Raw genomic sequence first — 71746 nt, forward strand, 5'->3', positions numbered from 1 at the left:
GTTGTTGTCAGGTTAGGAGCGGATAGGAGTAAGAGGAAAAGGGGAGGAGGTGTTTGCCGTCTAACAATGCTCGGGTCCTATGGGGGGGTGGTCACAGGTCAAGGTGATGAGGTAACAAATTATTAATGTTAACAAGTATAGGAGAGGAGAGGTCTGGTTCAAAGTAGAAACAAGTGTTTAATTGTTGAAAGTATTTCATAAGGAACAATCAAATCCAATGGAGGCAGAGGCGTATCTAGAACATTTTATAAGGGTGCCAATAACCAATGTTCACTGAGGGGGGGCTGAAAACGGATAGGCACCAGAACCTCAGGGTCAATCTACACAGTTCCAACAGGCAAATGAACGAGCTAAACATCCATATTTTCTAAATAAAGACAAACTATACTTTCCTACAGCCTTTGCTAACAAATAGATATATTTAAACATCTGTAACTTCTAGATAAAAGGTAAAGTGGAGAAAATTCTTTCAGGTTCTGGAGCGAACATCTTTTCCATTGTCATTACTTACCTACTTTTATCAGTAATCATCCTGCATAAAATTGATATTTGCAACTACTAATATCTACATAAATTTATTATTACGTTTTTATTAAAATAGTTATTTATCCATGATTTCACTAAAGACTCCTAGATGAATGTAGAGACACATAATTTTCTCTTTACCCCATAAAACACAAAATCTAGTTCTGAAAAGAGCAGGAATTCTGTACTTATCTTTAATTTTAGTTTTAGTATTGATGTGTTTAATCAACCAGTCTTTTTGTTATCAAGTAATTCTGAATATCTGAAAAAAATAGAAAGTAATATATGAAAAATTGTAATGTTTTGAATATTCCACTTGATTATTAGGGGGAAACAATGGTAGGGGTGGCCACAGATTTGCTAAGGGTGGCCAAGGCCCCCCCGGCCCCCCATCTAGCTCCGGCCCTGGATGGAGCAGCTGTGGGATCAGTTTTCTTGGTTTGAAACAGAAACATCTGAACTTTCAAAACTGTTTCCTAAAGAGACAGTTTAATAAAAAATTTTATGATCTCTACAATCATGCCTGAACTAGATTTGCTATTTTCACAACTTTTGTGAGACATTTTTTTTTTTATAAAGTAGGGCATTAATTCTTAAAAAAAAGTGTATTGAATTCTATAAATCAAAGTTTTCTGCCTGACAGCAATGATGGACCGCATGGCAGCATTTTATACCCAGGACACGCTGCTGAGCTGCAGCCTTTTTGATTCTTCGGTCCTTTTTGGTTTTTGCTCTGCTTTTTATTTAATACATTTCTTTTTTTAAAGAACCTCTGGCTGAATTCTTGGTCTGCTGCCGTGATTCATAACAAAATTTTTACATTTCTTTGTACAAGACGTGATTATTCTTTGAAGGAAGTATTGTTTTGTCTGGGTGCCATAGATTTTTGTATTTTCTTTTGTTAATTAATATTTTTCAGTTGAATGGACTTGAATGGGGAAAATGTGGATCAGAGCCATGAGAAAGAATACAACTGATTCTTTTTTTTGTTTTTCTTATTCTACTATTGGAAAGCAGTGATGGGTTGGATCATAGAGCAGCACAGTAATGCATTTTTGGTTTATAATGCATGCACTTTCATTTATGTATTTATCTTAATAGTTTTAATGATATAATAAAAGTTTATTAATAACATTTATATTAATATTTTTTTTTTAAAACAATGTCTTAGGTCTTGGTTCAATAGGCTATGTTCAGTTCAATATGTTTTAATAAATATTTAACCAGTCCGGCCCTCAGCTTGAAGCCAATTAGTTTTTTGGCCCTCAGTGTTTTTGACTTTAACATCTCTGATTTGCAGTCTGTACACTCCAGTTAACGATTAATAGATTACTAAATTAGTTGAAGATTATTTCAATAATCTATTAATAAAACCAACACATGATATATATATACACTATATTGCCAAAAGTATTTGCTCACCTGCCTTGACTCACATATGAGCTTAAGTGACATCCCGTTCCTAATCCATAGGGTTCAATATGACGTCGGTCCACCCTTTGCAGCTAGAACAGCTTCAACTCTTCTGGGAAGGCTGTCCACAAGGTTTAGGAGTGTGTTTATGGGAATTTTTGACCATTCTTCCAGAAGCGCATTTGTGAGGTCGCACACTGATGTTGGACGAGAAGGCCTGGCTCTCAGTCTCCGCTCTAATTCATCCCAAAGGTGTTCTATCGGGTTGAGGTCAGGACTCTGTGCAGGCCAGTCAAGTTCATCCACACCAGACTCTGTCATCCATGTCTTTATGGACCTTGCTTTGTGCACTGGTGCACAGTCATGTTGGAAGAGGAAGGGGCCAGCTCCAAACTGTTCCCACAAAGTTGGGAGCATGGAATTGTCCAAAATGTCTTGGTATGCTGAAGCATTCAGAGTTCCTTTCACTGGAACTAAGGGGCCAAGCCCAGCTCCTGAAAAACAACCCCACACCATAATCCCCCCTCCACCAAACTTTACACTTGGCACAATGCAGTCAGACAAGTACCGTTCTCCTGGCAACCGCCAAACCCAGACCCGTCCATCAGATTGCCAGATGGAGAAGCGCGATTCGTCACTCCAGAGAACGCGTCTCCACTGCTCTAGAGTCCAGTGGCGGCGTGCTTTACACCACCGCATCCGACGCTTTGCATTGCACTTGGTGATGTATGGCTTGGATGCAGCTGCTCGACCATGGAAACCCATTCCATGAAGCTCTCTGCGCACTGTTCTTGAGCTACATGAAGTTTGGAGGTCTGTAGTGATTGACTCTGCAGAAAGTTGGCGACCTCTTCGCACTATGCGCGTCAGCATCCGCTGACCCCGCTCTGTCAGTTTACGTGGCCTACCACTTCGTGGCTGAGTTGCTGTCGTTCCCAAACACTTCCATTTTCTTATAATACAGCTGACAGTTGACTGTGGAATATTTAGGAGCGAGGAAATTTCACGACTGGATTTGTTGCACAGGTGGCATCCTATCACAGTTCCACGCTGGAATTCACTGAGCTCCTGAGAGCGACCCATTCTTTCACAAATGTTTGTAAAAACAGTCTGCATGCCTAGGTGCTTGAATTTATACACCTGTGGCCATGGAAGTGATTGGAACACCTGATTCCAATAATTTGGATGGGTGAGCAAATACTTTTGGCAATATAGTGTATATATATATATATATATATATATATATATATATATATATATAATATATATATATATATATATATATATATATTTATATTAATTACAATATAAGTAGAACGAGGGGGTTATTTTTATTAATATACATTTTTCTAGCTATGCTTTGTGCTTTAAATCGACGGTGGCTCCGCCCACTCAAGAATTGTCCAATCAGCAGCTCTGACACACAGCTTCCTGTGAGTGACGGACCAATCGCAGCTCTGCTTTCAGCGGGGGTCGGTCCTGTGCCTGTAGCCGTGGAGCTGCTCTCTAACCCGCTTCCACTCCGACACCAGAGAGACGAACCGTCCGCCTCACGCTGACCGCGGCCGCTGGGAATGACCGGGGAATGAGCCAGAAAGGCGGCGGGGCTTCCTAGACGCGGACGCTGGATTCCTGGGAGGTTTTCTCGCTGGCTAACCTGTCTGTCCTCCGCAGCGGTAGGTGGCTTTCTGTCGGTGCCTTGCGGACCCCCGCTGCCTCCATTAGAGTCCCGCTGTGATCGGAGGGTTTGATCCGCCATCAGATGTTCTCCAGTGTTCTCCTTCCCGCCCAGCCTGCTGCTGCTGAACCCGGCTTATATAATGGCTGGGAGGGGGGGTGGGGGTTCTGTCTGATTATCATGACAGGATGTGTTAAAATGATCGGCGCCTTTTAACACATTTTATTCATTAATTAGACCGCAGTGAAACATTTAACCCCAACTATTTAATCACTTTATCTGCTATAAAAACATGAAGGAGGCCGATCATATTTTAATATAATTCACTAACTGATCGGAAGGTCAATGATGTTTTCATTTATCTTTGTACGATTTAATTTATTTACTGATACACTGTGCTTTCAGGGGCGGATTTAGGAAATTTGGGGCCCTAGGCAAAGACAGGCAGGGGACCCTCTGAATTTAAATTGTGGGGAAATCATATTTAAATGTCAAATCATTCTAGCTTAAACATGTATAGAAATGAACTCTTTATCAGATGATATTGTCCGAAAATTTAGAACATTTCTCTAAAAAGAAAAAAAAAATCCTGTCTTAAAATCTGTCTTTCGTTATCTTATGCAGGCCAGTTTTTAAATTTTTTCGGTCATAGCATCTTGATTCATATGTCGCAGCTAATATACGCAACAGTTAAAACCAGAATCCTTTCCTTTCCCATTGAGTTGCGTCCCAGTGTTCACGGGGATGGACGTCTGTGTCTTCGGCAGGCGTAGAGCTAACAGAACTGGCAGCGTTGCGAGGCAAGGGCTCAAACATGTACGGCTGGAAGCCTTCTACACCAAACCAAGCTTCTGCCGCCCTGGCGTCCTCTTCCACAACATCTTCGTCCCGCTTTCCTCCTCTAAATAAAAAATGGATGACGGAGGAGACTCATCCACGACCTCCGACACTAAACTCTCCTCCTCTTGCGTGTTTCCACTGTCCATAGCGTTCCTTGACAGCGTCGTTTCTAAGTCACCAATTTAGTGCTACTTGGTCCCAATGGAATTTCCCATTGGGAACCTGCTAGCACTAAGTTGCTAACTGGTTAGCAAGATGCTTCCAACAAACCCGCCACGACCAAAATGTTTGTGAACCTTCAGCCATAACAATCCCGCCCCCCTAATAAACGACCAATCACATTCCCTTTATTCACTCGTGTAAAGTCGGGCACCAATCGGGAGAATTCGGAAATGCGACGGTTGGAATGGCCGCTTCCCTACGACTTTAAGAAGACAACACATAAACAGCCCCATTCTCCAGATAGAGAAATGTTACTAGAATAGACATCCATTATCTGTTCTAGGTTGTGTCCCTCTCTTCTCGTCCCTTTTCTTCTTGTTTTCCTCTCTATGTTTTGTACTCAGCTGACTTTTCATGCTGTCTCTAAAGGAATTAAAGATTTTCTCCAAGCACTAAGCTCACTTAGCTGATTGCTCCTTCCTGTGTTTCCAAAAAGGCCAAAGTAAATAACCCAGTCCTTCTTTTCACTGTAGACAAGCCATGATCTGCTTATCTGTTCTCCATTTTTCATTTGGATGAAATAATAGCTGCATGAATCATGACAGCAGACAAGATAGAGGAGAGCAGGAGGCGGGGTTACCAATCTACTCGCTCTGGAGAGCAGGATTCGCTGCTTTTAGATGTTGTCTCCAAAGTCTCCAGTAGCAGAAAAAAGTCTCTAGATTTGGCGCTAGGAGCTTTTTAGAAATCAAAGTGCTAGAGGGGTCTGAAAAGTGGCTAAATATAGCGACTAAAGCGCTAAGTTGGCAACACTGCTCTTTGCATGGTTTGTTTTCAAATGGTTTGCTGCTGTCTGTTTGGACCTTTCTGAACATGTGCAGCAAATGGACTGATCCAATATGGTGGACACTGAAGGGGGGGGTGGGGGCTGAGACACACAGTTTTATGGGACCCCCAGGAACTTGGGGCCCTAGGCATCTGCATAGTATTGCCTAATGGTAAATCCCCCCCTGTGGGTAATAATAGTAAACAGCAGGACTCTAGAATCCGTCAGTTGTGGTTATGATGAGTCCATCTGAGGAATGTAGGTGGTCTGGATTCTAGATGGAAGGAGAGGGTTTTCTCTCCATCGCTCAGGAGCCTCATCGGATTGTTTTGGCTTTTCTTTCCTTCCTTGTCTGAAAAAGCAGCCGCAGCTTTTAGTTTCAGTGAAGCAGATGTTTGCTTTGCCTGTTTTCATCGTCACTGCAGGGAGGTCTTGCTTTCTAGGAACCACTGTTCAGTCAGACCAGCATACCCATAGTCAATACCTGTTTATCCCTTTAGTTTATTCCCTTAGTTTCTATGAAAAATCCACTTTAAAGTACCTCAGCGGGCATGTATCCCTTTATTCATATACAAAAAAATTATTTAATTACTTACATTTTGGTCTTTTTTATGTGTATGGTGATCTGACCTCAAATTGATTTCTTTTCGTACAAAACTAAAGGGATAAACGCAAATCTGACGTCTTGTGCATGCATATTAGGGCTGGGCGATATAGAAAAAAAGCTTATCGATAAAAAAAAAATGCATATTGATCGATATCGATAATTATTGAAAAGATTTGAAACCATATTTTATGTGCAGCTCTGCCTGGACTTTTTATAATATTGCTAAATGATTTAATTATAATAAAAAACACAAACACAGACTTCGAATTAAATCTTTATTTAACCAACTTTTTTAACCATAACAGAATTGTTTTAAAGAAAAATAACTTAAGAGACCTGAGTTATGTTATTAAATACTGACAAAGAATAAACTAAAGTGACCAGAAAAGTGACCAAAATAAATATAACAAATAAATAAATGTCCCCCCCACCGCCGCCGCCGCCCCCGTTTCCTGCTTTAACCTGAGTTATTACTTTGAAGTTTCTGGCCCCTCAGCATTTTTATCTCAATTGTTAGAACTACGTGGGAAACTGCCCAGAACTGAAAATATATATATATATTTTCCGAAGATTCCTCAGAGGAGAGCCGCGCCGGGGCCTACACAGCTCGTACTCCCGCGGCTGTGAGCGGCTGAGATGATAAAAAAAAGTTGGTTTCGTTATCAGACTGGTTTTCACTGGTTCCCGACACATTTTCCAGATGACTGTGGTTTGTTTTTGGTCCGACTTGCCATAACCGAAATACTGCCAAACTGGCGAACTACAAAACCCTTCTTTGAAACAATTTCCTCCGCCTCTCCTTGCTGCATCTTCATGTGCTCTGTGTTGTGGTTTGAGAGGGCGGCGCTTGGTGACGTCGTGCCTGGGTCCGCGATTGTGATTGGTTGGGAGGAAGCAGTGACTAGCATAAACCTACATGCTAGGCTACAATGAGAAGAAAGGAAAACTGCGTTTCTTTTTTATCGAACTTTTATCGACCCTCTTTTTTTCTATTGCGCCACACGTCTATCGATCGATATATATCGTTATTGAATTATCGCCCAGCCCTAATGCATATTGACCATAGGTATGCTGGTCTGACTGGGTATGCTGGTCTGACTGGGTATGCTGGTCTGACAGAACATCGGCCCTCCTTCATTAGACCACCCAGACCACCCCTGCTGATGCGTCACCTGATGTCCTGCTGCGCTTCTTCCTGCACAGACTGCAGGGTGATTGTGGGCTGTGGTCGATGAGGGTAGATGCAGCTGTTAGCATGTGAAGGTTCCATGTTGCTACTTTTCATCTCAGTTTCCTTTTTAAGGTGTTTTCTTTAGTAGAGCAGTGGAATAATAAGACTGTATTGCAGCTGTGGAGCTACAGAGGCACAAAGAAATAAGTGGTTGTGGACCAGAGCAGGGCAGCTTTATGAAGCCTGGGTGGTTTTAGCTGATAACCAGCAATCAGTGAACACCCAGCTAACTCTGGGTGATGGAAAGTAACGGTACCTGGAATTCCACCAACCCGTCACGGCACAGGCAGACGGATGCAGCGCGATGATGAATCGATGTGCCGCAGGCGTCATCAGAGAGGAGAGTGGCTGGTTTCCTACTGTGTTGAGAGCATCAGCTGAACGTCAACATCTGAAGATGTTCCCTGAAGGGATCATGATTCATGATTGAAGAGGGAGGATTTGCCATCAAACTTTTGGAAGAAGAATGTTTTCAAGATGACTTGGATAATAGCGCGTTGTGACAAACACCAGATACAGCACTGGGACTTGATCAACAGCCGATACCGCACCGTGACGTCACTAACCAGTAGGTGGCAGTAGTGTTCTTTGACAAACATGGATGCCTCCAGTAAAGCACATTCACATGAAAATGACTCTGAATTACTGAACAGGATGGAATAATTTCAGATTTAAAGAACTTTCAGACGTTTGAATTCTGAAAATGAGCGACTTTTCCTTCAAAATAAGATTGGATAATCGGACTTGAAATAATCCAATGTATTGTTTTTCTTATTAAATATCAATTGTCTTCTACCATTTCAAAGTGCCTCACTTCAATCCTCAAATCAAGAACAAACGCACTGATTTTAAGGAAAAATAACTTATTTAGGTGTTATTTTATTCCGGATTGAGCAGGTCTGTGTCCGTCTGCAGCAGCAGTCAGGCAGCTGCTCGGTTTTTATTGTCCGAGTAGAAAATGGGACCTAGAAGGGAGTTTCCTCCACGGTTGGACTGACTCATCTCTTTAACTCTTATTTTGTTGATATTTCTCTCAGTCAGACTGCATTCCTCCTGCTGACGGTTCCTCCTCAGCTTTAGTGAACCCAGTTTAAAAAGGTGACTTTTCTCCTCACTAAGTCGTGATCTTTTACGTCTGACGTATTATTTTATAAATCAGTTATGCAGCTTTAGGCTAACATGCCAAAAAACCCTGAACTAAATCAGATTAATTCACCTTTGATAATATAACAGTGGAGGCTACAGATTTCAAGACATGAAAGATTTATAATATAAAACAGATCAAACAATTTACTTATTAAGGGATGTTATCGTTCTTCTGCAAATGGAAAAAAACAGCTAGAAAAACTGATTACAGATCTGTAGCTTCAGCCGAAAAACAGTATTTGCATCCAAAATATTTTTATTATATTTTTTACAGGCTGATAAACAGGAGATGAGAATTATTAGAGTGAAATGATAGAATCTATCAAAGCTGTTTCTACCTTCTCATATAGTTATTGTTGCAGATCTATATTCTAAGTAGATCTGAAACAAATAATCTGATTAATCCAGCATTGAAATAATCCTCAACTAATTTAATCAATTAAATTATTTGAAGATTATTTCAATAATCGATAAATCTCGATTAATCTGATTGTTTCATATCCTCCACCTGTCCCAACTCTATGGCAGCCCCCCCTCCCCCAGCTGATTTCCTCTGCGTTCTCTTCTCCTGGTGCTCCCGGGAGGCCAGCGTCCGACTCCCTGCCCCCCCCCCCCCCCCCCCCCCCCCCCCCCCCTAACAGATCAATGGGAGAACATCCTGAGAGGGATGTGGGAAACATGAGAGAAGAGGCTCGATTCATTTAACTGCAGCACGTTTCAGCCCCGCTGAGGTGTAACATAACGCTCCACTTCTTAACCGCCGTCGCTTTATCTTCCCAGGCGTCGTAACGATTCACCGCTGAGTGTTTTATTTCCACAGCTGGTGATTCTCAGGGTGTGATAACTAACAGGACTTCATGGTGAAAATCTAATGAATCGATCACATTTTGCTTTTTGGTGTTTAATTCATTTGAAAATATGTCCTGTGTTAAAGATGGATGCTGTTAAACTAAAGCAGCGGACATCAAGAAGATGAGATGAAAGGGGGGAGTGTTTGCCTAGTGGTTAGAGCAGTGCGCTTGTGATCTGAGGATTCAATTCTATTCAGTTTATTTCTATAGCTCCAATTCACATCATGTCATCTCAGGTCACTTTCCAGATCACCAGATCATCCAGTCAGATTGATTCAAAGTTTTCTATCTAAGGAAAACCAGCTGATTGCATCGACTCATTGACTCTTCAGCAATCCCTCACACTAAGCATGCTTGTAGCGACAGTGGAGAGGAAAAACTCCCTTTGAACAGGAAGAAACCTCCAGCAGAACCAGGCTCAGTGTGAGCGGCCATCTGCTGAGGCCCACTGGGGTTTAAGGAAACAGAAGCAGACATAGAAAAAGAAGCATAGATACAAAAGGCAACTGTCAACCAGCTCCACAGGCGGCCCCGTCCAGGAAACACACAGCCAGGCAGACGAGCTCCGAGCCAGCTCCCATGTCAGAGGATGAAGAGAGCACATCCAGTTAGTCACAGTCAGAGAAACAGGACTACACTGGAAAACAGGCCAAGCTCCAACATCTAGAAACAAAGGTGTTGATGGCAGCAGCACAGCTGATATTTCTCTCCAGGATGGAGAAGTTTGCAAGTATCCGGTTTGATCCCACAGCCTCCATTCTGGGTCCCTGAGCAAGACCCTTAACCCCACTCTGCTCCCTGGGCGCCGCACAGTGGCAGCCCACTGCTCCCCAAGGGAATGGGTTAATGCAGAAAGGGAATCTCTCCATTGTCAGATCAATAAAGTTATATTTCTATATTTTCCTGAGGGTTTCTGTCAGATGTGAGTCTGCGCTCTGATCCAATGATTCACCTCTAGTGATCTTTAAAAGGCGGCCAGAGAAAAACCAGCAGCTTAGCAGCGTTTATGCTCCGCCTGTTTCAGATGAACCAGTCATGCTGTTTGTTCTAGATTTGAGGAATGAAGTGAGACACTTTGCCAATGGAAGAGGACAATTGATATTTAATAAGAAAAACAATGCATTGTCCTATTTCAAGTCCGTATTATCCAATCTTATTTTGAAGGAAAAGTCGCTCATATTCAGAATTCAAACTCCTGAAAGTTCTTTAAATCTGAAATGATTCCATCCTGTTCAATAAATGTTTTTAATTCAAAGTAATTTCTTGTGAATGTGCTTTACTGGAGGCATCCATGTTTGTCAAAGAACACTACTGCCACCTACTGGTTAGTGACATTGTCACGGTGCGGTATCGGCTGTTGATCAAGTCCCAGTGCTGTATCTGGTGTTTGTCACAACGCGCTATTATCCAAGTCATCTTGAAAACATTCTTCTTCCAAATGTTGGCTACATATTACGGGTTTTTTCTCTGGCCAGAAGTTCGATGGCAAATCCTCCCTCTTCAAGTTGGCGATCCAACGACCAACCCGTCCGTGGAGGATCAGGAATCAGAAAGGTGGAATAACTCTTTTTTTTCACTTTTACCCGATGTATTCCAGCATCCAGCTGCCATGCACGTGGGCATTGTCAGTTTCACTATAGCTCTGGTGAATTTCAATGGTGAAGTCCTCTGGAAATCTTCAATAATTGTTGTTGATTGCAGATGTGTCTAGTAGTTCCCATTGATTTAGCTTGGAAAGCGGGGAGAATGGCGCTAGGCTTACCGCACCGTGACGTCACTGCTGGAAGATGGCAGGAGGGAGGGGCTACTGTATTTGGCTAAAAATGGCCGCTCCCTGACTCAGTGATTGCAAGAAAATGATTGCTTTTATTTTTTTTTACTTATTAACACTAAATTCATTAAATCAGTGCAAACATTTTAGTTCAGGTAGAAAAACCAACCTTAAACAGAGGGGGGGGGGCTCAGATTCCAGCTTTCAAAAACCTAAAATGCAGCGATAGAGTTGATTCCTTCCTGCTATCATTGCAGCCCCAACCCTTTACAGGAGAACAGAAGACCTCTCCTATTCATCCAGGCCAACTATTCCCTCTAACGACCCCCCTTTCAGAGACACGTACAGGTATGGGGCATTGCAGGCTAACAAAGAAGCCAAACGACCCCCATTCCAAAGGGGGGGACCCGTTCATCCGTTTCTATTTGCATGTTTTCTAAACTAAAACCAGGCTTTGTTGGGCTGCTGGATAAAACCTGGAACTAAACGCTATTTCTGACATTTTGGATTGAAAAAGCTTCCTGGATGGAAGAGAAACGTCCTCAAACTTGGAAACAAAGTCCAGAGGATGGATATTTTACTTTTTTGGAATAAGTCTGACCTGGATGACTGAGAATCTTCACCAGCGTTAGTTTTAGGTATAAATAATGATCCATTAATTATTATTTTCCTTTAAGACAAAAAATATTTCATTTCATTTCATTGGGAGATCATCTTATTTATCTACATAAAATAACAGTAAATACAGTTGATTTCAGAAATGTTGACTTATTTGCAGATTGTTTTTTTCATGCAGTTATTTTAAATCCCACCACTAACTCGACTATCTTTACTTCTTAGTTTATCTTACTTGAAGAAAAAGGTTTTTAACCGAGGATTTCCTGTCAGTGCACACTTCCCCTGATTGTGTGATGATTGGATGATACCTTCAAAGCTTTCAGTGGAACCAGTGACTAATCTGGGTCCATCTTTCACACCAACCTTCTGCTCATGTCACCTTTGCACGGCTTTGCTCTGCTGCTTTAGGTGCCTTCCTGTCGTCTTCTGACTCATTGTTTTTCTCCACCCGTCTCTAAGTAGCTCTTCAGCTTTTTACCCAAAGGGCATTTTAAACTTTTTCAGCAGCTTTTTAAAGTTTCAGGTGATGTGAGAACACAGCAGGACCTAGTTTCCACCTGCAGGCGTCCTGCTCTGTGTGCTGCATGGTCTCCTCTGTTTAGCGGCGAGGCACTGAGGACAGGACGGAGCTGTGAGAAGGAGTGGGCGGTTTGAAAAGAGAGAATGGTGTCAGAGTGATTCTTTGGTAGGTTTTTAACCACTACAGGGTTAGTTCATCTGCAGCTTAGTGTTGCAGGAGCTCCTTCTCACAGGGAGGAGACTGGGAAGTATTAGCTGCCATGTTTGGTTGTGAAACATGTTAGCAGTGAAACTAGGCATTAACCGGCGACTCCAGCAGTCAGTTAGGTCATTAGGCCCGCTGAGAAGAAGTCGGTATCATTGTGTGAAGAGGAAGCAGATGGTAGAGCAGCAACTGCTCCGTTCCAGCATGGCTGCACAGACTCAGATGCACTGCAGAATATGGCGCCCCTTTTATTTAACACCTTCTGTGTTTTTAACTGCCTGATTGATTTCAGGGTTTAGCTCCAGAGGGAAGATTGAAATTAAGTCGAAATTTCCTCCAGTTATCCAGTAAACGTTTGCGAGGGAGGAGGTCGTATGGTGATCTTTCTGGTCCGGCCTTGCCATGGAAAATACGTCAACAATCGGTTGACAGGATGAGGAATGAAAGCTTGGATCTCTGCGTCAGAGTCGGCCATTAAAATGGGAGATTAAGCCGTTCAGCTTTTAGCTGCTCTTTGGATTTTTAGAACAACTTAAAATCCCACAGTAGCCAAATTATTTTATTTACATGGTTCAGGTCCACTGAACCAGGAAGAGAACTAAAACTTCAGGTTACTGGTTCTGATGACTGACTCCAGACACTCAACAAGCCTTCAGCGGTTCAATAAAGAAACAAAAGCCTTCTTTACAGCCTGGACAAATTCTCCACAACTGGAGAGTCGGCCCTAAAAGATAAAAAAAAATCAGCGTATGCTCAGCCTTTAATCTAAAGGAGAAAGAGTCAGTCTGGAGTCGCACATCGCGTTTATAGTGAGCAGGACGGACTGGAGCAAAAACAAAGAATGAAACATTAAAATAGAAACTTTCCCCATGATGGAAGTTCAGGAGGACAGAAACGGATAAAGTAGTGATCCTCTTTGAGCCTCACAGAAACCAGAATAAGGAGGAGCAGACAGAGCAGGTCAGCGCAGCGTATCTCTCTCACCTCTTTGTGGAAAAAAGAAAGAAAAACTTCCCAGATCTCTCTGAGGATCACCTCTCTGCCTCAGTCACCATGGAAACCGTCCCACAGAGTTTATTGCTGCCATTTTCTTTTATTTAGCGAAGATCTCATTATGTTTTTAATAGATGAACATTCTCTATCTGTTCTGGTTCTAGATGCTAAACAGACTCGTATAGTAGAGCTATGCTATATAGAATGCAGCGCTGGTTTTTTAAATGTATTTATGTTTTATAACTTATCATAATCTGTCCAAGTAAATTTGTTTTAATGTGTATAACGGAGACAGAAGTCAAACTAAATCTGCACAGATCTGCTCAGCCTGCCTAGTTGGAGCTTCTCTATGTGTGACATGGAAAAAAATTGTATTTGAGAATTAAAAGTCGTACCAAGCGGTGTGTTCAGGGTAGGGACTGGAGGTGGGTATTGGCAAAGAAGTCATGATTCGATTCGAATCACGATTCACATACCACGATGAGATTCTATCACGATGCATCACGATAGTTGAAATATTGCGATGCATCGCGATGCATTGCGATATTTTCACTGAACACTGTAAGAAAAAGATCCAGCCCTTACCAGTGGCTGACTGGCTGGGTGTGATCTGGATCGTGTCTTCAAATGATACATAACTGAAAGCAACTGAATTCATACATAGCTGTATTTATGGAAACGACTTTTGGAGGTGTTGCCATGGAAACAAATACTGGACAGAAATATTCCTATTACTAGCAGTGGACACATTGACAAAAAGATCTTAGGATTCATCAAACTTAAAATAACAAAATAAGGATAATCAGTACGTTTACATGGCCTCAGTGGTCCTTTAAACCAATGAAACGAAAACATGCAAATGTATATTTTCCCTTTTGGAAATGACGAGCATCATATCAATTTTGTTTTTACCTTCTTTGTTTTTAATTCCAAAATGCATCCAAGCATCTGACTTGAAATGTGATGGAGCCGCGGGGCGAATTTTCATGTCCTCCATGTTTTATTTCATGTGACTCGTCTCAGTATCCCGCGGCCGGACATGCTTGTGACACAAAGCAGCGGGCGTCAACACATCCGCAGCGACACCTGCTGGACTGGAAGTTGTATTCCACTTGGTTTGGCTGATGTGCGCCAACCATTCATGTATTTTATTTGTTCATTTTTTTATTTTATTTTTTTAATAATCGATTCTTGCCTTCAAGAATCGATGCAGTAGATCACAAAAATTAGAATCTCGATGCATCGTCATGATGATTATTTTGCACACCCTTAGTAGAGACTGACATTTTTTCGGGATTCCCGTGGGATTCCCGTGGGATGGGAGTCAGTATTAGTAACGATCACGTGATTGGGACGGTACAGGATTAAACATTAACGGGAGCAGACGGGAGCGGGAGCAAACCAATAGTAACTAAAAAAAAACTAGGATTGATGCCAAAAAATAAAATAGAAAGAAAAGAACCCCAGTACTGGCGCCGCCATTTTGTAGTTTTTTTCCTTGAAGACTACACTATAATGCGAGTCAAAAAAACTACACGACCCAAAAACCAACAGTGCTTCCGCTCTGAGTTTTTCACCCACGCTCAAAAACAACAAATTCAGATTCAGTGTATGGGCAGAAATCTTATTGAAGACAACAAGAATGGGAGGGGTGCAGGAGGGGGAGTCATTCTGAATGGGAGCGGGAGTAATTTCACCAGGAGTGGGACGGGACAGGATTTAGATTTATACTCTGGCCCGGGATCGGGACGGGACACAATTTCTGAGGAAGAGGGAGAACTTTGCCTGAAAATATCGGACTGACGGTGGATCCTCCTCAAGGTCTCTGTTAAAGTTACTGGTAGCATTTAGCTGGGTGCTGTTCACTGACTGGTTAAAAAATCTGATTTTTCAGCTATAGAAGACTGATTTCTGTTTCAGGGATCAGTCCGTTGCTTCTAAACTGCTCTTTTGGTTGTACCTCCACAGGCCTGATGGAGCTGTGGACTCGACACCTGCTGTGGACCAAGGAGCTTCATCCAGGCTGGCTTCCAAGCAGACGGCTGTAGAGGGCGGGAGCCTTCACTACCCTTCAGTTCTTTGCTCTCCGCCTCTTTCCCTAAGCGGCCCCTGAAGGTGCTATCGTCGTGTCAGAGATCTGAGTTATGATCGGAAAGCTGAAACACAACCTGCTGCTGGCCTGTCTGGTCATGAGCTCCGTCACCGTCTTCTACCTTGGCAGGCATGCCATGGAGTGTCACCATCATTTTGAGGAGCGCAGCCACCCAGTCCTGCCTCTGTCCACGCTGCGGACGGGCCACAACCTCAGCACACCTTTCGTCTACAGCAAAGACATGCCGCTGATCTTCATAGGCGGCGTGCCGCGGAGCGGGACCACGCTGATGAGGGCCATGCTGGATGCGCACCCCGAGGTGCGCTGCGGGGAGGAGACTCGCGTCATCCCGCGTATCCTGGCCATGAAGCAGATGTGGAGCCGTTCGGGGCGGGAGAAGATGCGGCTGGATGAGGCGGGTGTGACGGACGAGGTGCTGGACGCCGCCATGCAGGCCTTCCTGCTGGAGATCATCGTCAAACACGGCGAGCCGGCCAGGTTCCTTTGCAATAAGGACCCCTTTGCGCTCAAGTCGCTGTCCTACCTGGCCAAGATTTTTCCACGTGCCAAGTTTGTGCTGATGATTCGTGACGGGAGGGCGTCGGTTCATTCCATGATCTCCCGGAAGGTGACCATTGCAGGCTTTGACCTGGGCAGCTACCGGGACTGCCTGACCAAGTGGAACCGAGCCATAGAAACCATGTACACTCAGTGCTTGGAGGCGGCCGACAAATGCCTGCCCGTGCACTATGAACAGCTGGTCCTCCATCCTGAAAAATGGATGCGGACGCTGCTGAAATTTCTGGACGTTCCGTGGAATGACGCCGTCCTTCGCCACGAGGAGCTCATTGGGAAAGCAGGAGGAGTTTCCCTTTCCAAGTAAGTCCTTCCAGTCTGCTTTACCTCTTCCTGTGATGAAGAGTAGCTCTGATGTCACGCTGTGCAATAATACTGTGTGTGCAAATGAGTTAAAGGAGGATATTTGTTTTCCTGGCCAATGGCAAATAGAAAGGAGTTGGTCTAGAGCAGGTTTATGGTGTGTGATGCAGAGCATGGAGCGAGCGGTGGAGCGGACCGAAGGAAATATGATGGAACGCAGAGCGATTTAATTACACATTTTTTGAGAATGCATCGCATACATGAATTGTGTGCTATTATCTCATTTGCAATGGGATGCGAAGCAGGGGTTGATGTTAAGGAAGTGACTTTCACATTTAATTTGCCCAGAAACAATTGTTACTTGCCCAGTATAATGTTTGATAAATATAGTTCCTAATATTCATTTTTGTATATATATCAATGAAACATATTTGTTTTTAAATGTTTTTTGTAATTCAGTAAGTTTCCAGGTTCCTGGTGTGTATCTGCATGCGTCAGATAATGAACTCCAGCCTACATTACCGTGTTAACATGGTTTTCAATCCTTCCTGCTCATTCTTTTCAAACTAAACTTTGCATTAAACTGTTGTGTGCTTGGAAAAATATAAATTGTAATGTTAAAAATCTAAAAAAAAACTTGACAGGTAAAAAACTTAAGATAAATCACAGACAGAAGTCAATGTCACAAATGAATAACTTTTATTTTAGAGTCACGGTATGTTTATACAAGATAATACTATTAATATAATGTGGCTTTTCTAGAGAATCATTATAGATAGTTATTTTATTCAGGGTTTCCACAGTCTGACATCATTTCAGAATTCCCTGACTTTAACTGACTCAGGATTAGTTTTCCCTGACAGAATAAATGCAGCAACAAGACAATAATAATAACATAACAGGTCACCAATCTAACATGTTTAGCTCTATAACATTTAAATGCACCTCTCCAATGTCTAAGAGAAAAACATTTAATGAACATTTTTTAATGTCTGACTTGCATCACTCTACAGAAGACTGCCATATGATAGCCATATTTACACTGTGAGCATGGCGTACAATTATGCCAGTTTTCCTAAACACTGACCGATAACTTTTAATCTAGGGTTATCTGGGTGGAGGGTGAAATGGGTGGAGGGTGTGTTACTGTACATACATTTTTTTGCCTTGTTGTTGTTTCTTAGCCTGCCAAGTCGGAAAAAAATGTCTGATTCGCGCCAATTCCCGGACAAAAAATCACGCCATCTGCCGGAAAATCATGCGTTTTTTTCAAATCATGCAAGAATGTGTACAAAACAACAAAAATGGCGCCGGCAACACTTCTGGGTCGTTTTCATCGAATGTCAGTGATTTTAAATTAATTTTGAGTGATTAATAATAATATTTTTTTGCAATCATTGCACTTGCCCAGCGGGCAAATGCAATGAAATTTTGCCCCGGGATATCGGACGATGGTTAACATCGAGCCCTGCCAAGTGACCTTTCTTAATGTAGTCTAGTAGAATAAATGATTTTATCCGACTAGACTACATGACATTTACTAGAGGCGATTTTGAGCAGAGCGTCCTGGCGCAGCTTTGAGTGGCGGAGTGAATGAGCAAACATCCTCTTGAGCGGGAATTGCGCGGCACTCCGCTCCCTTCACATGCTCTGGCATGATGGTAGATAATCCTTTCTGTTCTCTATGTGGCCGGTCTAAATCACGCTATAAATGCTCCAAGTAATAAGAATCCAGAGAATTTCAGAGCATGCTGGTTGCCTCTGGCGCCTGTAGATCAGTCACCTGACCAAACCCAGCTGTGACGTCGGTGTAGCCAAAGGTACTCGGGCCGATGTATAGAACCACTACTTCATCGTTAATCTTAATCGTTAAATGTCACGCGGATTGTTGGAATGGTTCTGGATCGGGAAAAGGTATGTTTAATTATCCGAATTAGACAAAAAATCAGCCGGACAATCTTTGGCATCCAAACCGATACAGCAAATGATGTTTGGACGACATCACAGCAGATTCTTTCATCATCAATCCTGCTCTCAAAGCATCAGCTGGATTCAACAAACCAAAGTATCAACAGCTTGTTTTCTCTGTTGTATAGTTTTAATAAAGTGCCTGATGGCAATAAAGCTGATTGAAGGCGTTGGCCACTTTATATGAAATATTTCATTTCATAAAACAACGAACCCTAGATAGATTTCATATCATTATGGTCGGAGCTCCAGAACAACAAGAAGACTCTGATTGCTTCGGATTCATCAAATTACAGCTTTGATCTAATGTTGGTTTCTAATTTACAGGTTTTTAAACTGAGTCTGAGTTTTTATTTTTATTTGAAAGGATGCACACAACGGGAGACTTTTGATTATATAAATAATGCTGCTGATGCCCCATCATATGACCTTACAAGGCCTTACAGAAGACGGATCAATGCTCGACAATCAACAGCCTCCGTTTCAGACCTGATTTAGTTCCAGCGTCTGTAAATCAGAAACCACAATTAGTTTAGAGCTGGAATTTACCACTTAGGCCTCCGTCACACCTGTCTGATTTCTCCAGGATCTGCCTGACGTCCCAGAATCTCCTAAACTCTGGCAGACGCTGAACTTTCTATGGATTCTTTCTACTCTGGCCGTAAACATAGAGGATTTATAACGAGTCCAGAGCTTCTGTAGGGCCCTATAAAATCCGTTTTATTTTTTCCCAAATTCTGTTTTTTCAGTTTTAATTTTTGAAAATTCCGTTTTTTACCCTTTATTGTAATTTCAGTCGTAAAAAGAATGTGCTTTTAATGTTAATGATAAAAATGTACAGAAATAAAACAGGAATGACCTTAAATTTATTGAGGTAAAAAAACACATTTGCTCAGTACTTTTACTGCATGATGCAACATAACGCTGCACTAACAAAGTACTAACAAAATATTAATGGTTATGACCGCTTATAAATAAAAGTGCTCCATTAGCTTTTTCAATTGAAAAAATAAAATAGGACCTCTCAATGTTAGAATTATAAAGTATTTCATAAAGAATCATATTTTCTATACAGTACATTAAAGCGCATAAAAAAACAAGGCAAAATACAGCAAGTATGTCAGCAAGTGTTTCTCAACTTTTTCGCCGAAAGCGGAGCTGTGGAGAACCGCCTCGCCATTTTTTCAATGTTTGATGGGGGAGGGTGAGCGGGAGGGGTTGTGTCGCCCAGATTTGCTTCCCCCGTTGGTATTCCCCCCCCCCCCCCCCCCCCCCCCCCGACGTATGTTCTTCTCTGACACAAAAACAGAAGTTCATGTCAAATGTAAAAATTCCGCGTTTACACTAGATTCCGCATTAATTTGCCAATTCAAATACCACTTTCCCAAGCTCAGCAGGAATGAGCTGATGCTTGCCTACTTCCTCATGTTTTACATATGCTTCCTGCAGGGGAGAAGAAGAGCGCAGTGGCTGACAGCTGTGGGAGGAAAATGTGACCCTATTAGTTTAAAACCCCCAGAATTCCCGTCAATTTTATCTCTTTTGGAGGGAAAGCGTCCATCCAGGAGATCCTGGTCATTAGTAAGGATCAGTTGGGTTTCCTGATGGCCGGGCTGATGGCCGGGCTGATCGTGCTCGGAAAAGGGATCCAGTCCAACCTCCACCCCCCCACCCCCCCCCCCCCCCCCCACACCCCCCACACCCCACACCCACACACACACACTCTTCCAGCAGCACCCCCATTCTGCCACGTAGCTCCAGAAAAATACCACACATCCTTTAGAGACATTCGGTCTGCATTTTTATGGTCTGCAGATGAAAACAGCCATGGTTTTTATTAAAAACCACTCATCTGCCCCCCCCTCCTCTGTAATGCCCTGTCAAAATATGATGAGGGTGTTATGAGCTGTTGTTTGCAGGAAGTGGGCTTAAAGATGGAGATGAATGGTTGTGTTCTGTAAAACTCATCCCTTGATTTAGTGAAACGATGCAAATATTGATCTAAAATAAGGAAAACTCTCTTCAATTGTGTTTTCGTAAGATTATCTGTCAAAGGAATGACAGGATAAAATGACTCTACTTGAAATAAGAAAACGGATGTTTATTTTTCCTGTGCAAAAATCCATATATTGGCAGAACTTTTCTCTCAACAACTCAAATCATATCCAAATACACAAGAAAATCGCCAGTCCAGCGAGAGGAGGAGACTTTCTCTCGTAAATAGACAACATGAGCAGTAAATAAACCATCCTCCTGAACCTAACCTCTTTAAAGATGTCTGTTTTTGTTGAAACTTCTCAGAAAGGAGGATTCCTGGAAGCTAATTGTTCATTTATTGTTGGTTCTATGTTAAATCAATCAGCCCCTCAGGTTTTGTAGATTGATCTCAAACATATGATTACAGCAACTGTTGCTAAAGCTGTTTAATAAGCAACTTCCAGACGTATTGATCAGATATACCGACCTTTAAACTTCAAAAAGAGAATGCAGAACATTTATTTTAAGGTTCTGCAAAAACATCATCTAAAAAGGTTCCTGCAGGGTTCATGATTTCACTGAACATTTTATGTGCAAATAAAGAATTAAATATGTTTCTGTGTGAGTTTGCTCATTAAAATTCAGCCTATCAGCCTTATTTCAGTTTAATTTTGACAATTTTCAGGGTAACCAGCGGTTCTATTGAAACAGGCAGAACAATAAACACTTATTGGTCTTATTTCACGTAGCAAAAACCCTGCGAAAATATATTTTCTTCCTTTTGGATAAATGACAAATTTGATTGAAATGTTCTAACATGAATAAAATATTAGAGGTTGAATAGAGATGAAATGAAGCAGGATAAGGAGAAGGTGTCCCTATGTCCTCCAGCATCCTAAACATATAGCAGCGTTCATTCAGTGACTCTGTTTACATAAGAGTGAGAGCTATCAGTGGTCTGATATCTCTATTTAAGCTAACTCTTGGGTCAAAGGTCATATAGTGTTACGTTAACAAGGCAGATACAACAATTAAATATAAATATTACAACTTAAAAAAGTTCCCTTTCCCTTCAGTCAGGATTCCCACATCCACGTCTAATCTGCTGGAGACACTTGTCTCTAAATTTTTATGGCAAAATAGGAGTTCAGGGGTCAGGTTTAAAATATTTATGCCTGGAGAGAATAAGATTGGACCCAACCTCCGGAATATGAAGTATTGTTTTTGGGCGGCATTAGTAGCTTGGATAAACAAGGATATGGAATCAGGATGGTAAACATAGAGCTGAGCTGTAGGGCAAATCCAACCCTGTCCTCTGCAGTGCTTCTCAGTTAGCGATCCCAGAGGAAACTGGAAATGAAAAAAAATATGCCTGAACCAAACCTTAAAAAATATGGTCAGCAGTCCAAGAGAGAATTAGAGGGACTCCAGCTTTTTCACAAATTTGGGAACTCCAGACTTGCCCTCATTGAAAAGTTGATGCCATTTTTAGAGGATGGGCAGACAGAGGTCTAAAGGCACCAACTTTCTGTGCAGGCTTTTAGCTAGGACTATTTCATAGGGTGTACACCTTGGTGTATCACATCTTTAGGCTTTTTAGGGGGGTGCGGGGATATTCGCCCCCGGAAAATATTGACATTTAAACTCTCTAAAACTTTTATTTCCTGCATTTTGAGGTGGAATGCAGCTAACCTTTTGTCCTGATTATGGGAAGTATGTGTACTTAGAGGTGGAAATTTCATAAGGAAGACATGAGATCATTTTTAGGTACAATATTATATGTTTATAGGTTAATTCAAACAATCAGAAAGTCTAATGCTACGTTCACATCATGATTTCAGCAGCACAGAAGCTCCTGTGTTCGATGCCAGAGAGCCGCTTTGCTACATTAGCTGTGATCAGTGGGTGAAAAGTAGTTAGAATCTATGTGGAAGTGAGAAAGTCCTCCTGAAAACATGGTCTGTGCAGTCAGTTCATCCAGATTACCATCCTGCCTTCAAAGATTATTTCTCTGTGGGAGCCGCTCAGACCCCCACATACCGGCGCTGCGCTGTCACTGGGAATCCCCAGCAGCAGCTGCCTCAGGCCCGGGAGCCTCCTGGGGGTTTTCCCCTCCTGTTGGTGGCGGCTGGAAGTAGATGTTAGCGTTAGCGTGTCTAATGACCAATGAAGTTTTACCTGATTGAAAACAAAACAGAAGAACATCTGTTTCTGGTGAACAAAGTAACTGTTAGAGCGTGATATAAAGAGCTGGGTAGCACTGTGGCTAGCTGTGCTCAGTAGCTAATAGGTTAGCCTCTTTCAGCTCGCTCAGTTAGCCAGATTAGGCTACACTACATTTGAATTCCTGTCAACAATAAACTTTTGCTTCCTACAAGTACAATAAATGTTTTGTTTGTCTAAAATCTCTATGAAAGTCCTTTTTAAGATGTTCCATTTGTCCTCCCCTTCCCTCAGATCTTAATACGGTAAAAAGAATAAAAATGAGCTGAGACTTTTATCACCTTATTAAATAGCAGAGCTCAAGCTGTCTTAGAAGGCAGTTCTTCCCTTCAAGACTGATAATGATTGTTTTTTACTTTCGGCTACTTTAGATCGCTAATGAAATGTGAAATAACAGCAAAAACAGGTAATAATATGTTTAGAATCCATGTTTATGTCTATGTTTATGTTTAGACTCCAAAAGAGATTCGAGCCTTAAGAAACGGATGCAATAAAGTTTGTCCAAGTGCAGTTGCCATATGGTGATGTCATAAGAAGCCGTAGCCTCTCCCGGCTCTGCGTCCGTGGCTCAAATGTACCGCCATCCTAATCCCAGGCGGCCCTCATCTCTGACCTGCCCTCAGTGTTCTGTCTTCCTGGTGCCGCTGTGCTCCTCTGTTCCTCCGCAGTTAGCTTTTCTAGCTAGCTCAGCTCGCTGTAGCCTCTCCATACTGGTGTTGTTTCCCCCAGCGAGTTTCCCGGTCTCCCTCCTCTGCCTCCTTAGTGCACTGATCTCCCGCTGAGGCTCCAGAGGAACTGATTTCGTGCTGATTTCTCGCTACTCCGCTCACGGATTGAAAGGAAAGCGACCGTTTTCCAGACCTAGCCTCATAATGTCTTTATAACATGTACTGTCATAAACCGTCTTCACATGTCAAGGACTTTCAGGCATCGTTTCCTGTTTGTTTGTTCAATAAGAAAACACACAAGGTAAAAAAAAAAAAAAAGAAAGTGTGCCCTAATGCAAGATCGTTTTTAAGATCTTTTCTAGAATGGTGGCAGAAGGTCCTGGAGGAAGATGAGACGGGTGCGCAGCTGTAATGCGTCTAGCCTTCCTGTTACTCTCTGAGGAAAAGGGTTTCCATTCTAGAAGCTTCTCGCAGCCTTTGACCTTTCTCTAGCTTTATTTATAAGCCTGGCTGATGCCCTCTGACTGATCAGAGCGAGCTCATTAAATGTGCGGTTGGTGTGACGTTTATATTATGTTTTTGCTTGGTATGTTAAAAGTTTTTCATTAGTGTTTTAGCACATGGATCCATTTTATAAATGTTTCTGAATTGCAGAAAAGCTTCTTCAGACTTTAGTGAATGTTGATGAGGTCGTGGGAAAGGAGTGGGACCGGAGGCCAAACTCGATCCAGATTTAAGTCTTTCACTCAGCTTGTTTTTTTTTTTTTTTGCTGCAATGAGTTCATCTCTTTGAAATGATTTACATTTCAGCTCTTTTCCGCTGCAGCTCAGCAGATCATTTAAATTAAATCCAGAAGTTTGTTTCTCCTTCCAGACAACATGGGGTATGTTCAAAAAGTTAATAAAACAACATTAAATCAATTAAAAATAATCTCCTTATTAAAACAGCCAGTCAAACGTAAAGTTTTCTCTATCAATGGTTGAATCTTTTTAAAAGTTAGAGTAACTAAACCTTTAATTGCTGATTGGCGTTCTGCAGGTTTCCACCCTTGTGTTGAAGATGAACTCCTCATTGGTGAAGCTGGAACGCCTCTTTCCCATCACCCTAATCTGTAGCTCCTTCCTCAGATTCTCCTTCAGACTCAGTTTAGGACTATAGAATAGGTTTGTGTTTCATTTATTTTATATCACATGAGTTCTTCTTATTGTGTTAATCTGATTATTTTGGGGAACTAATTGGATTTAAGCGTTTGGGTCAAAGGGCTCCTTGATGCTCTGTTACTTTAAGAGGAGTCGGCTTTGTTTCCAAGGAGGCCCCTGAAATGCTCCTCTTTGTCGTAGCGTTCGTGTCACTGGAGCAGAAAGCGACCTTCTGCGATCATGTTTTACTGAGCTGCCAGGCAGCTGAAATAAGAACAGTACAGAGCTTTTTAGGATCCATAATCGTGTCTGTGGCCATTAGTTCACCAGTCATCTCTCCACTAACTGATTCCCATCAAATATGAATGAACAGGGGCTTCAACCAGAGAGCTGAGGATCAGCGTTTAGATGCTGCTTTGCCCCATCTGCTGTTTCTGTTTAAATGTGAAATAAAATGCAGGAAGATATAAGCTAAACATGCATCATTTTTAATCTGGAGAGGAAGGTGAGCGGCTGGATAGAACCTAGAAGCTTCATGGAGAAAGGCCTTAGGTGGGATTTAAACCCACAACCTTTTTGACTCGCAGACTCCACAGGCCTCGGTGCACATGATAGATGGATAAGAGGATGGATGATGATGGCTCAGGAAGCTCTGTATCATCCTTAGAGGTGGTGATGTCAGATACTATGATGCTCTGTTCCTTCTATAATATATAAACCTCCTTCAGTCATCCACTGATCCCGTTCAATGCCAGGATTGTTAATCAATCCTCCCTTAAAGAAGCGGATGGACCTCCGTCCCTAAAGGAAATGAGGACGAGGTCATATAGGGGTGATCAGGAAGGGCTGACGTTCAGCCTTACCTGATGCTCAGAAGTTCCTGTTTTGAATGGTCGATGAAAGCATCACAGCTCAGAATCTGCTCTAATCCAGACGTGATTTAATGTATTAATGGTATAAATTCTCTGTGAGGTTCATCTGAGAACATCAGTGAACAAAGATGGCAACCTGCAGACGCTTCAGGGAGGAAGCTAAAAGCACAGTAATAAAGTAATTTATCCAAGTATTTAACATCCTAGCGTTCAGTTCATCTGAAAATGGAAAGATGATGGACCAACTTCAGACCTGCCTGGACGTCAGAGCCGACCTTAAAGGAAAAGTTAGGGCTGCAACTAACGATTATTTTAAAAATCGATGAATCGGCCGATTATTTTTTCGATTAATCGATGAATCGGACAAAAAATATTTTTTATATTAACCTCTTTATTCCAAAATAAACATTTTAGACAGAACAAACAAGCACACAAGTACAGGTTGCTCATTAACTGTACTGGTGCAATATGAAAAACAAATGTTTGTGTTAAAACTACGCAAACTTACATGAGAAATGTAGCTGTACATCCACAAAATATAGGCTACTTTGTTTCATAGAGCACAAAAAAAGTCTGTCTTTTTTGTTTTTAAAGCCCCTAAGGGTTCAAACAATAGGCCCCCCCATTTCAACAAATGAGGTTTTTTAGACTAGAAGGGTTCTGCCTTTTAAGACAGGAAAGTATAGCAGTTAAAGTTGCTGCTTGAGAAAATACTAAACCATAGAGATAAAAATAGCCCTGTGATTCAAATTATAAATTGTATTTGGAATAAAAATGAGAGAACTAGGGGTGCTAAAAAACACATCCTCCAAAGACAGATATTTACATGGAAATGTGGCAGATAATTAATTGACATATTACTGATCTTGCTGGATTTTATTCTGCTTTACTTCCATAAATTGCAGGATCTTCTTTACTTTATCTTTGCCAGAAGATTTAAACTTTAAAAGCCTTGCCCTCATAATTTGCAAGTTAATTTATTTATAAAGAAAATATAAACGCTGCTTAAGCTAATTCAAATGAAATTAAAAGTAAAATAAGTAGCCAACCTTATCCCTGTCTGTAACCTACTAACACGGTAAGGAAAGCATCAGATGAGCTACCTGAGAAACTAACGTTACGTTTCCCCACTTTAAAACCAAACAAACATGGCCGCTCATCCTGCTGATCAGCTCTCATCACTGCCATCGAAGGCTCCATCGTGTTTCCTTTTCAGGTGCTGCATCATAACAGTGGTGCTTCCGTGCCATGTTCATTTGTTTTGACAAGAGTTTCATGTTACGACTTTTTTCGCTTTACAAAGCGCAGGCTGTCTGCGAACTGAGACGCAGACAGCGAATTGAGAACAGTTGACGTTACTGCCTTTTGAAAACAGCCTTTGCTCACCTGCAGCGCTGGTTCGCTCTGCCGTATTTTTTCTTCTTCCCCCGTTTCAATCAAGTGGCAGTGATGACGGCGGCGGCGGATGACGCATTAATCGCGCGACACAACTAATCGATGATGAAATTCGTTGCCAACGCTTTTAAAAGTCGTTTTTTATCGATTTTATCGATTTTATCGATTCGTTGTTGCAGCCCTATTAGCAAGTTAAGCTTTGTAAATTGGTAAACTCTCTTTTAAGAGGAGGTTTCTTCCTGTTCAAAGGGAGTCTTTCCTCTCCACTGTCGCTACAAGCATGCTTAGTGTGAGGGATTGCTGAAGAGTCGATGCAATCAGCTGGTTTTCATTAGATAAAAAACTTTGATTGAATCTGATCTGGTGAACTGGAAAGAGCCTTGAGATGAGATGTATTGTGAATTGGAGCTATAGAAATAAACTGAATAGAATTGAAATGCCTCTGCAATTTGAAAATCATGTTTTCCTAAACTCCAAATGCAATAAATTGCCCAGCCCTAACAATTAAGCAGCTATTTTCTTCTTGGACTATTTCCCCCTAAATAAATGTAGGATGTTTATGGTGACGTGAGAACAAACACCGTTCCAGGTCATTGTGAGCAGAGTTTCCAGTCAGGACTGACATGTTCTTAAAGGTTGACCTTATTGCAGTGAGTTTTTTTTTCCTGGTTGTTTAGCGGACAACGTATCTCTGTATCAAGATCCATTTAGGGATAAATGGACTTTGATACGGGTTGATGGAGACCAGGCCTGCTACAAGTAGGCTTAGGGGAACTCCATCTGCCTTTTACCATCAGGAACATTTCGTCTCGCCTCCTTACGCTCTCTGGCATCCAGTGCATTAAAGTCAACCCCCATGACACTCAGAGAAGAGGCTGCAACCAGCAGCACGCCTGCTCTTTATACTTTGGGTCTCTATCTATAGGAAAGTGTCTTATCAGTGCGGGACCTCTCCTCAGCATTAACAGCAATTACCTCTCCTTGATTTAATGGAGCTGAGAGACCTGCTCCATTACTTATCCCAGCGAGGCAACCTTTCACTCCTCCCTGACTCCGCCCTCAATGCTCTGCTGGGATTCTCTCATGAGCCGCAGATGCTGCAAGACACCAGGCTGCGTACGGAGACCACCTATGAATAATTCACTCTCTGAAGGCCGGTAAAAAAAAAAAAGGCCTTCAGTTGTGTCGGTTTTTGTTGAGTCTCAGGCCCTGCTTAGCAGGTTACTTGCATACGAGTATTGACTTTTTCACCGTGCTACTTTGCTAGCAAGTCACCCCGATCACGTGACCCGTCAAATCGCGGCCTTTGCGGTTAGAAAATCTGATATATTATAGCAATTAGTTGTTCAGCCCTATTATGAATCCATATCGGGCGATTCAAAGGAAAATCGATTCTAATCGATTTTTTTTTTTTCAACCCAGTCCCAATATTTAGCTGAAACCAAATAAATCATCTTAAGGTCAGTTGAAACTTTCTATTTAAATCTGTTTTTGACATTCCTGAAGCAAACCTGTTGCTGTTTAAAGAAGCAACTTTAGTTTCAGCTCAACCTTTTAAAGACTTTTTGTGTCAGCATAGTGGATTTTGTTATCTAACATGGATTTAATAAAGGCGTGCCTAGTGTTGTTCATATAATTTCATGGTGCAGGAAACTTTATGTTGAAGCTAATGCTTATTTCACCTGCTAGCAGAGATGTTGTTCAAACTAGGGCACAACTTTTCTTACCGTTACCATATCGGGTTGAAAAGGTGAAGACTTTTATTCAGCTGTAAGAGGAAAAACGAGCAGGAAGCGGCAGTGACACAGTTGACTATGGCAGTCACTATAACTGACTGCCTGCTGCAGCGAGCGGCACAGACCTCCTGCTGCTGTGTGGACGGTGCCTGCTTCTTACAGCGACGCAAAGCTCTCCTCTGCAGCCTCCTGGGCTCTGATGGAGTTACCTAAAGTGATTCTCTCTCCATTTATTGCAGAGTGGATGTTTGGACAGCAGCCCACCTCTCAGAATGCATCTACACCGTCCTCCTGAGATGATGAAACCAGCTCACTCTATTAATCATGCAGCAGACTAGACCCGTACAGTGTAAAGATTCAATTGCAAAGTAAATGAATTAGAGGAAAGTGAATTGCTGTATTGAAGTATAGAGTCAAGCAGGAGCAGAGGAGGCGGACAGCAGGTGGTCAATACAGCAACCTGATCAAGCCCTGCAGAAAACGGTCTCAGTGGAGGTTAGGGGGGGTTCAGGAAGGCAGGGACAAGTTTGTTCTGGAAGAAAGTCCTGCTAATAGATCATCTAATGGAGAACTGGGATAGTTCCATTGAAAAACATAACTCACTATATCCACCACCAGGTTACAGAAGGAGAAACCTTTCTGAGAATACACACAGTTAACAACAAAATACACACAATTAAACATTAATAGCATTTATTAAGTGGATGGAATACAAATCTACATGAATTTTTTTTCCTACTACTATAAATGTAGATGTGAAGATGTATGGAAAGCTGTGAGCAAAAGTGCAGAAAAAAAAGAAACAAGCCTACTATATCACCAGGAGTTTCTCTGTTTCAAACGAAAAACTAAAAATTGCTGAAAACAAACATGATCCAAAAAATTTCTGTTTTAATTTTCCTCTCAAAGCCAGCAGGAGTTTGAAAACAACCTCTGGGAATCATCTGCTCTCTGCTTCATTCTATCTCTAACGTTCTGCTCTCTCTGCTTTTTCTCATAGTAGCTTCATCTGGTCTGTTCCTGTTTGGCTGTGACTCCATCCTGGAGAGAAATATCAGCTGTGCTGCTGCCATCAACACCTTTGTTTCTAGATGTTGGAGCTTGGCCTGTTTTCCAGTGTAGTCCTGTTTCTCTGACTGTCACTAACTGGATGTGCTCTCTTCATCCTCTGACATGGGAGCTGGCTCGGAGCTCGTCTGCCTGGTTGTGTGTTTCCTGGACGGGGCCGCCTGTGGAGCTGGTTGACAGTTGCCTTTTGTATCTATGCTTCTTTTTCTATGTCTGCTTCTGTCTCCTTGAACCCCAGTGGGCCTCAGCAGATGGCCGCTCACACTGAGCCTGGTTCTGCTGGAGGTTTCTTCCTGTTCAAAGGGAGTTTTTCCTCTCCACTGTCGCTACAAGCATGCTTAGTGTGAGGGATTGCTGAAGAGTCAATGAGTCGATGCAATCAGCTGGTTTTCCTTAGATAGAAAACTTTGAATCAATCTGACTGGATGATCTGGTGAACTGTAAAGAGACCTGAGATGACATGATGTGAATTGGAGCTATAGAAATAAACTGAATAGAATTGAATTCATGGGTTCTCCTCACGTTTACAGAGCAGAACCAGACTTGTCTGATGCATCAGAGAGCTGTCAGGTAACCAGATCATCTCATCATAGAGCCGCGCTGCTCAGCCAATCAGCTGATAAATGCAGTGTCTATTTTCTGGATAGAAACGGTGCAGAGGTCTAGATGTCTCATTTCTGGGGGTTTAAGTCAGATCGTAGAGCAGAGATAGTTTACTACACGCAGGACTCATAATTTAGAGGAAGAGTCCTTCATCATGTGGTTTCCTTATGTTGCTTTGAGGAACGCGTTTGTAATTGAATGTCATCTTGTTGAGCTGGTTAGAAAACCCCAGGCGGCGGTGTTGGCCGTCTCCAGGCGGCGGTGTCGGCCGTCTCCAGGCGGCGGTGTCGGCCGTCTCCAGGCGGCGGTGTCGGCCGTCTCCAGGCGGCGGTGTCGGCCGTCTCCAGGCGGCGGTGTCGGCCGTCTCCAGGCGGCGGTGTCGGCCGTCTCCAGGCGGCGGTGTCGGCCGTCTCCAGGCGGCGGTGTCGGCCGTCTCCAGGCGGCGGTGTCGGCCGTCTCCAGGCGGCGGTGTCGGCCGTCTCCAGGCGGCGGTGTCGGCCGTCTCCAGGCGGCGGTGTCGGCCGTCTCCAGGCGGCGGTGTCGGCCGTCTCCAGGCGGCGGTGTCGGCCGTCTCCAGGCTGTAATTAGCTGGACTGAGGTGAATGATGTGGAGGAGGCTAGGAATCCATCTGGGTTTGAATGACATGACCATTAGATGCTTTAAATGAAACGAGGTGAACTGTACTGCTGTCTTCATTCTGAAAACACAGATTAATTAATCTAGTAATTAGTGGCACACTTGACTTTTACTATCTAGTATAGAGGAAATATTAGAATTTCTCTACGTTGTGAAGAAATGATGATTTGTGGAAAATAAGGCCTCCCAGTGCAGCCCTGCCTCATCTGTTAATGAAACCTTCAGCCTCCAACTTTCCTCTACTTGGATCAGATCAGACCCGGCACTGAGACCTGGACAGTTTGCTGGCCTAGTCGATGAGGTCATCTGCCTTTCCTTTTTTATATACATTTTTTTATTTGCTTATGACATGAAAGGAGTGTTTTTAATGTACACAGAATATAGAATGTAACTTTTACAGGTCTGTCATGCAAAGCAGTTCATCTTTCTACATGACTTTCCAACAACCAGTATCTTTTATTAGTTTTTTTTCTTACCTTTTCTATCCATTCTCGTTTCTAGTGCTGCAACTAATGATTAGTTTGCAAATTGATTAATTTGTCAAATTTCTTTTTTTTATTTAGCTATAGAAATAAACTTAATAGAATTGAAATATATATATATATATGTATGTATATAGTGGAAATAAAATCTGTTTTCATTCTAGATGTTTTTCCTTTTTGCTGTAACGGCTTTGTCTTTTTTTAAAGTCTCTACCAGCTAACCAGGCATCTAAGTCTGGGATCTTCATGCAGGTGATTTAAAGTGAGGCGTTGGTAACTGATGATGTCACTAACGTTAACGTCTTCTGTTTTAGGGTGGAGCGCTCCACAGACCAGGTCATTAAGCCGGTGAATGTAGAGGCCTTGTCCAAATGGGTGGGGAAGATTCCAGCGGACGTGGTGAGGGACATGGCCGCCATCGCCCCCATGCTGTCTAGGCTGGGCTACGATCCACACGCCAACCCCCCCAACTACGGTCAGCCCGACCCCCACGTGTTGGACAACACCCGGAGGGTGAGTGACTCTAGTCTGGATTTGGTTTGAAGTCACATTCATTTGTGGACTGAAGTTAAACTAGGAGGTTTTTAAGTTGTTTTTTTATTTATTTTGTATTTATTTATTTTTATTATTTTGAAGCTTAAATACGTTGATGCTCTGTAGCAGAAGGGTCCGAGCAGAGCGGTCATGAATGCTACGTTCAGACCACATGCAGCAGGAGCAGCTAAACGCACGTGCTGCTTCATTTTTGATGCTTGTACCAGTTTAGTTCTGACGCGCGGCTGAAGCATCTTGCTGCTCTAGCTGCTCGGTGGTAAAGTGGGTCTGATGCGCGGTGGGCGGAGCTACCCTATCCTTTCTCTGCCTGGAACAATGGCAGCTATATTAGCTGTGATCAGCGGGTAGAAAGTAGTTAGAATCTCTGTTGAAGTGAGAAAGTCCTCCTGAAAACATGGTCTGTGCAGTCAGTTCATCCAGATTACCATCCTGCCTTCAAAGATTATTTCTCTGTGGGAGCCGCTCAGACCCCCACATACCGGCGCTGCGCTGTCACTGGGAATCCCCAGCAGCAGCTGCCTCAGGCCCGGGAGCCTCTTGACGGTTTTTTTACTATTCACGGCGGCTGGAAGGCGTTTTTCACGTATATGATCCAAACTGCAGGCACCAGGTTACATTTTTCCAACTCCAGCAGCTGCTGTCTTCGCAGCGTGTCAGGCGCCTCAGCTGCCTTGCCTTGCTGCATGTCAACCATTGGCTACCTGTAAACTAGCTGCTTCTGCTGCCTCTGCTGCTTTAGGTTTGAATGTAGCATAGTTGCTGATTAAGATCTGCTGTGCTACGTTCTGAGATCACGTGAAGGAAGCAGCAAAAGCAGCTCGTTTACATACAAAGTCAAGGCGCATAAAAAGTCCTGCGGCACATCTTCACGCATCTGAGCAGCTAAAGCAGCAGTTTGTCAGCATCTGAGGCGCTTCAGAATCAGCAGATGCTGCAGTTGGAAACATTAAATTATTGCTGCAGGACGCGCCGCATCAACCAATGAGAGAAGCTGATCTGGGAGCTGGCAGGGAGTCGGACGCAGCACTGCTGATGCAGAGCGCTATGATCACTCCTCTGAAACAGTTTATTAACGCCTAAATTAACTTCAAATGTAGAAACCTGCCGGCAGAATATGTTGGCTATTATTATCCTGCTGCCTGCAGTTTTTATTCCTGAAAATACCGATGGTGATTTTATCACCCCCCATGGTTACATGGATGACTAATATCTGCACTGATTCTGAAGTTACACGTTATTCTACATCATATTTCAGTTATTGTGTGTTTTCAGCTCTGCGTCTGTGTGCAGGCTGGTGTTTCGCTCAGCTCCTGGTTACTAAGCGGTTGTTGTGTTGGTGTTTGGTGGAGCGTTATGGGATCCTGTTAGAGGGCGAGGCTGCTGCAGATCAACCTGTTTCTTTCCTCAAGCTTTTTTCTCCATCCGCCTTCATCCAAACATGTGAACCTGCAGAAAGTTTCCAACCGTCAGGAAGTGAATCAATCACTCACTCTTTTAAAATGTAAATCCCTTTATTGTCCCACAGTGGAGAAATTCCCTCTCTGCATTTAAACCCTCCCCCTGGGGAGCAGTGGGCTGCCATTGTGCGGCACCCGGGGAGCAGGGTGGGGTTAAGGGTCTTGCTCAGGGACCCAGAGTAGAGGCCGTGGGGATTGAACCGGGGACTTGCAGCCTTCTCTGACCACAGAGCACTGCTCTGACCAATAGCCATGATAGCGGGAAGGAATCAACTCAGTTGCTGCATTGTAGGTTTTTGAAAGCTGAAATCTGAGTCAGATTTAAGGTTGGTTTTTCTTTCTTAACATAGATGGCTTCCTTCACGCCCCTCTCAAACCACCGGTCTTCTTTGTCCAAAATGTGAACAATCCCCCCTCCCCCAAAAAAATAAGTGGAGTAGAAACACCGTGCGTCTCAAATGTGAAACACAATACGACTACATAATATGGATTAACCGATCTATCTTCAAACATCGCACGACAAACAATCACAATGCACGTAAGACGGGAAACGTTAGCCTTTAGATGCAAAACCCCATCATGCATCACAACATATTTTTGCTAAATATTCAAACATAAATCCTCCAAATATCAGAGGAAAATTGTAGTTTGGTTTAAAGAAAGCATTTTAGTTTTATTCTAATTTAGTTTTTTGCAAGGATTTTTCAGTTTGAAGAAATAGAAAATGACATCATAAGCCAACCGTCACCAGGCTGAGCATGACAAGGAAGGGCTATATATACTGCATGCATCATTTAGGTAGTTAATATTGGATTATTTCTGTAGCTCCTTCAGTTATTTACTGTCACAGGTAGGAGCTTCGGCCAGAGAGGAAGTGTTGGGGCCGCTAAGATTTAAGGAGCCCTCACACGCTGAGATTAGGACCGGCCCACCGGGCAAATGGCCGCCATCACAGATTACCAACTGAGCCTGGTTGAACTGCAGACACCACTCCGCTCAGATTAGGTCTGGGTGTTTGGTCTTTAGGATGAACTAGTCTCTGTTTCAGGGTCTGTTTGGTTTGACATGTTCTGGGATTTTGTGTTTGGAGAAAATCCTCTGGAGTTTTTCAGAGAATCTGGGATGGAGATGTTTTTGCATTTAAATTCTCAGTTATGTTCTGCTGCTTGTTTTTTAGATTTCCTTCCTGATTTGACAAACTTTGAAGATCATCTTTGATGCATTTCTGTTCTTTGTTCTTTAGGCTCAAATTAAGGGTAATTATACTGAATTAAAGAAATCTTGACTTATTTCTATCAGTTTATTTCAGTGTGACACAGCAGTGTGCTGCAGATGGAAAAAGCAGCGGTGTTCCTTTAAGACGCCTCCGTCAGAGCTCCAGCTGAGATGCAGAAAGAATGTGGACTGTTTTTCTCAGCATAACCTCTCCCCCACTGGAGAGCCGTCCAAACATTTCTGGGCTCATTTCTTTGCAGGAACCAGAGCTGGCTCCAGATATCTGGATCTGTGCGTTCAGCTGTGGGGGCTTTTATCTCCCCCTGCAGACATGTCAGATGAGACGTCTTAGTTCTCAGGGGTTTTTCTCAATGAAACACGGAGCGTTTTGTTGTTTCTCAGAGATGCTGTAGCGTCTGTTTCACGGTTATTCTGTCTGTTATTTCAGAGGATAAACGATAAACGAAGCTTTAGGTTTGGTTTAACAGCTCTCTGTCCTTGAAGGCAACGTGTTTGATCAATGTAGCCCAGATGATTTATGGTTGGGTTGCTTCGTCTTGATGTTTGGCATCTTAATTGCTTTTCCATTTGTTGCACTAATCCCAGAGGAGAAGGGTGGGCAGGAGAGAAAGACTAAACTCTGTGGATTTTCCCTCAGCAGTGACCTGAGTGGAAAGTCTGTGGATTCTGAGGAGGAATCTGTTCTTTCTTCATGTTAAAGTCTGACCTCCAACAGAAGGAGATTTAAAGCACGTTTTTGTCCAGGTTGTTCTGGTTTAACTAAAACCAACAGAAAGCTTCCAGGGTTTTGGTTCTGTGTGATTTAATGAACTGGATTAGATCGTAGATGTTTTTTTCCTTGATAGCTGAAAAACACCTTGTTTTGTTTTAGTGTTTTTCTAATGTTGGGTTGCAGAAGGTCACAGGCGTAGCGCAGGAGAGTCATGGCCGTCTCCCAGCTCACTAGAACGCGAGTACGGACTCGTGTTCTCATCAAGTCTGTTCTTGAGAAGAACCCAGGAAAGTCTGGACTCTGGGAGAACAGGAGCACGCAGAATAAATCTGGGTCTATTTGAATAGAAGCGTACTGATGACATCACCATATTCAAAGCTAGTCTGGAGCTGCATTTCCCCTCCTGGTATTAATAGTCTCTAGATAATAATAAATATGACTTTTTTCATTTAGTGGAGGAATAATAATGAGCACAGTCAGATAAACACAAATCAAATGAACATTTTACCAAATAAAACAATCAAACCTCCATCAGAACCAGAGAGAGGGCCGCTGCAGACGGGTTAATGTTAGCCCTGCTCGCTGTAGACGGGCTAATGTTAGCCCTAGCCAATTCAGACGGGCTAACGTTAGCCCTGGCCAAAAAAAAGAATAAGTAAAAATAAAAATAAAGCAGGTTTCTGGTGTCAGCAGATTGAGCGTCATGTCTGCTAGGAAGTGTGTTGGTGGTGGGCGTGAACGCAGGGAGGATCCATCACTCACCTTCTGGCTCACCCTATGATGGGGATGAAGTCTGGAGGAGAACTGACGGTTTCCTCCTGTGAACCCCCTTTATACCAAAACGCTGCCAATACGCCATTATACAGTAGCTGGAAGGTAGAAACACGTTCAGCGCTCGTCTGGAACACGGCAGATACGCTGATATGTTGGAGAGAAGTTCTGGATAAGTTACGCAGAAGTTACTCAGAGGTTTAGGATCAGCTAGACGCCACGACTGATGAGGAACTGACACTGAACGGATGTCAGCCATCAGATAACTGACCTGGAAGTGATGGCCTATAGATGGCAGATGCTGGCATATGACGTACGTTAACGTGTTTCAGCGTACTTCAGCGTTCTCATAACTTATTCAACGTATGGCAGCATTTTTGCCAGATTCTTCGTACATGAGGCGTATGCTGGTCTAAATCATCAAGGTGTGACAGCGGCTTTAGGTTTTTACCTCCCAGTGGTGATTTGTCAGCAGACGGCTGTGATTGAATGATATTGTTAGTAAATTAGCTCCGTGGTTCTTCTGTTGATCAGAAGCAGCTCAGAGTTTCCCTCTGATCATTAAGCCTCTTTATACAATCAGCTCATTCCTTAAACGTTTAGTTGCTCCATTGTCTTTCAGCTGCATGTTATGTTTCCCTCTCAGCATCGTGGGGTCGGGTGTGTTAACACTCCTTCCATGTGTCTGTGGGCCTGTTGACATGTCCTACATGCAGTAAATATCTGGTCTGTTCTTGCTCTGCTCTGTAAGGCTGCTGTGTTTCTGCAGTAGAGCTGCATGGTATGCTAACAGCGTGTTGAAGCCCGTCTGCTAGATTTATGCTGCGTACATCTGCAGCCCATCAATGGGATTTTCCAGCAGGGTTGGTTTCTTTGGCCTCTTTCTCTGCGTCTCTAGATTCTCAGTTAGTGATAAAAGCTTTACAGCTCTGTGGCATAAAGCCAACACCTCTACATCTATATTAGACTGCATCCTAAAGATGAAAGCAGACACATGGCTGCTGTGAATGAAGTCGAGGTTTTGGCTCTAGAGCTTTTAGTCACTTTAGATAAATTATTCATCCAAAACTGATTTTCTTTCAAATGTTAATATGTTTCATAAATTGGGTAATGGAGTGTTTTACAAGGAGTAACGAGCAAACAGAAACTGAGAAGGTCTGAGCAAAGTATAGAAAAGCTAAACAGATTTATGGAAACAATAAGAAGCAAGGAAATAATCATTTTTTTAGCCCTGATGGGAATTTATATTTTTGGTTCAGAATTAACGTGGCTCAGTCTTTTTTGTTCCACTTTTTGTTTCTTTTTCTCTTTTTTTCCCCCTTTCTCTTTATTTTTTTCTCCTTCCTCTTATTTTATTAAACTAAGGATTTGAATTAAAGTTTCTCCACATCTCTGGTTTACTAGCAGTTTTTTCCAGAGCTTGGAGCAGAAGAATGTTAATCATTTACATCCACTATATTTATTATAATTTAAAGGTGCAGTAGATCTTTTCTGATGCATTTTTAACCATGTAGCTTAATGATCTCCCCACAGCCGCTTAGCAAGCAGTGAAATAGAAAGTCTGGGAGTGAAACTAAATTAATTGTTCCCCGCTACAGTGAGAAATCAATGAATAACCTCAACCGATAATGGTTGACCACAAAAGACATGATTGGTTCCTGACACGTCAATCATGGTCGTCTGCTTGTCCCTCCCCCCCCTGTGAGCGTACCCTGACACACAAACGAATGCAACTGGCCTCGTTCTTCCCTTACCGGGCAGGCGGGGGAAGCACGGGGCCGCCAGTGTCCAGGCTAGCGTCACCGGGTCGGGTTCGGTCGCTCTGTCCCCAGCCCGGAGCTCACAGATCGGTTCTGCTGCACTGTATTCCACCAAAATCCCGCACCATTTGCATGAAAAGCAGGACATGTATGAGAAAAAGTCTGGTCAGCCTATTCACACCTAAAGCAGCAGAAACACGCCTGCTGCTACATTTATTGATGCTTTTGCAAGTTTAGTTCTGACGCGCGGCTGAAGCATCTTGCTGCTCTAGCTGCTCGGTGGTAAAGTGGGTCTGATGCGTGGTGGGCGGAGCTACCCTATCCTTTCTCTGCCTGGAACAATGGCAGCTATATTAGCTGTGATCAGCGGGTAGAAAGTAGTTAGAATCTATGTGGAAGTGAGAAAGTCCTCCTGAAAACATGGTCTGTGCAGTCAGTTCATCCAGATTACCATCCTGCCTTCAGAGATTATTTCTCTGTGGGAGCCGCTCAGACCCCCACATACCGGCGCTGCGCTGTCACTGGGAATCCCCAGCAGCAGCTGCCTCAGGCCCGGGAGCCTCCTCGCGGTTTGCAGCTGCAGAGGCGACCGGCTGGAAGGTGGTTTTCATGTCCATAATCCAAACTGCAGGCAGCAGGATAATAAAAGCCAACGTATTCTGCCAGCAGATTTCGGCATTTTAAGTTAATTTATGCGTTAATAAACCGGTTCATAGTGATCATAGCGCTCTGCATCATCAGTGCTGCCTGTCTCCCTGCCAGCAGCTCCTCCTGCTGCTCTAGACGTGCTGCAGACAGCGTACGCATTCATGTGGTTTCGAGGGGTTCGAAGGCAGAGGCTTGGTTGTGTCTGTTTAAATATATAGCTTGCTGGAACCGTTTTTCTAAAATCTCCTACAGCAGCTTTAAGAAAAAAAAACAAAATCCCTCCTGACTTGTCTGTCCTGAAGAGTTGCTGCTCCGGGCGACTCCATGTTGTGGGAAAGGTTGAATGATTTCTCTACAGCAGAGAATCTAAGGTCATCATGATGTGCGTCACTGGCTGACAGGAAGTGAACCAGAAGTCAGCTTTCAGGGACTGTATCTCGCTATAATCACGTCATAAATAATGCAGACGATGTAAAGAACCAGACCAAACGTCGCAGGCTAACAACCCAGGAAATAAGTATTAGAAGTAAATATTAGCCAGATGCTGAGCATTAGCCATCACCAGCTAACCTTTCTGATGGCAACAACCAGATGTTATGGGTGATTTTCTCATCCTGGAATATTTTTATTACTAATATGCTGGATTACTTTAATCTGTGGACCTTTATGGACGAATGGAGTATAAATAAGTGAAGATTGAATTTATAAAACAGCTTCTGGACGCCTTCAAAGGGATGTAGCTGTGGCTGCTTTGTCATGTTTACCTTTTGACATGCTGGTATATCTGTGTTAGTTGTGCTTTGGTGCTCGCTGTGACCATAAAATGAACTTGGTGGTTAAATTATGGAGAATCTAAGCTTTCCAACGGATTCTAACATGTTTATATTGACAAAATTTACTCTGAATTAAAAACACTGATCATTTATTGAACAGTATGTAATAATTTTATATTTAAAGTATTTTCAGAAGTTTGGATTCTGAAAATGACCAAACTTTTACTTTAAATGTAATGCTACTAAAATGTAGTTCCCCCAGAATAAGAAAAGAAAAAATAAGTTTTGCTAAATGTTGATTATTTAGCAAATGCAGTTAATTGCCCAGCTCTAATGGACTAGCATAAATAGATTTATATTAATAGTCGGGTTTCCTGACAAACACAGATGTACGGCGTCCTGACAGCCGTTTTCCTGCTTGGTAACTTTAGTAGAAAGCTAATGCTAATGATAAGCTAGCTGAGGAACAGCTGAGCTCCCTTCCTCCTGTGACACTGCCCCCTGGTGGCGATGCTAATACAGCGCTGCTTTCTGATCCCTCTCATTTATCTGTGTGATTTTCCTCCAAATGATTTTGCCTGAAACCAAAATAACCAAAGTTAGCAATAAAACATTGAAAGAGGTGCATAGTGGCGAGGAATCATTTTAAAATGAGGAAAAACAAACATTGTCGTTAATTCATTGGAGCTCAGCCACTTGTTAAAACATGTAGTGGTGTTTAACAACTGGTTGTTGTGTAAGACGTCTGGCTTCCTGCCTGGACGGTGGCGTTTACTTTGTCTGGTCTGGCTCTGGATCCGGAGAGCTCTGGCCTTGTTGCTGCAGGGACTGTTTGCTTTGTGGAGGCTGAGTGACCTGGATGATCAGGGAAGCGTTAACATGGTGTTTGTCCTCTGAGCGGCAGCCCACCTGCTCTTACTGGGCCGTAACCAGGCTGCTGCTCGGCTCTCAAATCTGTTTCACTTTGCAGATCTTCCAGGATAATCCAGCGTCTGGATTGGTTCCCTGCCTTCATCACATGAAGGATGATGTAGAATAGTTTCCCAAAAAGTTTTACTCTCCAAAGGATATATTTTTAATAATGTTGTCTTTTTTTTTTTAAAATGATGAATAGGAAATTATTTTCCAGAAACCAGCAGTGACTCCAGTTTTATTCATATGGTGGCTAAAAGGAACCACCACTGTTCCCAACAATCAGCTGTTCCATTCAGGAACATCTCTGATGTTGCTGCTATTTTCAAATATCCATTACTGGAAAATGTCCATAGCTGCATATTGGTTATTTATTCTCCAGTTTGATATTGTTAAAACCCTTTACAGGACTGTATTGTTTATATTTTAACTTTTTACTGTTATGTTATTCTTAGACTTTTTTCTGAGGTCCACATTTGTGTGACTATTTTTAATAATCTTTTTGCTGCTGCAAATTTCCCCATTGTGGGACAATAAAGAGATTTTCTATTCTAAGAATAAAGCAGTGCAGAGAGATATCTGTCCTTAGAAGATCCTGGAGGCTGAACTTTACATGCTGCACGAGTCCATAGAAAAACGTCTCAGATGAACCTGAATGATGGCTGCTGAGCGAAGACGACCAGAGGAAATGATGTCACAGGCGGCAGGTGTTTGCTGATTTTTAAAGACTTGATCTGAGGCTGTGGGAACATTTGGTGAGAAGGTCTGAGAGTTTTACCTGAAAAGGAGACCGAGGAGGTCGATCTGTTGGTGGAAAATCAATTCTATTCAGTTTATTTCTATAGCTCCAATTCACATCATGTCATCTCAGAGTTGCAGAGTGCTGTTTAAAATAACAATAGATTCTGAACCATGGTAGAAAATTTGTTTCTGCCTTCCAGAATACCAGTCTGTAAGACATACAAAGAAAGCATGCAGTTCAACATCCTAGTCAATGTTTACATATTGCCTTATATATACAGCATTGCAGGTGCTTCTCCAAATTGTCCTAAATGTAATTTAATTAAATTCTATTCAGTTTATTTCTATAGCTCCAATTCACATCATGTCATCTCAGGTCACTTTCCAGTTCACCAGATCATCCAGTCAGATTGATTCAAAGTTTTCTATCTAAGGAAAACCAGCTGATTGCATCGACTCATTGACTCTTCAGCAATCCCTCACACTAAGCATGCTTGTAGCGACAGTGGAGAGGAAAAACTCCCTTTGAACAGGAAGAAACCTCCAGCAGAACCAGGCTCAGTGTGAGCGGCCATCTGCTGAGGCCCACTGGGGTTCAAGGAGACAGAAGCAGACATAGAAAAAGAAGCATAGATACAAAAGGCAACTGTCAACCAGCTCCACAGGCGGCCCCGTCCAGGAAACACACAGCCAGGCAGACGAGCTCCGAGCCAGCTCCCATGTCAGAGGATGAAGAGAGCACATCCAGTTAGTCACAGTCAGAGAAACAGGACTACACTGGAAAACAGGCCAAGCTCCAACATCTAGAAACAAAGGTGTTGATGGCAGCAGCACAGCTGATATTTCTCTCCAGGATGGAGTCACAGCCAAACAGGAACAGACCAGATGAAGCTACTATGAGGAAAAGCAGAGAGAGCAGAACGTTAGAGATTGAACTAACAGATTCTGCAGAGTGGGAGAATAGAGATAGAATGAAGCAGAATGATGAAAATATTAATGCCACTCGGGTATAATTAGGAGGAAGCCGTTGAGCTGTGAGAATCTATGATGGCAGAATAAGGACAGATCAATGCTGCAGGATCAGGCTGCATCATTAAGGCTCCAGGAAGCCAAACATGATTACGATGAGGAAGAACCGTCCTTCATCATCCCATCTCATTACTACCTCTGAGGAGAAGCTGGGAACTTATTGATCTATATATCCATTTCTCACCAGGGACCAGAACGACTCCAAAGCCGCTTCAGACCATTGATTGCGGCTTCCAGGCAAACCTGATGCTTCTGTTAGATGGAGCTGGAGGGCGCTATGCTAACCATCAGCCCTACAGAGACGAGGAAATCCTTTCTGTTTAAAGCTCACTGATTCAACAGGTTTCAGTTTGATCATGTTGATAATAATGGCTCTTTAAGCTCAGAGTACCACAGGGTTCATGTGATCAGCTGATGATACTCGGCTGTTGGTCCTTTAACCTGAGCAGGTGGAAAACCTGGATGAAAATGTGAAAACGGTCCTTTCCTCTGGAGCAGAAACTGTTCCTGGATCAGTTCCTCTGGAGGTTCGCTTCTTGCCGTTCACTTTGAGCTGCTATCATTTCAATGCTCTTACATCGAATCTGAACAACATTGAAGGCGTCTGATAGTTAATATGGTGTTAAATCACAGAGGAGATTGCTTCGTAACGGTCGCAGACTTGTGGATTAAATCGATTGGAAATTGTATCAATTGAGTGATTTTCTCATAGTAGCTTCATGTGGTCTGTTCCTGTTTGGCTGTGACTCCATCCTGGAGAGAAATGTGCTGCTGCCATCAACACCTTTGTCAGGGAGGGGTTGAGGTAAAGGGTGAAGGAGCAAAGCAGGGATGGAGATTTGTTTAGTTTCTAAGAGTCTCTGGAGGCGAATCGTCTCCCTGCAGAAGATCTGGATCCTAGACAGGAAGTGATCATCCACCTGTGGCGGTGGAGCTGATCTGCTGGACTCAACAATCAGGCTGCGACTCGCTTGGTCAGATCGAGGTCTGCTGAGATCGGCTGAACAGGAGGCGGGGCCAGGAGGCGGGGCCGGGATCCTCCTGTTTGATAAAGCAAGATGGTTGGACGTTCATGAGACGAACGTCGGCGAAATTCAGTGCGTTTGTATTTGATGTGAAATGACCTAAACAAGCTAATCATAAATTAAAAGTTAAACCTCATCAGACCCAGAAATGATTAGACTGGTTGATATGAAGATGATTTTAATTTGATTTATTTCACATTTTCAGACCCTGAAAGCAGCATCCAGAATTAGCACAGGACCAAAAAATGTTTTAGATTTAAACTTTGCAGAGCAGACATTTGTAATTTTTCAAACATTTAGGTTGAACATGGCGGCCCCCTGCTAAGGCCGTCCGTTCTCTGGATGACGCAGCAGGGTTGGATCGCGTTGCGACCTGTTCTCGGTGCATGTTGGTCTCTGCCAGGGCTGCAGTCTGAGCATCTCTGCTTAGCCTGCTGCCTCCGCATCCCGGCCCGGATAGAGAGGAAGAAAAGAAAACGTATGGATGGGTGAAAATGATGCGTTTAAATTGGTGCAGAAAACAAACCTGAATGTTTGAGGTAAAACGATCCGGGTTGAGGCGACGCTCCATTGGTTAAAACAGAGGCGGACGTTTCCTGAGCAGCTTAGCGGGAGAGACGCCGTCTGTTGACTGGAAAACAGAAAAACAGTCAGAAAGAGAAAATTAGAGGGATTTAATTCTTCAGCAGGTGACACAGTTCAGCAGCTCCAGTCCCCCACTGGAATCAGACCAGTTCCCACAGAAGATGGCGGCGAGTAGCTCAGCGTTTCTCCTGCTGGTGGGAGTCGGCGGCTTCTCGCTGCGTTTAACCTGCTGAGTCACTGGGAGCCGCTGGCAGCACCGCGCTGAGCTGCAGGCTGGAGGCGGCGCCACCTCACTTGGCGGCGGTGAGGAACTCCAACCTCATCACATCCACACAGCTAAGAGCTTTAGACTGGATTTAAAAGTTTGATCCTTTGATTTGAGTTAAATTAGCTTCTAAACCTGAATGCAGAAAAATTTGCATCTTGGAGGGAAACAGGAGGAAACCAGTGAGGAAACCAGTTCGGCTGCATCAGGTTAGAAGCTGACTGATCTAATGGGCCACGCCGTGCATCAATCCACATGAAGCAGCTCCGGCTGAAGCCTTGGATCCATCTGATTTATAGAGTTCAAGGCAGAGAGCGGTTGTCTGTTTGCAGTGGGCCGTTACCTCACTGTGAAACACGGCGGTGGCAGCATCATTATATTTTACTCAGCTGGAACAGAGAGGATGGTCTGAAAAGCAAACTAAGGAAAATTACTGCTGTAATCTTGTATTCTTTTAATGAACACTAAAGTTGAATCAGCATGAACCTCTGACGTTCTCCCAGGATGAACGGACGCCCAGATACAGGAACAATGAGGGAATATTAGTCAGGAATATATTAATATCAAGATCAAGGAGTCGTTTGGAGCACCGGGTTTAGAAAAAGGACTCGTTAATTCTGCTGAAGAAAAAACTCATTTAGAAAAGTAGTAAAAGTTATTTCCCTGCAGAGTTTTACAGCCATTTAAACGGCATGAAAACATGAACAGATGAAAATCTGCTGCTGGAAACCTGTTAACCAGGTCAGGGTTTCTCGGGTCGAGTTTTCCTCACTTTAAAGCTTCAAAGTTTAGCTTTTAAACATCACAAAGGTGTTTTTTTTATTTCTAAGGCTGCGTAGCATGAAGCTAGCCTGTTGTTGGATCCAGGCTGATAAATCAGCATCTCGCTGCGATCAACACTAAACAGGCTGGATGGTTCAGTGGGAAATGTTCAGCTGATGAATGAAGCTAATGGATCCGCCGCTCAGAGCCTGATGTCTGATGTCACAGGAAGCGGCGCTTTGATGCTCTCTGGTTCTGGAGGGGCGGTCCATCTGAGGCTCCATCAGAACCTCTGAACCAGACTGGTTCCTCGTCTGCATTTGAGGCGCCGTCGGCACCGCCGCCCTGAGCTGCAGGCGTCTGGCTCTAACAGAACCGGTTTCACCTCTGGGTCCTTTCAGTCCAGCAGACTTACAGTAGCAGCCATTCAAAATGGCCGTTCCCAGTCAAACGCCAGCGAATATCAGCCCACTTCCCTGCAACTTCCAGCCAATGGAGTGACCCCCCCCACTTTCAATATGTTAGTACAAAGATTGATGTTTAAAAAGGAAAGTAGGGAACTTTTAAATGGCTCCTACTGCTGTGTTCATTCCCTGCTGTGAAACCGTAGAGCTAGAATCACAACCAGCAAACATTTGGACGGTTATTGTTTCGTCCAATCAGCTTGGAGCTCCTGCTATGGTGACAAAAGGTGAACAGCTCACCTGTTCTCTGGTGCAAAGAGAAAATCCTGAAAGCTCTGATTTGTGTGAAGCTGAGGACAGACTGGACCTTTCAGTGGGTCAGTCTGATTACCTGTTACTGGGAGACGGGAAGCAGATGGTCTGCAGAGACTGGGAGGAAAGAGTCGCCTCCTTTGTTTGAAGCTACTCCATTTTTGATCAGAGGGTGAAAGCAGGAGCAGCTCCTCCTTAAGAAGCTCAGCCCAGCAGGGATGGTTTTTAACATCCAAAATAAATCCTGATAAATCAGGAGACGTGTAAATCTGTTACCAAGTTCAGAAGCTTTTCTCTTATTTTTGTGGTTTAGAAACGTTTTCTTCTTCGTTTCTCCATAAAGGAATAAATCCAGAAATGCTGCCAGCAGCCATGAGGCGGATCAATGAAAGCTGAGCTCCCTCTCTGTCCTCAGGATGAAAACTTTCCTCCTTTTCTCACCTTTTTTACTTTAATCTCTGATCCTCCGTATAGTTTTTCATATTTTGTGCCAAATGTTTGTCCAATCAGAGCCTGACTGTCTGTTGATGGAGGGGGGCAGTCGGCCGTCCATTAACAGGCCGCTCCATGTTTCCTGTTCATCATCCACCCCCCCTCTGAAGCTCTCTCTGTTTTCCAGGTCTATAAAGGGGAATTTCAGCTCCCAGAATTCCTGAAGGAGCAATCTCAGGTACAGTAGCCCTCCTGTCTGTTGCTGTTTATTTTTTTTTTTTGGTTTTCTCTCTGATTCTGCTTTTTTTTTTTTTTTTTGCTGTGTGGAAGATGGGACTCCATCTGCTTCCAGTCCTTCATCGTCTCATCGCTGCCTGTTGTTGCTTTTCTGCTGTTTTCTCCCTTTTTTTTCTCTTTCTGTTTTCTTTTGGTTGTAGGACTTTTCTGCCCCCTGCTGGCAGCTGGATGAATCGACCTTAGTGTTTAGTTCTGAGATGCTTCCATCTATTTTTTTTATTTGTGTTAAATCTGCTGTTTTTTTTTACTTTTTTTATTTTTTTATATCTATATATATTCTGCGTTTTGCCTCTAATTTAGGGCTGATGCTAAAAGCTGTTTTTTTTTTTTCTTTCTCAGATCCAGAAATCTGTAGAAAAGCCCAAACCGCTTTAGAAGCAGAGGAACGATTTGCACCGACGCACAAAGGTACAGTTCACGTTTCTAACAGATCGGACTCAATTCCAAACATCCCTAAATAGTGATGAAAGAAATTTAATAGAAAGAGCTGAAGTTGCATTGCTGCTGCTTTATTTGTGATTAATTTCCATGTTGACAAACACACCAAAGCCTGAAAGTTTATTTTCTCAAATCAAACCTCCTAATTAGCTCAGAAAATGAGGCCTAACGATCGCCATGAATTGTCCTAATCTGTCCAGGACCCAGCAGAGCGGCGGCTCAGACGTCTTTGAGCGCCGTCAGCACAACGCTCCTCTTCTTCCTCCTGTGGGCTGCTCTCCCTCCTCTTCCTCAGGAGGACCCCCGGCCTTTAATGTTGTACCTTAACGTGAGGAACGGCGCCGTTTCTCAGCACCACTGAATGTCTGCTGATGTCATCATGTGTCACACCAATCATGGCGTTTGTAGGAGCGACTTCTGGATGTTTAGAGAAAAACACACAAACTGTGATTCTGTTGTAAGAAACTACAGTGAACTGAAATCAACCAGTATTTATGAACAGGAGAACTTTTTGAAGCTGCAATATCTATTTTAATGTTTTTGTTTTTCCTGCCCTTTTATTGTGCAATGCCATGGGTACTGTTTAGTTCAATGTATCAAGGCGATAAATTATGCTTTTTAAGAAAATATCCCAGTCTGTTGCTTTTCTTTATTAGAAATCTGGAGAATGAATAAAAACTTCAGTTTTCACCAATAAAATGGAAACACTGCCGGTGATGTCTCCACTAGGGGGCAGCGTAGAGCTGGTTAGAAGCTCAGCTCTTTGGAAGGATTAAATGTGTAGTGGAGGATTTTCAGGAATTTCTGAAAAGACCCGCCTTCTCTACTTTATTTTTTTTTTAAGTTTTTAAAGTCGTATGGAAGTCATTTTTAAATGTCAAATCATTCTGGCTCAGACATATATATAAATGTTCTCTTTATCAGATAATATTGTCCCAAAATTGAGAAAATCTCTATTTTTATAAAAATCCTGTCTTAAAATGAGTGTTTTTCCCGTTATCTTCTGCAGGCCAGTTAGTTCTACGTCAGCCTGAACACCTAAATTCAGCCAATCATATATCAGCGCTCATCTGTCAATCAAATTTTTTCAGTCATAGCATCTTGATTCATGTGTCGCAGCTAATATACGCAACGGTTGAAACCAGAATCCTTTCCTTTCCCATTGAGTTGCGTCCCAGTGTTCACGGGGATGGACGTCTGTGTCTTCGGCAGGCGTAGAGCTAACAGAACTGGCAGCGTTGCGAGGCAAGGGCTCAAACATGTACGGCTGGAAGCCTTCTACACCAAACCAAGCTTCTGCCGCCCTGGCGTCCTCTTCCACAACATCTTCGTCCCCGCTTTCCTCCTCTAAATAAAAAATGGATGACGGAGGAGACTCATCCACGACCTCCGACACTAAACTCTCCTCCTCTTGCATGTTTCCGCTGTCCATAGCGTTCCTTGACAGCGTCGTTTCTAAGTCACCAATTTAGTGCTACTTGGTCCCAATGGAATTTCACATTGGGAACCTGCTAGCACTAAGATGCTAACTGGTTAGCATGATGCTTCCAACAAACCGGCCACAACCGAACTGTCTTGTGAACCTTCCACCACAACAATCCCGCCCCCTTGATAATCTACCAATCACATTCACTTTATTCACTCGTGTAAAGTCGGGCACCAATCGGGAGAATTCAGAAATGCAACGGTTGGAACAGCCGCTTCTCTACGACGTTAGGGCACTAGTGACTCAGTTTTTTTGGACAGTAGGCTGACAGGAAAGGGAGTAGAGACGTGGCAAAGGGTCACAGGTCGGATTCAAACCCGGGTCGGCTGCGTGGAGGACTAAGGCCTCTGTACATGGGTTCTGCGTGCTAATCACTGCGTCACTGAAGCACAGTAAGGTAGGTGGAACGAGAGCGTGCACAAGCCCATTTCTCCTCGTGCACACCGTTTTAAAGTTGCTGTTTGCATCGCTCATACAAGCTTCGTTTCCAAAATATCAGACTCACCACCGGTAAGTGAAAACGAGGGCGAGCTCGTAGGACGGCCTTACGTAAACATATCACCAGGATGATTGACAGTTAGGAGGACCAACTATTGAGACGATCCACCCGGAAATAAAAGATCGCCCTCTATACCTTTAAGACCCTCAGTACTCGCCCTTAACCTTGAACAATCTGCAGAAGTGAAAGGAACTGATTCATGTTTTAGTAATTTAACTGCTAAGAAAATAATTTAAAGCTGAAAACAGAAATCCAGTATCTATAATTTGTGGCAGATTTATGGGGAATTTTATGCTCATTAAAATGAGAATGGCTCAGGAGGATCATCACCATATTTCAGTTAGTTTTTTGCTTTAAAGCTACAGTGTGTAATTTTCAGCGACATCTAGCGGTCAGACTGCAGACTGCAGCAACATGAACATCTCCCCCCCACCGCTTCTCCCCCCCAACAGTACGGCGAGCGTTACGGGACAAAATGTCTTCCACGACGTCCGCATCACCTACCTTCTCAAGTGATGAGGTTTGTTTACATAGATAATTTTACAGATAGTATTTCATTAGTCTGTGTAGGGTATAGATTTCATGTAGACTTAAGATAATAAATATACCCGTTATTTTTTCTACGTCGTTGTGACGTCTTGGTGAGCTGCTTTGCATGGTGATATAAACAGACGAAGTAATTGTAGTCATTAGTTTAACAGCGAGATTGTGTTCGCTGGAAGAATATATATTCCCCGTTTACAGAGTCCAAGTCATTTTGGTGGCACGGGGGTTACAAGGCAAGGAAGAGGGAGAGGAAGAGGGCAGAGAGGCCGGGGTGAGCGTGCAGCTGGGGCCAGGCGAGAGAGGGGAGCCAGCGGGGTGAGAGCAGAGGAGGAAAGGCTTGAAGATCTCCAAAGGAGCCGGAGAGAAGTAACCGAGGTATATATCCAGAAAATTATTTTACAGAAAATTACTGAATCATTACCTGTGAAACGTCAGGGACGTTGCTGAATAAGTATACTGGAGAGTAACAGCATCATCACGCAGCATGTTATTGTTTTAGACAGGTCTGAGCATCCTGTACTCCAAAAACTGCAGTGATCTTAGACAATTGTGTGTGTAGGATTAATTACCTGTCCAAGAGAAAACTGGCAACTTGAGCGTCACTTTGAAAACCTTTTTCCTCCATCAGTGACTTCCATCGTGTAAATGCCGTGCCAATGTTGATCCGTGTTTTTTGCCGTTTCTTGTCACACTTGTGTTTATTCTCGTCGTGTTTCCGCTTCTTAGATGACGGGGGTTCGGTGTCCGCCGCTTTTCGTTGTGATACAGAGTAGGCATGATCCTCCATTCGTCTGATGTTTGGCCACACAGTGCCAAACAGTTTGCAAAGTCACTCACGCCTGCCGCCTTGTTCACCTTTCTTGTTACTGAGGCGCAGTATACCTGCTTCTTCTTCTTCTTTGGTTTCAGGCAGACTAAACGCTTCTCAGGCATAATACTGCCATCTACTGTTCAGTACCGTCTCAGTTCATCTCTCTCAACTTGCCGTAGTTACTTTCGAGCGTCATGGGCGATCTCGCAATCGCTAGTTTGTTGCCTCTGCGCTGCCGTAGCGCAAAGATGTCAGCCTCCATGGCTGCGAGACCCGCTCCTATGTAATTATAAATAACGAATTCTAAGGCAACGCAAATGTTATGGTTAAAAGGCTGAGCTCATAGGTGATGATAAATAACATAGTTATGTATAATATATTAAATTTCTGAATTTATATGCCTGTAATTATTACACACTGTAGCTTTAAGCGTCACATAGAGCAATGAATTGTGGGCAATGCGCTTCAACGACGTCAACTTAGGTCAGACTTGTGGGTTTTTAGGGGTGGGGCCAATATAAGGCTTCTGCTGAAGTCTATTTAATGACATTATCATTCTGGGACAGGATGCAGACATGGTTGACCTCCCTGCCTCCTCTCCTCTGTTCTCGGCTTCGATTCGGCCTCCAGCTCAGCGTCAGCTCTGCAGGTTGGCACCGCTCAGTCTGAAGGTCGCCATGAACCCTGGACTCTATGATTGATACTGTCTCCCAGAATACTGACCCCTGCTGGACATTTAAAGACGCTACAGGCAGCTGATCGGACAGAATAAACTGAACTGATTTGATGACCTAGAACAATGATATTTAAGTCATTTTAGGTTATGTTTTATTATTTAACATTTAGGTTTAAATTGAAAATATCTTTGATATTTTCAGATGCAGCCAATAAATAATGTAACGTATATCGTATAATGGATGCTTCTGGACTTTAACTCATCATTTAAAAACAATAAGTACGTTAAAAACAGTAAATAAACAGAGTGACACAACTGAACTGTTCCTGTTCCTTTTAGGCTGCTCCAAAATTCTTTATTTTGATGATAAGCCTCAAAAGATGAGACTTTTTTTTTTAGCAGATGCATCATGATGACAGATATGTTTTTAATCACAGCTTAGTGAGTCAGTCAGAAACAACTCCTGTATCAGATTTGGTCACACGACTTTCTTTAAACGACATGCGCACCGATACAGCGTTTAGCTCCATGGGCTCCACGCATCACTGGGCCCATCACTAGAGGACCTGCTTTCTTCGCTTGTTGATCTTTTTATTCAGCAGGACTGGAAACATGCAGGCTGATGAAGCTGCAGGCCTCAGGCTCTGCTTCAGCTGAAAGATTATTGGACCGATTTTAAAGCAAATCAGCTAAACTTCTATCGTCATCCTGATCATAAAAAAACACTTTTCCATTTTAAAATCTAAAGTGTTTTTTAAGTAGAGAACAACAATCGTTCAGTTTGGTTTATAGATAATTTCCTGATTCCCATATTTTCTCAAACAGCTGAACTGATTGTTTGTTCTTTTCTTTCTTTTTTCTGTCTTAATGTTGGCAGTGGGCTTTAGGCTGCCCTGCAAGGCTTTAAACCTGGGTTTAACCGGAGACTAAGCCATTCTCAAGCACATATCAAGGAGCTCATTTTGAGCCTGGATCCAGATTTATTGTTGATTCTGTTCATGGTGGAGAATCCTGCTTCACAGCAGCAGGTTGAGCCAAACATCCTCTAAATGTGCAGGGTCATCTTTGAGCACGCCATTTCACTTTTCTTTCACCAGTTCTTCCAGCAGTCCACACTTTCTCTGCTCTCATTTTCTCATGGTCTTCTCCTTCTTACCCATCGCCTGGCTTGCCACAGGTTTGCCTGCTGTGTCTAAAAGTAGCAGCAGCAGCAACCCAGACTGACAGCTCATTGGCTCATTTGGATCACGTGCAGCCTGGAGCCGGACGCGCCCCAGGGCTTTACCGTATTAACAGGAGAAGAGGAGCAAGTGAAATTAGACACTGCCGTCAGACAACATGTGTTAATTTATAAATGTTTTATATCAGGTTGGGTCCGGATCTGGACCACGGTCCGCTAATCCCTGGCTTCTGGTTTTAGTGGTTTGCTGCTCCAGCACAGCTGATTTTAATTGATGGATAATTAACAGGCTTTAGCTTTACTGCAATCATCATAATCAGCTGTGCTAAAGCAGAGAAACCTCTAAAACCTGCAGGAAAGCTCCAGGTTCCAGAAAGGGCCGAGTGGCTGCCGGTTTTCTTTCAATCCAAGCAGTAGCAAACCAGACTCCAGTCAGATCACCAAGCCGTCATGTTAAGTTGGACTCTTTTTTTTCTTCATCTTTGACTTTCTGTGAAGGTTTTGGCTCAGGATCGTTTCCACGTCAACCTTTCTTCCCCTTTGGCTTAACAGAAAGTACCGGAAAGGAGGATTAGCGACTAAACCTTCATTTCATGCTCACCTTTAGCAGCGATAACAAAGATGCATCCAGTGGGCTTCTGTTTGTAGACCCCTAGTCAATACCCGTTTATCCCTTCAGTTAAGTAGTTAAGCATATGGCGAGCTGACCTTAATTTTTTTTTTTGTACATGACTGAAGGGATACATGCCCATTGAAGTAGTGTAAAGTTAAATTTTTTCTACAAAACTAAATGGATAAATGCAAATCTGACATCTTGCAGATGCGTGTTGACTATATGCTAATCTGACAGAACAGCGGCTGTTTGGCTGCATTTCGCAGCTAAAAACAAATCTAACTTTAAAAGATGGAGGAAAAATCAGCAAAGTACTGAAGAAGCTCTTCTTTAATGTCACGTTACATTCAAGGCAAATGATACATCCTGACCGATACACGTTTGGCAATGCAGTCATGTTAGCTCTCTGTAGAGTCAGAAATCAGTGCACAACATTAATACACTTAACAGCCAACGGAGAACACAGCCTGCACACATCCCGCCGCCGCCGCCACAACCAACAGAAAAATAGATCCCAAAATAAGTTATAGATATTTCTATATAGAGATACAAATATTGGGCTTTTGGTTCGTATGTATGTACAGGAATATAGACTTTGCTGGGATTCCAAAACAACAGAAATTGCACAGCAGTTAAGAATCCAAGAACACGAAAATATCTCAAAATATTTTACACACATAGTAAACAGTCAGTCTTCAAGATGCAGTATGAAATTGCACATTGTCTTCATGCCACAGAGGGGGCTTTTTCAAGGCTTTGGTACACCACGTCCTGATTGGAAGAAGAAGAAGAGGTTCTACTCCGACCCTCCCTGATCCAGCACCTCCGCCGCTATGACACCGTGGAGAGGGAGGAGGGGAGCGGACGCTGTGGCGAGGTACATCCACACCGCCACCTGATCCTGGGTGGGACTAACGGAGCCGGAGGACTACAGTACACTTCGGGGTTCGGGGAAGACTCTTGGCACTTGGTTTCACAGGTGGAGGTCGGTGCTGGATGACCGATGAAATGCAGCCGAGTTGGACGGGTCATCGAGGGTCACGCTGCGGTAACTGCGGAGCGGATGGAACCTACCACACCGACCGGCTGGAGGCAGAGGAGACTCTGCCTTCGTCTAAATCAGCTTTTTATTTGGAGCTTGAAAAATTGCAGCCATTTTTCTAGACAGGAGGAGGATGATGATGATGCAGGTGGAACGATGGGCATCTTCAGATTATCAGAACAGGAACGTGTGGATTCCCTCCCTTTAAACTGCTGTTGTTTTCTAAAAGATCCAGTTGTTTCCTGGAACTAAAATATCCTGGAATTTAAAGGCGATGCTACACATAATGGTTGGTTGTTTTTTTTGTGCCTTTAACTGCTGGTAAAGATCAAAGGTTTATTCAGAGGGAGGCCGAGCAGCAGGGCGAACCGGAGCAGGTCCATCACAGAGCAGGACCCAGAAGCTAAACGTCGTTAAAGTGACAGGAAGTAAAACTGTCGGATCTTAAAGGAACGCAGACAGACTCCAGCTGGAGCAGGTTTACAGGATTCTGTCGTGTCAAACCGCCTTGAAAGCAGCTGAAGCAGCAGACAGAAGCCAAACCCCAATCATCCCTCCTTCCTGCTCCTCCGAGCTTAAATCCTCCACTTGGTTCATGATCAGAACCCACCAGTGGCTCAGAAATAACACCTGAAAACCCTCATTAGTGCAGAAAGGACCAGTGACGTGGAGGCGGCGTTTACTGGAGGTAACTGACTCTCGTTTGTGCAGCAAATCACTGACGATCCGTTAGGAACGGCATCATCTGCTGGTTCAGACACCTTAACCTAAAGCAGCTTCTCAGATCATCCCCAGCAGGAAGGTCTGGGGTTTAAATGAATGGATTAAACTGATTTCAGATAATAAAGTAAAAAATCGTGGTGTTGTTTTTGATCAGGACCTGTCATCTAAATCCCAGATCAAAGAGGTTTCTAGAATTTCCTTCTTTCATCTGAGGAACATTGCAAAAATTTGAAATATCCTGTCCAGGGGTGATGCTGAGAAACTAGTCCATGCATTTGTTACTTCAAGGCTGGACTATTGTAATTCTTTACTATCAGGAAGTCCACAAACTGTAGTTAAAAGCCTTCAGCTGATCCAAAATGCTGCAGCCAGAGTTCTGATGAAAATGAAAAAGAGAGATCATATCTCTCCTATCCTGGCTTCTCTTCATTGGCTTCCTGTTAAATCCAGAATAGAATTTAAAATCCTCCTTCTCACATATAAAGCCTTAAATGGCCAAGCTCCATCTGATATCAGAGATCTGATTGTTCCTTATGTTCCTAACAGAGCACTTCGCTCTCAATCTGCAGGTTTACTAGTGGTTCCTAGAATTTCTAAAGTAGAATGGGAGGCAGATCTTTTAGTTATCAGGCTCCTCTCCTGTGGAACCAACTACCAGTTTTAGTCCGTGAGGCAGACACCCTGTCTACTTTTAAGGCTAGGCTTAAAACTTTCCTTTTTGATAAAGCTTCTAGTTAGAGTGGCTCAGGTTATCCTGATCTATCTCTATAGTTCTGCTGCTATAGGCTTAGACTGCTGGAGGACATAGGGACCCCTTTTTCATCATTCTGCTTCATTCTATCTCTATTCTCCCACTCTGCAGAATCTGTTAGTTCAATCTCTAACGTTCTGCTCTCTCTGCTTTTTCTCATAGTAGCTTCATCTGGTCTGTTCCTGTTTGGCTGTGACTCCATCCTGGAGAGAAATATCAGCTGTGCTGCTGCCATCAACACCTTTGTTTATAGATGTTGGAGCTTGGCCTGTTTTCCAGTGTAGTCCTGTTTCTCTGACTGTGACTAACTGGATGTGCTCTCTTCCTCCTCTGACATGGGAGCTGGCTCGGAGCTCGTCTGCCTGGCTGTGTGTTTCCTGGACGGGGCCGCCTGTGGAGCTGGTTGACAGTTGCCTTTTGTATCTATGCTTCTTTTTCTATGTCTGCTTCTGTCTCCTTGAACCCCAGTGGGCCTCAGCAGATGGCCGCTCACACTGAGCCTGGTTCTGCTGGAGGTTTCTTCCTGTTCAAAGGGAGTTTTTCCTCTCCACTGTCGCTACAAGCATGCTTAGTGTGAGGGATTGCTGAAGAGTCAATGAGTCGATGCAATCAGCTGGTTTTCCTTAGATAGAAAACTTTGAATCAATCTGACTGGATGATCTGGTGAACTGGAAAGTGACCTGAGATGACATGATGTGAATTGGAGCTATAGAAATAAACTGAATAGAATAGAATTAAATCCCAGTCTGGGGAAGCCCATCCAGTGCGTTGGCTGCTGGCGTCACTGGTTTCCCTCAGGTATCACTGTGTCTGTGATGGACAGACCCTGCATGGACCGACCGGCGGATCTGGTCACCCTGAACGCTCTGACTCTGGTCCAGGCAGCTTTAGAAGCTGCTTCCCTCCATCAGAGGCCTTTTTCTGTGCTTTTCCCTTTTCTGTTGTGCTCTTCTGTTTTTGTTCCACACGTGCTTTAAATATCTGCCACCATGTGCAGGAAAACTGGCTGCAACCAATCCTCCTTCATAAGAACCAATAGGAAACTCTCAGAGAAAAGTGCATCTAAGTACCTTGGGCTGTCAGTAAAGGCAACATTTGTGTAACAATGAGACATCAGACAAGAACAGAAGCTAAAAATGGGGCCAGCAGCTAAAAACATGCGTGCTTGTAGAAAACAGTGGTTGGCACAGTTCATTTGGTCACGGATGAAAGCATCTTCGTGGCAAAGTCTTCTGTCTCTGACCATGCGATGTGTGAATGCTGTCCTCTGGTGGCCTCCTGCAGCACTGCGCCACAGCTGGCGAGCAGCTGGCGCTCCGTGTGTGTGTTTTCATGCACGCACACGCTGTTGGACTGGGGACTGAAGAATGTGTTCACAGTGTGATTAAACTCACTAGCATGCAGACAAATCCACATGTCTGAACAGACACCATGGGCATTCCATGTGAAGGAACATGTAAACAGAACTCCGGGGCCTCCAGCGGGGCCCCTAAGGGCCACAAACCCGTCTCTCTGACACCAGGCTGCACACGCCGTCCTCCCAGTCACACCAGTTCCTTGTTGTCCATCAGAGACTGGACTCTGTGCACCAGCTCCCGGGCTATCCGTAGGATGAGCTGGACGTCGTGACGTTCCGCCATTTCTGCAGAGAGACGAGAAAAACGCTAAACAGATCATAAAGATCATCATAAAGGAGACATGGTATAAAACCTCAGCCTGCATCAAGTCGGGAGAAGAAGAGACACATGGTGACTCTGGAGGAGCAGCAGAGATCTGCTGCTCAGGTGAGCACACCTGTCCAACCAATCCGTCCTTAGCGACCGACAGCCAGAAGGAAGCAATGGTTGAATGAACGTTTCTGTTGTTCGGTGAGCAGATATGGTGGAGATGTGACAGAGAAGGAGTTTATTTTAAAGGAAAAGTCTGGTCAGCCAGGAACAACCAATAGATCATTATTTATACCTAAATCTAATACGTTTGCAGTGATTTAATGAATTTAGCTTTAATTCGATCACTACGTCTACTGACGTCACTAACCAGTAGGTGGCAGTAGTGTTCTTTGACAAACATGGATGCCTCCAGTAAAGCACATTTACATGAAAATTACTCTGAATTAAAAACACTGATCATTTATTGAACAGGATGGAATCATTTCAGATTTAAAGAACTTTCAGAAGTTTGAATTCTGAATATGAGCGGAGTTCTCCTTTAAATGGTTGTAGCTTTGATGTTTATCCCTCTGATTCCGTTTCACAAAACACTGTTTTGGTATCAGGGGTGAGTATTGGTATTAGTGACATGATTCTATACGTGTCACCATACTTGGGTCACGATACAATATTATCACGATATTGCAATATCACCATTTATTGCGATGTTTTTCCAAGGTATAAAAATTAAATGTATAAATAAAAAAGTAAGTGCTGTAAATGAATGATTTTGGTATCCATGTTGTTTGGGGGTTGAGTTTTTATTTATTTATTTAACCAGGAAGTCCCTTGAGATTGAAATCTCTTTTTTGAGGGAGACCTGGCCAAGACGGCACACCAGTTAAAATACAAACAGAAATACAACATAGACAAAATCTCACAGGAAAAGACAGGTCACATAGGGCAGTTACATTTTTGAATGACATGACATTTTAACATGGCCTTAAATTCATTCAATTGGACTAGATCATTTAAATGGAGCAAGTTTTGCAAATTATTCCAGGACCATGGAGCAAAGTAAGAGAAGGATTTCTTCCCCAGCTCAGTAAAAACCATTGGAACCTGGTAAGAGCGCCACCTGGTGGAACGGAGATGAAAATGGCAGGAATTTAGCTTGAGGAGATTACATAAATATGCCGGCAGTTTACCCAACATGGCCTTGTATAGAAAAATATAGAAATGAAGTTGTCTACGTAGACTTAGTGACGGCCAGCCTACCAGTTCATACAGCGTACAATGATGAGTACGGGAATAGGAGTTAGTTAGGAAGCGCAGAGCACTATGGTACACAGAATCTAACAGGTGGAGAGTACTAGAGGCAGCATGCATGTAGACAACATCACCATAGTCCAAAACACTTTAAAAAGTAGCCTTCACAAGTGTTTTTCTGGCTGACTTGTTAAAACAAGTTTTATTTCTAAAATAAAACCCCAGCTGTAGTTTCAGCTTTTTTACAAGTTTTTCAACATGAACTTTGAAAGAAAGTTTGTTGTCCAGCCAAAAACCTAAATACTTATATGAAGAAACATTTTCAATTAAGTCTCCATTTAATGTGTTAATAGTTATATTATCTGGGGATTGGGAACGAGTCCTTGAAAACGTCATACATTTGGTTTTCTTAGTATTTAGCACTAACTTAAGGCCATGTAGAGAAACTTGAAGCTGCTGAAAGGCCAACTGAAGGTCATGCATGGCTTGGTTCAGTGAAGAGGCAACTGAATAAATCACAGTGTCATCTGCATAAAGATGCAGTTTAGCAGTTTGCACGTCCTTTCCAATGTTATTTATGAATATAGAAAATAAGATGGGGGCTAAAATCGAACCTTGAGGAACACCCATAGAAATTTCTAAAAAGTATGATTTAAGACCATCTATAGAAACACATTGCGTTCGCTCTGTAAGATAGTTTTTGAACCAAGTAATAGCTGTGTTTCCTATGCCAATGTTAATTAGTCTATCTAGTAATAGCTTATGGTCAACAGAGTCAAATGCTTTGGACAGATCCACAGTTGGTCCAAGTCTTGCACTGTGACTGCCTGAGCTAGATATGGTGCTGCACCGCACAGCTAACGGGCTCCACAGCGCCATCTGGTGCAGAGGTAGCCTCATTGTTTCAGGTAAAAATGTTTTGTTTTTAAAAAAAGCAAACTGCAAAAGGGAACTGAAAGATCGAAATATTATATCAGGCAATCAAGATAAATCGCCAGATGGATTTCTTCCCCACACAGTAGAGAAAAGGAAATTATGATAGAGTGGAAAACAAATTCACACCAAACGAGATTTGCTGTGGTGTGATTAATAAACATGAGTTACTGATGGCAGAATGTAAATCAGACCAAACACAACATGAGCGTACCGTTAAAGAACTTGATGATGTCGGTGAAGTCCATGTTGTTGTCTACGATGATCTCACGGTAAACGGTGACCAGAGCCAGGGCCAGGAAGAGGACAAAATGCCGAGAGGAGATCCTGGGGGCCACCCAGATCACCTCCCACACGGCAAACACGTCCTCATACAGGAGCTCTAAACACACAGCATATAAATGTTACTGAATGTCTGCATGAGAAAAACCCTCAAGGTGACGTCGTCGACCAATTTCAGTTAAAAAGGCAGCATTTAAAATCCCTGAAAGAAGCTCCAGCATTTCTATTCTGCACAGCTGGCGTCCCGCTAACATGATGCTAACTGTTAGGAACTGCTAACAGGCTACATTAATTTCAAAATTTTTCAAATGTAGAAATTTTTTCCTTACAGATGAACACGATGTCTGGTTGGTTAGCCATCACCTGTTTGTCAGTCTGGATCTTGAAGTCCCATAGGATCTTAGCTCGGTCATTCTCAACTACCTTAGGAGGTGTCTTCCATTTTGACCTTGGGACTTCCAGCCCATACTCATGGCAGATGTTCCTGTACACTATGACAGCTACCTGGTTGTGGCGTTCCATGTATGCACTTCCTGCCTGCATTTTACACCCCGCTGTTATGTGCTGTATTGTTTCAGAGGCATCTTTGCACAGTCTGCACCGGCGGTCCTGCCTGGTGTGGTAGACCCCGGCCTCTATTGATCTTGTACTGAGTGCCTGTTCTTGTGCTGCCATGATTAGTGCCAGCTGAATGGGAAAAACAAGATCCAAGCCATCAGCACACATATACAGATATATATATCCCCCCTGGTTGTAGTATAGATTTCTTTAAGGAGGTATTTGGTCTCGTGGCCACAGATGCATGCAGCATGTGTACATGCAAAGGCGATTTTAATTTACAGCTAAACCCAAAAATGGATTAAATTAACAGAGAGAGCAGGAGGACTACCTTACAAAAGCAGTAAAAAAACAATTCCGCAAGAAATGGGAGTATTTGACCTGCTATAATCCAACTTCCCCCATTTAGAAATCATAGAGGGTCTGAAATTGTCGTCGTATGTTCAAGTCCAATGTCAGAGACATAATCTACACAAAAAAGTCTGGAGATCACAATATATGATTTCTTAAAAACTATTTATTTGTATGTTTCAGCTTCAAATAAGTATTTAAAGGCCTATCTATCAGCTAGAATTCAAAGACCTGTTAGTCTGCCTTCAGAATGTCCACCTCCATTTATTCTCCTAAATTAGATGCACCTGTTTGGGGTGGTTGGCTGCATAAAGACACGCTTCCAGCCCATACAACCCGTAAGAATCCAACTATGAACATGGCCCAGACCAAAGAGCTGTCCACAGACACTAGAGCAGCCGGCGTCCGATCGAACCCTAGTGGATCGATCGAACCCTAGTGGATCGATGAGTTCATCTCAGGGGTTCAGCGGCGCCTCTGCTGCAGAGGTAAAGACACAGTTTTGTAAAGTTCGTGGTGACACGCCCCGCTTTTGTTTTTTTTTTCCTCAACACGCCATCACTAGCTGCAGAGGATAACATCACATTGCATGGCCAATCAGTGCTGCGGGGGCTTTAGTGCGTATTAAACGGCTGTCGTAACGTAAAATATTTATTATTTGCTGTGAGTTCATGCACTGTGTTGGTTTTGTTCTTTAAGCGAGGTCATGTTCATGTATGGCCCAGTTAAAAACATACACCTATGTCTTGGATTTCGAAAATTGTTACATATGTTATTTATCACAAAAGAAGGGTTTAGTGAATACACAAAGGAAACCTCAAGAAAGGTTAAGAACCACCCTGCTAGAGACTAAATTATACACCTACGGGAGCTGGTCAATGACCTGAAAAGAGCTGGAACCACCGTTTCCATGGTTACTGTACACTAAGACGTCATGGTTTGAAATGACGCATGGCAGGGAAGGTTCCCCTGCTTAAACCAGCACATGTCAAGGCCCATCTGCAGTTTGCCATTGACCATTAGGACGATCCACAGGAGTCATGGGAGAAAATCATGTGGTCAGATGAGACCAAAATAGAACTTTTTGGTCAGAATTCCACTAACTGTGTTTGGAGGAAGAAGAATGATGAGAACCATCCCAAGAACACCTTCCCTACTGTGAAGCATGGGCGTGGTAGCATGATGCTTTGGGGTGTTTTTCTGCACATGCGACAGGGCGACTGCTCTGTATTAAGGACAGGATGACTGGGGCCATGTATTGGGAGATTTTGGGGAACAACCTCCTTCCCTCCATTGGAATATTGCAGATGGGTGGAGGCTGGGTCTTCCAGCGTGATTTGAGATGACGTGTTGTGAGTTGGCGCTATAGAAATAAACAGAATCTAAATTGGCTGATCATCCTCTGCCAAGAGTAAAACATCCCTTTATCTAAATATTAGGATTTAATTACTTCCAGCTCACAAAAGGTGATACTAAACCTTCTTAAATTTTTACCTAAAGGAATCCCTAAATATATTCAAAGAAAATATTTTATTGCATTCTGTTTATTTTTGGATAAAGACCAAGATGAAAAGGTACATCGTTCTTTGAATATTTCTCTCTCATATTTCTTGTTTATATCTATTTTAATATTTCAACATCTTAGTCAACGTATTGAAATTTAGGTCCGGGTTGCCATGGCATTAAAAGGCAGTCATTTAGGTTCTCTATGTATTTTTCTTATATCAAACCCTGTGAATTTAAATCTACTTTGACCCCTGAGTGGCTTTTTGGAGCAATAAAGATTTTATTGATCTGTGTTTAATGCAGGAAGTGTTTCCTTTGGGATGAAAACCTTGGATGTCTAAAATTATTCCTTGGTTGGACATTTTGTCAGCTTATCTGCTATATTAACCAATAGGATGTGTTGAACTAGATCTGCTATTTTCACAGCTTTTGTGAGACACTTTTTTATAGAGTAGGGCATTAATTCATTAAAAAGTTTATTTGAATTTGATAAATCAAAATTTTCTGCCCAACAGCAAGGATGATCTGCACAGCAGCATTCTATACCCAGCTATTGTAGCATCTAGGATAGAGCTATCAGTCTGGGAAAGAATCTGGTTGGTATTCCAAATGATAAAGGTAAACTGTTTGATGAAGTGAAACATAAAACTGTCTAAAACTATCACATATCGTAATGACTAAAATGCCACAAAGACTAATAATAGTTTTCGTCCTGAAGACCTAAACTAAGACTAAATCAAAGATGGCTGCCAAAAACAAGACTGGACTTCTGGCCGTTTCTGTCTCCTTGTGATACGTCATGAGCCTCAGCCCAAGCAATGCTCCAATTGCAGAGAACGCCAGACCGAGAATGGACCAATGGACCAATTCCTGGATGTTGTTCTCACCCCTCCCTATTTACACAGCATGCATCAGAGCAGACTTTTCCGTTCTTGAGACTGACAGCTGTCCCAGCATGCACTGCGGCAGCATCTTACAATGGTGCCGCCATTGAAAGTTAAAAGTTCTCTTTTCTGTTGCTGTTCAATAAAAGTATGTTTTAAGATCACTTGAGGCAAGAATATTATACTTTAAAGCGTCTATTTACAGATTTAATGTGTAATAAAAAAAAAGATTTCCGAAGTTGAGAGGACTGCGGCAACCAGCGGAGCTCCAAAGCTAACGGCAGCCAGGGCTAACGTTAGCACGTCTGCAGCGGCCAGGGCTAACGTTAGCCCGTCTGCAGCAGCCCTCTCTCTGCATAGCCGCGTATGAAGTACCGCTGGCTCTGATTGTTTTATTTGGCAAAATGATCATTTGATTTGTGCTTATCTGACTGTGTTCATTATTATTCCTCCACTAAATGAATAAAGTCATAATTTATTATTTAATAGAGACTATTAATAGACGAGCCGAGCGTGCGGTGACGTCACCAGTACATTTCTTTTCCATTTGACCCTGATTTATGCTGCCTGCTGCCGTTCTCCCAGAGTCCAGACTTTCCTGTGTTCTTGCCAAGACCAGACTTCACGAGAACACCAGTACGGACTTGTGTTCTCGTGAATTGAGAAACGGCCCATGAGACAAACCAGAACAGGAAGAGGTGAGTCTGATCCACAGACGGTCAGTGAAGGAACGAAGGTTTGTGTTTCATTTAGGCTGCGTGTAAATATTTGGTTTAACCTGAGGTGATAAAGTAGTGACGAAGAGGAGGAACGACATCGTCACAGGGAGAGATTCACCTCTTTTAAAGTCCAGCAGGAACCAGCGGTAGCAGAAGTAGAAGTGAGTGTAATCTCCATTCTGCTGCATCAGCTCAAACAGCTCCGAGTCCAGGATCTGCCAGCAGGAAGGAGGGCAGAGGTTAGAGACGGATGCTAACGGGGGGAAAGTTCACACTCACACTCATCATCACCTGGATCAGCGACCTCATGTTGGCAAAGTGTGTGTCCATGGCTCCACCGTTTGGAAAGTTCTGACTCATCCTCTTCATCAGCTGAGTGAAGCAGCTGTAGGCCAGACTCTCTGAAAGCCACAGAAAGAAGCAGGATAAAGGAGGCTGCATCACTAATGCCAACCGCTAACCGCGGTTATGCTCCGAAACACATGGAACCAAAAAGCTAAACTATACTGTTATGAAATAAGCCCCATTTACACTAGCCTTTTGAAACCGTGCTGAGCACGGTAACCAAGGTAACTGAACCGGACCCAACCAAACCGCGCTAACATGGTACTAGTTCATTAGTAGGGCTCTGCAAAAACGTTCTGAAAAAGAGTCAACATTTCTTAAAATAACTGTATTTACCTTTAATTTGAGTAGGAAAATAAGATGATCTGCCAAAGGTATTAGCATTTTTACCATTAAAATAAGGTAATTAGTTATAATGCAGTTATAATGCAGAAATAAGAGACTGCATTTGTTTTTTTGTCATCTTAATTGTCTTTTTCCATTGGCAGACTCTCTTATCTGCTCAATTAAAGAAGAAATGCACTCCTTTTAAGAAAAATTGACTTACTTAAATAAATTTTTTTTGCAGAGTGCTGTTTAAAATAACAATAGATTCTGAACCATGGTAGAAAATTTGTTTCTGCCTTCCAGAATATCAGTCTGTAAGAGATACAAAGAAAGCATGCAGTTCAACATCCTAGTCAATGTTTACATATTGCCTTATATATACAGCATTGCAGGTGCTTCTCCAAATTGTCCTAAATGTAATTTAATTAAATTCTATTCAGTTTATTTCTATAGCTCCAATTCACATCATGTCATCTCAGGTCACTTTCCAGTTCACCAGATCATCCAGTCAGATTGATTCAAAGTTTTCTATCTAAGGAAAACCAGCTGATTGCATCGACTCATTGACTCTTCAGCAATCCCTCACACTAAGCATGCTTGTAGCGACAGTGGAGAGGAAAAACTCCCTTTGAACAGGAAGAAACCTCCAGCAGAACCAGGCTCAGTGTGAGCGGCCATCTGCTGAGGCCCACTGGGGTTCAAGGAGACAGAAGCAGACATAGAAAAAGAAGCATAGATACAAAAGGCAGCTGTCAACCAGCTCCACAGGAGGCCCCGTCCTTAACTTAACTAAAGGCACTAGATATCACTGTCTTTGGGAGTGCAAGAACATGAGGCTATTCTGGCAGGCAGTATGTAAGGAAATCAGGAGGAGGACGCTATCCAGGCGATGTTGGACGGAACAAAACATAATCACAGAGAGCAGTAGTACCGTATATCACCACTAGGAGGCCGTAAGGAACTTAGCTCGGCACGGTTAACTGGTCCTAGCCCGGTCCGAACTCGGCACGGATCAGTTTCAGAGGGTAGTGGATTTACTTATTCACACTTTCTATTGGTCTGTTTCCATATGAAGACTCATTGGTATATTCAGTGACCCAACAGAGGATTAACAGAGAGCGCCGTCTCACCGTCATCCAGGATGACCATCAGCGGTGCCAGCAGGTCACACATGCCCTGAACGTAGCCCATCTCCAGATGCTCCCACACGTAGCTGCAGACAGAGACACAGGAGCTTCATCAGAACCTTCAGCTCAGCAGGTTCTGCTGCAGATCCTTCAAACAGCTCAGAACATTTTTACTTTGAACCAATTCTGAGGAGCCAAACCTCATCTCTCATAAGTAACATCTAACTGCATGAGTGAAGCCAGTTTATTAGCCGTCTGTCTGCTGATCAGAAGGCCATGCAGGTCGGTGTCTTCCTGTTTCCTCTACCTGCACATGATGTTGCGTAGTCTCTCCAGGTTGGCAGTGGTGAAGTAATAATAGTTGCGATCACAGCGCTGCACATCTTTGTCTATTCTGTGGAGGTTGACGGCCACTGTGTCCAGGAGCTCGATCTGTGTGAAGAAACAAGGTGGGTCAGCACCACTGTATCTACTTCCAGGAGGACAAACTGAGGCCGCTTCCCAGTAAAGAGTTGAGATGCACAGAGAAACTATCCTAAATGGTTCCGATCTGTGACTGAGTGGCGATGAAGCTAGAAATAACTGATGGGATCATCTCCATCCAGTTGGATGTGAAGCATTTCAAAGACGTCATTAGTTCCGTTTGTCTTCACGCACCGTGTAAGAGGACAGAGAGGCGGACATCCCCTCAGCGGCTGCTCCGCTCGTCACCAGTTTGTCCAGCTGACTGCACAGCTTGTCCTCCATCAGAGAGTCCTGACGCCCCCCCACTGAGGTCCCCCCTTCCTCCTCGGTGCTCTGACCGTCGTCTATGCTGGACAGGATCTGAGAGTGAGCAGAAGTCACAGAGTAGTTCCTGGAGGAAGGGAGGCCTGAGTCGGGGGAGTCAAACTCTACCAGAGGACGCTCCTCTGGGGGCCCAGCAGTGGGCGGGGCCAGGGTGGTCATGACAGGAGTGCCGTCTTCTCCAATGGGTGTCTCCTGGCTCCCAGCATCCGGCTCGTCCACAGACATAAAGACCTGAGGAAGGATGAGAGAGAAGGAACCGGGAGTTTAGAACCGTTTGGTCTTCAGTGTGAAGAAAACGGTTCAAGGACTAAAGAACATAAAACCCAGTTTACTTCATGATTTCAGTCTTAAACTAAACAGAGCTGCTGTTGTTCCTTAAAGCACTGGAGGGTGGTTGGGTAGCTGCATATTGCCACCAGCTTGCTTTGTGATAGTTGGAGGTATTACCAGCAGGTGGCGCCACATCTCTTTAGATCAGCTCATTTCTACTGGTGGTCAATTTCTAATTAGGCTCGACAATAAGCATCCCCAAAGTCTGTCCTTAAGGGCCCCTGTCCTACAGGCTTTAGAGCGGCCCCACCCACCCAATGACCTTGATTAAGACGTAAAAAAAACAAATAAAAATGAAATTATAAAATTTAAATAATTTGAAATATATTAATATTTTTTCAAGTGTGCAAGATAAATATTTAATCTTTAATGACAACAAAAGCTGTTTCATTTTTTGTCATTGGATTTGTGACGTATTTATGAGCCTGGGGTGCAAATATCTTTGGCCATAGACTCTGGTTAAAAGCGCAGTAACTCCTCTGCAATACAAAGGAATAGGAGAGCTCTGGGCGCAGGAGTGGAGCGCCCTGGGATGACGGGAACTGTCATCCCAGTGGTAGTGGGGCTGATTGACAGGTTGAGTCGCAGAAATAAACTCCCTTAAAGCAAACTTAAGAGAAGCTGGAGGTGAAATCGTGCGGACCTGATCAGTCGAACATCAACATTGATCATCAGTCCAAAGACAGATGGAGACGGTTCACTAGGTCTTTTTTTCAGGTCCTGGTTTAGCTCCAAGGCTAGGCTAACTGCATGTAGTGAGACTAACACTGTATTCTGCTTTCCCTGCCTCCTTTTTCAAATGTTTTTCAATCGTCAGGATCTGATGCAGCATGAATAAAGACAGCTAGGACTGATTTAAAGCACTTTTTAGAAAAGGCAAAGAAGAAGAAACAATCTGGGATTCACATGGAAAATAATAGAATATAATCTACTTTTTCTAGATGTTTGCTCATTTGCATTGTTGCTATACATTCTTGCTGATGTTACCGGAAGTACACCGTTCTGAAGACACACCCTTCCGGCGTAGGTTTTAAAAACCTTAGCTTCCCATATTAGTGTTCTATTTTGCCGGCAGTTCTCACCGATAACAGCTAGACAGAAGCGCTCCCAGCTGAGGGCTACGCTATGTAGCAACCTAACATCTCCGGAGAAGTCTGCGCTCGCTGGACTGAGTCAGACTGCATTTTTTCTGTGATTCAGAAAGAGCTGAACGCAGTGGATTCTAAATCCTGCTGCAGCAGGGACAGCACAGAGCTAATCCAGCTCTGCTAACCGCCGAACAACGTCGCCAAAAGAAGCCGCTAGAAGCCGCCGGACCGTGACCGCCTGTGAGATGAAGAGATGGAGCAGTGCCGCAGAAGTGCTACAAGCCACGGTTACGTGCTAACCACCATAGCTAAAAGGGAGACACCCCGCGTGATACCGTGAGTTATAAAATTAACTCCCTTGCAAATCCCCCCTTATTGTTGCATCGGATTGATCCAAATCTCTTTGAGTTGCTGTAAGACCAACGGACTGGACCGAAGACGGGCTGCAGACCACAGGACCGAGCCGAAGGCCTTCACTCCACTGAACCAAAACAGTAACTGGATCCCTCCCCCTCCTTATCATCTGATGCTTAATAAGTGCTCTGCTTGAGTGAACTATAGGTAGATATATAGACGTGTTGGTGTTTTATGTGAAATAAGCTTTCTGGTTCAACTGCTGATGCCTGAAGGTTTAACTGAATGCTAATGCTCACTACAGTCTCTTTGTTTCAGTTGGACCCAACCAGAACCAGAACCCCTGCAGCCAGCTAAACTAACGGGTCTTTCAGCCTCATCATAGTTTAATGCATTCCTGAGTCATTATTCATTTTCACCATAAACTGAATGAAACTTCACTGTTTTGACTGCAGGTAACATCGCTGTGTGTGTGTCAGGGTTTTATTTACGTTTTATCTGCTGCTATTATAAAGGACACTTTTAAATGCATTAAGCCTTAAACTTCAAACATCACAGACTTTGAACGGACGCTTAAACCCCTCTTCCCCTTTTATTTCTTTGGTTTTGCTTATTTTCAGTAGTGTTTAGTGTTTTGCTGAGTTATTAGATATAATACTGTGTGATTGTAGCTAATAAAGGTACCATCGTATTTTTAATCCGTGGTCTTTTGTATTCATTTTACAGAGTAAACGATTATTCACTCAGGTTGGATTCACTCTTCTTTCAGTGAAATCTGAATGAACAAAGACACATTTATTTGGGTTGGTGGTTTTAGCCCCTTCCTGATAGGAAAAGGGCTAAAACCCTGGTCAATAAGCAAGTTACAGTTATAATAACTCAACTGATAATTAAAAACTAGCTTTTACTCTTGATTTGAATTACCTATTAATTAACTAACTTCCAGTTCTAGTTATTTAATATATTCATAATCTTCTGGTAAGTGGCACAACAGCATAGTTGCTGTTAAATAAACACATTCTCAGAAAATAAATAGTTGTTATACATTAAAAAATTATAAAGCTGACTAATAGCTTCTCCGTTATTAAACTGGTACATTATTTTTTTAGGTGTGTGACACAATATTGCACCATGGAAACACAGATTTACCTTCACAAAGCCTCAGAAGGGCAAGATTTTTGTACAAAAAGTGAACCTATACATAAAACTAGGTTTTGTTTTCATAAAGTGTTTTTATAGTGTTTTTGTTGTCAGCATTAATATAAATATACTGGTGTGATAACTGGCCGCCTTTTCTGGTTATGGTTCTGCTGGAGGTTTCTTCCTGTTCAAAGGGAGTTTTTCCTCTCCACTGTCGCTACAAGCTTGCTTAGTGTGAGGGATTGCTGAAGAGTCAATGCAATCAGCTGGTTTTCCTTAGATAGAAAACTTTGAATCTATCTGACTGGATGATCTGTAAAGGGCCTTGAGATGACATGTTGTGAATTGACACTATAGAACAGACATTCATTTCCCAGATTTATAATGTGTTACTATCCAAAACCTCACCAAAACCTCCATAGGAATGGATATAAGTAACGAACTCTGGAAGGCTACGCTAGAGAAGATTCACAAGTGCTCAGCCAACTCTAGACGCCGTCTTATTTAATTCAAAGTTATTCATAGGCTTAACCCCATTTTGGTCTAGCATATTCCAAATTTTATCAGATATGTTTAATACAGAATTGGACCCACTTTTGATTGTACACGGAGTTTCTGTTCAGCTTTCTCAATTTAATAAATACCAACAACAATGCCTTTATCATAGAATTGAATTTTCATCTATATTTCCTAAATAAAACAGTTTGAAACAGAACTTAGTCAGTGTGGGAATGCCTGTGAGGCTTTAGGCCTCCATCAAGAACTCAGCCAGGAGGCCATAGCATGAACAGGAGCAGTAGATATGAAGCCCTGCAGGAGACAGACAGACTGGGGCACAGATAGCATCCCAGCAAAAACTACTCCTGACCTAAAACCAATGAGGGCGCTGAGCTATCCCTATAGTTATGCTGCTATAGGCTTAGACCGCTGGAGGACATGGAGACCACTTTTCATCATTCTGCTTCATTCTATCTCTATTCTGCAGTATGGGAATCTGACTGTTTGATCCTACTGCATTTTCTCCATAAAGTGACGTTTTGAGAATCGGTGCTATAGTTAGTAGCTCTGTCGCCTTGCAGCTGGGTTTGATCCCCAGCCCAGCTTTTTTCTGCATGGAATTTGCATGTTCTCCCTGAGCATGTGTGGGTTCTCTCTGGGTACTCCAGCTTCCTCCCACAGTCCAAAAACAGTTGGCTTCCCTAAATCCTCTACAGGTGTGAGTTTGTGTGTGCATGGTTGTGCATCTGTGTTGCCCTGTGACGGACTGGTGACCTGTCAGGGGTGTACCCCGGCTTTCCTGCCGCAGGTATGCACCAGCCCCCCCACAGCCCTGAACGATTAATCAGGACAAGATGAAGGGAAGGGACTGAACTGGAAGTGGAGGAAAAGCTAATTGGGCATCTCATCAAATATCTGAATATATAATGATGAAAAATGAGGCAGCTTGTTTCCTAAAGTCTCCTTTTCACCTCATTGCTGAGTGTGGAGTCTCTGTGAGCGAGCCGTAGGACGTGGCTGTCTATGCTGCTGCCAGACGACAGCTTAGCAAAGATGGCCGACTGCATCTCCTTCTCCCTCTGCTTAACGATGACCTCACAGGCCTTCCACTCCCGCATCACCTGCTGGTAGCGCTCCTGGATCTTGGCATCAATCTCCATGAGCAAAAAAAAGAAAAGAGATCAGGTGGCAAATGGCAAAACGAGGCGGTAACTAAGCGGACAGTTGCGTGCCATACCTGGCTCATGTCCTTCTTGCTCATCCCAAACTTATAGTGTCCCAGCAGGAAGGGCCAAACCTCCTTCCTGATCTCGTGCTGCACTCCCCCATAATAGACCAGCCTGAGCAGCTCCAGCTCCTTGTAGTTCTAGAGACACAAATAGAAAGGATCTGCATGAGGAGAGGAAGCCTACAGAGAGACGGCAGCGCGTCCGTAACAGAGGGAGAGGAAGAGCGATGGAAAAGAAGACGCAGATGAATGCTGAAGATAAAGGAAGCAGATATGAACAGGGAGTAAATCAGTGATGATGAGAATGTTGGAGCTGATGAATGATTACAGCCGCTGCCTTAATGGCTGTGATGGTATCACACTGCTCTCACTAATGAGACTCCAGTTCACTAAATCTCATTACATTTTCATTACAGTGGAGGACGCCTACGGTTGGCCTGACTGCATCAGAGGTGAGGATGGGAGAAGAAGAAACATGTTGAGCAAAGAAGGGAGTGAAGCTTAATTAGAACGTTGGGAAGGTTAGATGCTTCTGGCTCCTTCAGCAACCAAAAGGCTCAGAGAATGAATCAGTGTTTTCACAACACCCACTGCTGTGGACACAGACGCTGCTGTTCAGCTTCCAGTTGCTCAGGAGCTATTTTTGGAAAACATTTTTAATTGTTTCACACATGAAAGAAGCCGTCGTTAGCAAGCGACCTTTCCTCCCACGCATCTCTGATGCAGAAGCATCAACCATCGAATTAAAGACTTGCCTCTTTCTCACTGCTAAACATAAAAACCAAAATGCTTTCTGTTGGTAACTCCTGATGACTGCTGCGGCCTAAAGGCTGCTTCACACTCAGCTAAAACCAACCTGAAAGAAACAAGATAAGGAAAACCAGCCAGACCAGCAAAGGTCTGGAATATCCCAGGGAGGGTTTCTGGTGGGCCGTGGACGCCATGTTACATGCCACACTGTGCTGGCAGGCAGACTAACATCTCACCAAGCTTTGCAGCAACTAATCCATGCTCTGCATGCCAGTTATTGCTGCATCAAACTGGATCCTGCCACAGCTGGACTGGTTGCTGGGAGATGTGAAACGTTTCTCAGGCTGACAGTTCTTAGGTCAGAAGTAAAGGAAGGAGTCGATAAGTGGAATGCAGATTGTGAAAAAGTTCTGTAAACCAGGCTAGCTTTTGTCACGCACTGGAAAAACAATCTAGAAATAAGTTTAAAAAATCTCAAATTAACTGTATTTACCCTTAATCTGAGTAGGTAAATGAGCTCACTTGAAATAAGATGATACAAATGTGTTTTCTTATTTTAAATATAAATTGTCTTGTTGGCAAAATGTGTCTTTTACCTCCTCAATCCAAGAACAAATGCACTTATTTTAAGAAAAAAAGACTTATCTAGCTTTATATTTTTTTCCAGAGCGGAGCTCCGAACAGAAACCCAACTGCTGCATCCTCTCATGTTTCAGAGAAGCTAAACGTTGGGGTGAGGAGCTGATGGTGGAGGCGCAGGAACCTCCCAGTGCAGAGGCGACTCATATGTTGCATTTGGGCTTCAACAAACTCTCACGTCTAGCAGAGGCGGAGTCCTTATTTCCCCACAGAGATAAGCGGCACAGCTCAGCTCATCCCACTGAGCTCAGGTTCACCGGGCAGCGGTGTGGGGGTCTTAAATCCACCCTGTGATAGAGAGCTGCAGCGACTGGGGGACAGATTTACATCCCTGCATTGATGCCGGGCTTCCTGCAGCAGCCTGCAGGTTGACAGTCTGCACCCACCTTGCAGTCCTTCTGGTACTTGCTCCAC

At 43.2% G+C, this 71746-nt stretch overlaps 2 protein-coding genes across 5 annotated transcripts in view; one reads left to right on the plus strand and one right to left on the minus strand.

Annotated features, from left to right (window-relative positions):
- Positions 1 to 3408: 3408 nt before the first annotated feature.
- On the plus strand, positions 3409 to 46868 carry tpst1 (tyrosylprotein sulfotransferase 1). Of its 2 annotated transcripts, XM_038304609.1 has the most exons (6): positions 3410 to 3614; positions 15354 to 16356; positions 31440 to 31638; positions 45692 to 45742; positions 46141 to 46209; positions 46440 to 46868. In XM_038304609.1, exons 2-5 carry the CDS (start codon positions 15530 to 15532, stop codon positions 46174 to 46176), a joined length of 1113 nt encoding a protein of 370 aa, XP_038160537.1. In that variant the 5' UTR covers positions 3410 to 3614; positions 15354 to 15529; the 3' UTR covers positions 46177 to 46209; positions 46440 to 46868. The 2 variants fall into 2 exon arrangements, with proteins under 2 accessions (XP_038160538.1, XP_038160537.1); XM_038304610.1 differs by lacking the exon at positions 45692 to 45742 and having other exon boundaries at positions 3409 to 3614.
- An 8313-nt stretch (positions 46869 to 55181) lies between these two features.
- Positions 55182 to 71746, minus strand: part of sgsm2 (small G protein signaling modulator 2) — a 149250-nt gene continuing 132685 nt past the window's right edge. For all 3 annotated transcript variants that reach the window (XM_038304626.1, XM_038304627.1, XM_038304628.1), the window contains 10 exons: positions 71719 to 71746; positions 69953 to 70081; positions 69687 to 69869; positions 65174 to 65536; positions 64824 to 64948; positions 64520 to 64602; positions 63009 to 63118; positions 62836 to 62932; positions 58632 to 58799; positions 55182 to 56208 (listed from right to left, as the gene is read on the minus strand). The exon at positions 71719 to 71746 is cut by the window's right edge and continues 118 nt beyond it. In XM_038304626.1, the coding sequence (XP_038160554.1) occupies positions 56111 to 56208; positions 58632 to 58799; positions 62836 to 62932; positions 63009 to 63118; positions 64520 to 64602; positions 64824 to 64948; positions 65174 to 65536; positions 69687 to 69869; positions 69953 to 70081; positions 71719 to 71746 (1384 nt within the window). In that variant the 3' untranslated portion in view covers positions 55182 to 56110. The remainder of the gene's footprint in view (positions 56209 to 58631; positions 58800 to 62835; positions 62933 to 63008; positions 63119 to 64519; positions 64603 to 64823; positions 64949 to 65173; positions 65537 to 69686; positions 69870 to 69952; positions 70082 to 71718) is intronic.

This window comes from Cyprinodon tularosa, unplaced genomic scaffold (genome assembly GCF_016077235.1).
Source record: "Cyprinodon tularosa strain WSP-4 unplaced genomic scaffold, ASM1607723v1 ctg539, whole genome shotgun sequence".
Taxonomy (NCBI): Eukaryota; Metazoa; Chordata; class Actinopteri; order Cyprinodontiformes; family Cyprinodontidae; genus Cyprinodon; species Cyprinodon tularosa.

What these genes read in the sequence shown, in the direction of transcription:
- tpst1 (XM_038304609.1), top strand. Translation starts at nt 15,530, where the DNA reads ATGATCGGAAAGCTGAAACACAACCTGCTGCTGGCCTGTCTGGTCATG. An exon ending in TGTTGGACAACACCCGGAGG is followed by an intron (nt 31,639 to 45,691) that starts GTGAGTGACTCT and finishes TCTGTTTTCCAG; the next exon opens with GTCTATAAAGGGGAATTTCA. An exon ending in TCCTGAAGGAGCAATCTCAG is followed by an intron (nt 45,743 to 46,140) that starts GTACAGTAGCCC and finishes TTTCTTTCTCAG; the next exon opens with ATCCAGAAATCTGTAGAAAA.